The following is a 72,089-nucleotide window of genomic DNA, read 5'->3' as shown; positions in this document are numbered from 1 at the left end:
CGAGCTACGTGCCTGCAACGCTAAACCCCGCCACGCGGAGGCCCGAATGCTTGCCCAACAACCAACGATGAGTCCACAGAAGCTTCCAGGCGGCGGAGGCCCCGTAACCAGAAGGCGTCTGACAACTGAGGCGGGGCACACCCCTAAAAAACTAAGGAGGAGCACATGACAACATAACTGGACCATCCCAAGTGGAGGATGCTCCCTTCACGACCAGAGGTCTCGACACCGCACCAACAAGTGTCGCTTCCTTCTCAAGTACCATGTCGAAGGCTTCCCCTCTACGTCTCTCAGTCCACAAGCTTGGCTCGCATGTGCACTATACATCCACAAACTTCCAAAGTGTGGCAGTCGGGTATACAAACTTGGCACGTCCGCACATGGTGGCAAAAAAGTCCCTAACCAATCAGATCACGCCATCTGCCAGCCACGTCCGACCTGTTGGATGTGCGTGACATCGTTGTTTGTGAATACCCCATTCCTATTTCCTAAAGTAACTCGCAACACCCTCGTGTAATTTTGTTAATAAAACTCGTCAAGTCATGGATAATTAAGTTGCAGTCCCTAATGGTTGTTTGGAGAGCTCACACATTGCAAAGCAGGCCGTGTAAAGATTTGGGTGCTGCAACTCGCACTTTTTTTGAAAGATCCAGTGTTCACTGGCTTTTCATTGATTTAGCAGAAGGAGATTACAAAGTTTTGGTAAGGGCGTGTTTGGTTGCCCGCATTAGGCCCAGCCTGGCCCGCGCGAGAAGAAAGTGGCCCGTTTGGTTGCCTGCTTTCACTATGCGGCCCGCATTGCACGGAACTTAAAGCACGTCCAAGCCAGGCCCAGGGGAAATGCCTGAATCAGCAGTAGCTCGCGAGCCTGACTCGTGCGAGGCAGGGGAGGGCGACGCGCTTCTCCCCTCGTGCGAGCAGGGGAGATGGCGCGAGCTCGCCCGCGTCGCCGAAAAATCGGCGGGAGGATTTCGGCTCACCTCCCGCCGAGTCCATCCCTATTTAGCCCCTCCCTCATTGCCCCAACTCCCGCCACCATTCTCCCTCCGTTCGAGCTTTCCCGCTGACGCGCATCGGCACCGACGAGCAGGTAAGCGGTGCATCTTCATCGGCCGGCGGTCCACGGCGTCGCCGCTCCTTCACCGGCCGACGTTGATCTTCCACGACCGTCCCCCCTCGTTCTCAAGCTGCAGCCGTGGCCTCTATGAGTTCAATCCCCTTTCTCTCTGTTCCTTCTAGCTAGATCTGAGTTGCAGCTAGGGTTTGATCTAGATGCATGGTTGATGAGTGGTCTGATCTGTGAGCTGCTATGGTTGATTGCTATGCTGCGGTTGCAATTTGTGGTAGGGCTAGATGTTGAAGCATGTGGTAGGCTAGATTAGTAGTAGAGTTTGAAGTTGAACCTTGTGCTTGTGTTGAATCATGCTTAGATCTGTGATTTGTAGCTATTGTTTGTCCATATGTAGCATGTTGTTTGTTGTAGTTTTATGTTCCTGCTCATAGATTTTCCGGTCTGCTTGGTATGATAGCGATGAATGATGTGCTTACTATGATAGTGATGAACCATGTACTTGTATGCTTCTGCTTTCATGGATTGTCCGATATAACTACAAAAAAAGACACATCCGTAACATTTTGGGCCGAACGAATTTTTTTCTGTCATACATATGACACTTCTATGACGATAATTGTGACAAAACCCGGTATCATCATAGATGTGGTCGGCTCCTACTTCTATGACAAAAAATCATGACAGAAAATGGGCTTTTCGTCCTGGGCGGGCCGAGACGCAGTTGCATGACATTCTTTGGGCCATCCATGACGGAAAAAACCATGGTAGAAGCGAGGGCGAGGAAAATTTCCGGGAGTTCCCGGTTACGGTGGGAGGTCGGGGGCCGAGCGATGCGCGTTTCTCTCATACACGTACGCGCGTGTGTGCGAGGCGTTGTCTCTAACTGAACCCGAGCGAGGCGTTGGGCTCTAACTGAACCCGAGCGATTGCACTGCAGGCTACGCGTTACTGAACCCGAGCGATCGATCGATGGCTGTTAACTGAACCCGATCGAGCGATTCCTTCGCTACTGCTGCTAACTGAAGCCGATCGATGCTGCCTCTGGGATGAACAGTGAGCGATGTGGCGGCGGGGGGGGGGGGGGGTTGGATAAACAGTGAGCGGTGGCATTGCCTCTGGATGAACAGGACCCCGTGGTGTGGTGGAGGGCTGGATGAACAGTAGACGGTGGAGGGTGCCCGTGGAGGGGTGGATGAATAGGACCCCGTGGTGTGGAAGGCTGGATGAACAGTAGACAATGGAGGGGTGCCCGTGGAGGGGTGGTTGAACAGGACCCCGTGGTGTGGAGGGCTGGATGAACAGTAGACGGTGGAGGGGTGGTTGAACAGTAGCCGGTGGAGTAGCGCGCGATGGAGGCTGGATGAACAGGAGCCCGTGGAGGCTGGAGGAGGTCGACGGTAGCCCGTGGAGGCTAGAGGAGGTCGACGGTGGAGATGAACAGTATCCCGTGGAGTCCCGTTTTACGGTACGCCACACCCCTCCCGATGAACAGGACCTCCGTTTCGACCGTAGCGCTCCAACACAAGTCCGTTTCGTCCGTTTTGCAGTACGCCACACCCCTCCCGATCAACAGGACCCCCGTTTCGACCGTAGGAGGTTCGTTTCCTCCGTTTTGCGGTACGCGACACCCCTCCCGATGAGCAGGATCCCGTTTCGAACGTGGCCGGTCGAACACAAGGCCGTTTCCTCCGTTGTGCGGTACGCCAGGCCTCGTTTCCATCACCTGTTCCATCCAAGCCCTCCCGATAAACACGACCACGCATTCCGTTGCGACCCAGCCGGTTGGCTCCCATGCGTTCCGTTGCCTTTTCGATGAACACGACGCATTCCGTTGCCTCCCCATGAACACGACGCGTTCTGTTGCCTCCCCATGAACACGACGATGACGTTGTTTCTCCGTTCCGACCCAGCCATGTACACGAGCCCTGGCCGTAAGTATGCGCGAGTAGGCGTTCGAGACCCCGCCCGTATGTACACATACGTGGCCGTATTTTCTTTCTTGCACACTGGCCGATGTACGTACGTGTACATGCTACGTGCGCGCCTCTACTACGACACGTGCACGCCTCTACTACGACACGTGCGCGCCTCTACATCGACCAGTACGTATGCACACGTTCGCGACCAGAATGACAACGCTACGTACGCTTCGACCAGGTGGGTCCCGACTGTCAGGCACTTCCTTGCCTGCGAAAATGTAGCTGGTGGGTCCCAGCAGTCAGGGGGCGAATCATTTTGTTTTTTTGCCCGGAAGCACTTCCTTACGTGCGAAGGTGTAGTTGCTGGGTCCCAGCAGTCAGGGGGGCGAATCGTTTTCTTTTTGCCCGGACGCACTTTCTTGCGTGCGAAGGTGTAGCTGGTGGGTCCCAGCAGTTAGGGGGGGCGAATCATTTTTTGCCCGGACGCACTTCCTTGCGTGCGAAGATGTAGCTGGTGGGTCCTAGCAGTTAGGGGAAAATGTTTTTTCACAAAATACGGTGGCCCGTCCGGTGGGTCCCTGCTGTCAGGTGGAGGAATAATTATTTTGCACGTAATAAGGAGGCACTTCCTTGCTCCGGCCGTGGACCCAGCTGTCAGCCTCTCCACGTACAGTCCATGTCCGATGGAAGCCGTTCCTTGACCACGTTGACCACGCCGCGCCGAGAGCACCAGGGCGGTGGACGACGACGAGGCCTAGGAAGGGGACGACGCGGAGCCGGGGAAGACGCATCAGTGGATGCCCACGCGTAGAGGAGTACGAGGGTTCACTGGTTCGCTGCGGTGTGAGGCTCCCGTCGCCGCAGAATAACAGGGGGTGTGGGTGAGTAGAGGGATGGCATGGCCAGCGGTGGGAGTAGTAGGGGGTGGTGAGGCTTCCATCGCATCGCAGCCGACCACGGGAGGCAGGAGCACGAGGCACGACCGGCGCTGGTTTGGGCGGTTGGAGCAAGAAGACCAGAGGTTGAAGAAGCACTACGGCCGTTGGATGGACATCGTACGGTCATTGGAGCTAGAATCGTGCATATTGACTAAGTTGACAAAGCCCTACGTCCCCATCAACTTAGTAGGCCCACAAGTCAGCCTGCCACTATACTGGGTCCCAGCTAACAGGGGTAGTATCATTTTTTTGTGCGTAATAAGGAGGCACTTCCTTGCGTGCGAAGATATAGCTGGTTTGTCCGAGCTGTCAGCGGCGGTAACGTTTTTTTTTGCGAAATACAGAGGCCCTTTCGGTGGGTCCATGATGTCAGGTGGAGGAATCATTATTTTGCGCGTAATAACGAGGCATTTCCTTGCGTGCGGCCATGGACCCAGGTGTCGGCCTCTCCACGTACAGTCCACTTCAGATGCATGTCGGTCGTTGACCACGTTGACCAGGCCGTGCTGAGAGCAGCAGGGCGGTGGACGACAACGAGGCCTAGGAAGGGAACAACACGGAGGCAGGGAAGACTCGGCAGTTGTTTCCCACGCGGAGAGGAGTACGACTGTACGGGGGTTTACACGTTCGTCTGCCGTCGCCGGAGAATAACAGCATGTGTGGGTCAGTAGAGGGATGGCTAGGCCAGCGATGGGAGTACGGTGGGGCGGTGAGGCCTGCGCGGCAACAGAGCCGGCCGCGGGAAGGAGGGAGCAGGCAGTCCCGCCGGCGCTTGTTTGAGCGGCTAGAGCAGGAAGAGCAGAGATTGAAGAAGCACGATGACCGTTGGATGGCCATCCAACAGTCACTGCTTGTGCTCCAACCTTTTATTAGGAAAGCCTCAAATCTGTGGAAAATAGCATACAACCCATCTGCCATTATTTCTAATAATTTACAGCCCATTTTCTAATTATTAATGTTTCTTTGGAGCCCATATTTTTTGTTAGCATTACAGCCCATATTGTGGCCACGGTTAAAAACTTATACGAAATTTTGCATATTTCGGTGCGGTCCGAACTGTTTTTAATCCTGAAATTTCGACTCACATTCAAACTGATTTTAAAAATGAATGTATATCAATATAAAATCCAACAAATTCTCCATGCATAAAAATTATTGTAATTTAAAACCTCGAAATGAAAAAAAAGATATTTGAAACTAATTGCCGGTTTGATGTGTTTTAAAAATGCACAACCCATTTCTCATTACTGATGGGCCATTTTCTCGGCCAGCCGAATGAAAGCTCTCCTCGTCTTGAAAGATTTGCAGCCCAACAGGCCTGACAAAGCGACTTTCTTGGCAAATCACAAAAAAACTGGGTTGTGGCCGTGGACCCAGCTGTCAGCCTCTCCACGTACAGTACTCTTCCGATGGAATGTCGTTGACCATGTTGACCACGCCGCGCCGAGAGCACCAAGGCGGTGGACGACGGCGAGGCCTAGGAAGGGGACGACGCGGAGCCGGGGAAGACGCGGCAGTGGATGCCCACGCGGAGAGGAGTACGAGGGTTTACTGGTTCGGCTGCGGTGTGAGGCTGCCGTCGCCGCAGGGCCTGGCTAGCGGTGTGAGTAGTAGGGGGCGATGAGGCCTCAACGGCAGCACAACCGACCACTCGAGGCAGGAGCAAGCGGTCTCCCTGGCGCTGGTTTGGGCAGCTGGTGCAAGAAGAGCAGCGATTGAAGAAGCAACAGGACCGTTTGATTCAAATCCAACGGTTACTGCTGCTAGAATCGTTTGTTGACTAAGTTGAGAATCCCTACGTACGCGTCAACTTAGTGGACCCAGCTGTCAGCCTCTCCACATATAGTACTCTTCCGATGGAAGTCGGTCGTTGACCACATTAACCACGCCGCGCCAAGAGCACCACGGTGGTGGACGACGACGAGGCCTAGGAAGGGGACGACGCGGAGCCGGGGAAGACGCGGCAGTGGATGCCCACACAAAGAGGAGTACAAGGGTTCACTGGTTCGGCTGCGGTGTGAGGCTGCCGTCGCCGCAGAATAACAGGGGGAGTGGGTGAGTGGAGGGATGGCCTGGCCAGTGGTGGGAGTAGTATGAGGATGGTGAGGCCTCCGCGGCAGCACAGCCGGCCACGGGAGGCAGAAGCATGCGACACGACCGGCGCTGCTTTGGGCGGCTGGGGCAAGAAGACCAGAGGTTGAAGAAGCACTACGGCCGTTGGATGGACATCGTTGACCACGCCGCGCCGAGAGCACCAGCACGATGGACGACGGCGAGGCCTATGAAGGGAACGACACGGAGCCGGGGAAGACACGACAGTGGCTGCCCACGCGGTGGAGAGTACGAGGGTTAACTGGTTCGGCTGCCGTCGTCGGAAAATAACAGGAGGTGTGGGTGAGTAGAGGGATAGACAGGCCAGGGATGTGAGTATGATGGGGCCGTGAGGCCTGGCCGGCAGCACTGCAGGCCACGCGAGGCGGGAGCAGGTGGTTCCGACAGCGCTGGTTTGGGCGACTCGGGCAGGAAGATCAGAGACTGAAGAAGCACGACTGCCATTAGATTGACATCTAACGGTGTGACGCTGGTAGAGTCGATTGTTGACTAAGTTTCTTTTCTGAGAAACCTTGTGTACGCATGAACTTAGTAGGCCCACTAGCCAGCCTCTAAATCTGTGGCAGACAACATAAAGCCCATTTGCTATTTTTTATAATTTACAGCCCATTTGCTAATTCTTAAGTAATTTATTACAGCCCATTTTCTGTCCAGGACCACGGTCAAAAAGTTCAACCTTATTTTGCATATTTCGGTGGAGTCCGAACTGTTGTAATCCCGAAATGATAAACATTTTTTAATAACTTATTGATTTGCCACAAAATCAGTTTGTTTTTGTAAGCAAATAAGACATGGGACAATTGAGTTGGTTTAAGAGAAAACCAGTGATAAAAAAATCAGCGCTGGGTGGGAAAAAACAACAAAAATAAGGATGTAAATATGAAAAGGTAATTTTATGTGTTTTCAATATAATGATACGTGTATATGAACTAGTAAAAGTATATGTAGAGATTAGAAAACGGATGTAGGACATGCGTTTCAAGAGGAAAATAAAACAGGGTTGTGTGTTTGATTCAGTAAAAAAACTGCCTGCGGATGTTGTAAGACAAAATATAACTAACGCTAGCGGGCCAGAGGCCAGTAGATACCTGCTGGATCTTTGTGCCCCATTGTCATCATGGGCTGGGTCTGTTAAAAACAAAACCAACCCTGGGCAGTCTACAGCCCAGTTGAAACTTGCTCGACCTGAAAAAACAATATACGTGCTCAATAAACGAGAGAATTCTGCAAGTACAGACTGATAACTGGGATGCAGCATGGATATTGTTTTCTTATCGTGATAATAAGTGCATGCACTTGTTTCGAAAAAATTGAAGAACTGGGAATTCGAACGGCAGGTGCTTATGCTACCCATCAAATAAAAATCAGGTGCCTGAAAATTCGTTTTGAAACAAATGATTCAACTTTATATCCACGTCGACCCTTGGCATGATGGTTGGAAGCAAATGCAAGTTCATACCAAAAGATCGTTAACAACAATACCAACTTGCGGACGACAAGGTAGTACAACTACCAATACCAAACTAACGTATAATCTTTTTACTCCTGGCCCTAGTGTTCGTCTGGTAGAAAATCTTATAGAGGACCAGCTCCCGCTCCTTCTCTTGCACCAGGTCCCCGAGGTGGTACTGGTGCATCACCCAGTTGGTCCTCTGCTGGTCGAAGTTCTTGTTGGTGTGCAGCACCAGAACCTTTTTTGCTGCCCGTCTGCCGGCCGTTGACCATTACCGGCAATGTATTGCCGGTCTTGTGCCACATCGCGTGCATGCCGCACTCCGACTGTATCTTGCGACGCGTCCACGTGCCCCTTTTGAACGCCCTGGAATTGCACTGGAAGAAATACTTCCTTAGGCCACTTAGTGTGATACCTGCAGTATTGTGGAATACAGGTTTTAGTGTACCTAGTTGGCATTTTCATAACATCTTTGACATGTTGCAGTCACTTGTTTCACTTTTTATTAACTGTCAAATTGTAATTGCATCACCAGGTCTGCATCTAAAAAGAAAAATAGAGCTATAAACAAAGGAATATGTTTGTGCAAGTAGACGGCCGATCGGTGTCTTACCTGGAAGTTTCTCAGGTTGGGTGTAGCATATGTCGTGCTCGCTGTCGATGGTTGGTATGAACAATCGATGAGAGACTGAAATCTCGCGCTGTCAGCACACACATTGGCCTCAAGGTGCTCGATCAGCTCCTGATCTGTGGGATCGAACTTGACGCCAGCCGGCAGCACCGACCAATCCTTCTTTGACTTGCATCGGTAATTCCAATTATATGGTACTCAATGTATGATCAATCGACTGTTTTAAGTGAATGATGAAAGATTTCGACAGATAAGTGGTACTCAAAATCTGAAGTCCAGAATACCCGAACACGTCGCCGGGATTCTTGTGTTACTTCACGCGCAGCGTGTTTTCACGTCAATTCAATGTGTGGACATGATGAATAATTTGACCGACGTATACTAGTACTGCTACTGTACTACTTACTAGTCGTATTTAGTGTCACAATTTATACATAGGATTAACTAACAAGTACGCACTTGAAGCCTAACTGATATATTTTACACTATAGGTTGTAAGTCTAGAAAATTTGCATTATATATATATTTTACACTATATTTTTACGTTTGTAATTTTAGGTAACATAAAATATTTTTTACGACTATTATAATTTTCTTACGTTCTCTTTTTATGTATGAAGTAAGAGAAAATTTACGGAACGTAAAAATACGGTGTATTGATGTTAAAATAGAGGGGGGTGAAGAATAACTATTCGTCACCTAAGGTGACGAATAGCGCGACCCTAGTAATACTATTCATCACCCAGGGTGCAAAATACGTTATTCTTCACCCGAGGTAATGTTACGATCGTTTCAAATATAAATTACATTTCGCATACATTCATATTGATTTTACTACGTAAAATTTGGCATAAGAAAACAAAAATATAGGTTGTAAGTCTAGAAAATTTGCATTTTATGTATATTTTACACTATATTTTTACGTTTGTAATTTTAGGTCACATAAAATATTTTTTACCATAATTATAATTTTCTCACGTTCTCTTTTTATGTATGAAGCAAGAGAAAATTTACGGAACGTAAAAATACGGTGTATTGATGTTAAAATAGAGGGGGTGAAGAATAACTATTCGTTACCCAGGATGACGAATAGCGCGACTAGTAATACTATTCATCACCCAGGGTGCAAAATACGTTATTCTTCACCCGAGGTAATGTTACGATCGTTTCAAATATAAATTACATTTCACATACATTCATATTGATTTTACTACGTAAAATTTGGCATAAGAAAACAAAAATATAGGTTTTAAGTCTAGAAAATTTGCATTTTATGTATATTTTACACTATATTTTTACGTTTGTAATTTTAGGTAACATAAAATATTTTTTACGACAATTATAATTTTCTTACGTTCTCTTTTTATGTATGAAGTAAGAGAAAATTTACGGAGCGTAAAAATACGGTGTATTGATGTTAAAATAGAGGGGGTGAAGAATAACTATTCGTCACCCAGGATGAGGAATAGCGCGACTAGTAATACTATTCATCACCCAGGGTGCAAAATACGTTATTCTTCACCCGAGATAATGTTACGATCATTTCAAATATAAATTACATTTCGCATACATTCATATTGATTTTACTACGTAAAATTTGGCATAGGAAAACAAAAATATAGGTTTTAAGTCTAGAAAATTTGCATTTTATGTATATTTTACACTATATTTTTACATTTGTAATTTTAGGTAACCTAAAATATTTTTTACGACAATTAAAATTTTCTTACGTTCTCTTTTTATGTATGAAGTAAGAGAAAATTTACGGAACGTAAAAATACGGTGTATTGATGTTAAAATAGAGGGGGGTGAAGAATAATATTCATCACCCAGGGTGACGAATAGCGCAACCCTAGTAATACTATTCATCACCCAGGGTGCAAAATACGTTATTCTTCACCCGAGGTAATGTTACGATCGTTTCAAATATAAATTACATTTCGCATACATCCATATTGATTTTACTACGTAAAAATTGACATAAGAAAACAAAACTATAGGTTTTAAGTCTAGAAAATTTGCATTTTATGTATATTTTACACTATATTTTTACGTTTGTAATTTTAGGTAACATAAAATATTTTTTACGATAATTATAATTTTCTTACGTTCTCTTTTTATGTATGAAGTAAGAGAAAATTTACGGAACGTAAAAATACGGTGTATTGATGTTAAAATAGAGGGGGGTGAAGAATAACTATTCGTCACCCAGGGTGACGAATAGCGCGACCCTATATATTCATCATCCAGGGTGCAAAATACGTTATTTTTCACCTGAGGTAATGTTACGATCGTTTCAAATATAAATTACATTTCGCTTACATTCGTATTGATTTTACTACATAAAATTTGGCATAATAAAACAAAAATATAGGTTTTAAGTCTAGAAAATTTGCATTTTATGTATATTTTACACTATATTTTTACATTTGTAATTTTAGGTAACATAAAATATTTTTTACGACAATTATAATTTTCTTACGTTCTCTTTTTATGTATGAAGTAAGAGAAAATTTACGAAACGTAAAAATACGGTGTATTAATGTTAAAATAGAGGGGGGGTGAAGAATAAGTATTCGTCATCTAGGGTGACGAATAGCGTTACCCTATATATATGGCTTCTCCACAGCATCTCCATCATCATTATCAGTACATCCTATGCAGGTGAGTTAGGATGCACTTGATCCCAGGAAGGTATCTATCCTTCAAACCAGAGGAGTGCTTCAAACTAACAACAGTACATAATATCCAACAAAAGAGGGTCGTGCTACAACAGCAGAATACATGGCTCAGTCTAGATATCAGCATGAATCAAGTTGTGCATATTTGCTGTTGGCATGAACCACATCGCCGCATGTCGGGTTTGCAAAATCCATCCACCGCATGGAAGCTTGATGCCTTTCACACACTGAAGATTATCTGGCAACAAGCTGTGTCGATGAATCTCTGGATATGGTGATTCATGAAACCCATGGTATGATGTGTAAATACAGCCTCCCCTCGCGAATGGAAGTTGCATAGCACAGTAATCATCGCCGGTGATATGATCGATGATTGGTTGGATGATCGAATAATTGAGCCCGAGGAACAAGGAGTGGTTGCCGAGGCTGTAAACCCGCCTCCAGTTGAATACGCCTGGCCCAACGGAGTTGGGATCTTTCTCGAACACAAAGCAGCCATAGCCATCAATGTCACGAACGCCCCATGCATTGTACTGCATGTGGTTTGATGTAATGGTTTGGTCAATTTGGTACGTGCGAATGAGCATCAAATGACCGCCGTCAGTTGAACGAGCGATAAACCACCACCCATCGGCTGGTATGATTCCAGGTCCTGGAATCATGAAGGCCAGCGCATTTGCGTCTGCTGCAACAATTCAAATTGGAGACCAAAAGGGCAAAAATAAACAATCATGTTTAGAGTATGTGTGGAATTAAGATTATTATAACAGTGACACATATCATAGACAGAGAATTGCAATGCCGTGGTCATAATCATACCCCAAGTTAAAAAATAAGCCAATGGCTTTCATATTCTAGCAATATGTCACGGTTCAAACATCATGTAACAATGAGAGGAAAACAGCTATGACAGCGCATACTCATATTCTACCATAGCACTTACTACTACTATTCTCATATCAACTCTAAGCAATAACATGCGTTGTTATAAAAGTCTTGTAAACGAGAGTAACATATAGCAATCATGATGTTATGCTCATAATATGTATTCTAACAATCATTAGATGCCAATTGTTCTTATATCAACTCTAACAATAACATGTGTGGTCATAAAAATCTAGGAAATGAGAGGAACATATAGCAATGATGTGGTTATAGACATGCTATGCATTCTAAATTTGTAACAAATGAATAGGCAGTCATATTCATAAGGTAAAGATGAGATGAGATAGAACAATTACACAACGATAGATTCCACCAGTATAGGCAGCCAATCTATGCGTCGACCGCGTAAACGATGCCATCATGCACTATAGCATCAGACAGAAATGTTTCCTCAACAGGATTGATGATGAGCCATAACCATGTATGGCGACCGGATTCCAGATAGACTAATCCCTTGTTGAACAAGGCAATGAGCTTGTAATCCATGTAGTCTTCTAATGGTGTGGGCACTTTGCAGATTACAACTTTCTGCAAACAGAGGTCGAGCCAAAGCTTGACGCGTCTCGTGCGTAGTAGGCAGGAGTGTCCGCGGGCCGCGAGGCTCGATGGCGGCGGTATCCAACGATGGAAGGGTGACCTCTCGCTGGGTGTAGATATCCATGAGACGCCACAGACTACCGGTGTGGTGGATGAGGACGATCCAGTTGGCCTTCAGGCCCACTCAGTAGTGGCCGCGCATGAAGGACAGGTGGACGGGTAGTGGTAGCATGTCGAGGGGCACCACAGCAACCTCCGTAGGATCGTCAAGTCGGTGTCTGGGCCACCTGCGAGGATCGGGCATCAGCAAGCAGGGTGTCTTGAAAAGAGCCGGTCAGTTGCAGACGAGTAGACGGTACAAAGACACCGAGCATGCGGCCAGACGGACAGTGCTGAGTAGGTCCATACGACTACAGATCTGCTCCAAGAGAACATCGGGGAGGGAATTCCAATCGCAGCTCTGCGTGTCAGTTGGTTCTGCCATTGGGGTTTTCGGTGCCTGCGAGCCAGCGAGGAAGTGGATTCGGCCGGGCGAGCGAAGAAGCTTCTCCTCGTGTGACCGATGTTGGAAATATGCCCTAGAGGCAATAATAAATTAGTTATTATTATATTTCCTTGTTCATGATAATCATTTATTATCCATGCTATAATTGTATTGATAGGAAACTCAGATACATGTGTGGATACATAGAGAACACCATGTCCCTAGTAAGCCTCTAGTTGACTAGCTCGTTGATCAATAGATGGTTACGGTTTCCTGACCATGGACATTGGATGTCGTTGATAACGGGATCACATCATTAGGAGAATGATGTGATGGACAAGACCCAATCCTAAGCTTAGCACAAAGATCGTGTAGTTCGTTCGCTAAAGCTTTTCTAATGTCAAGTATCATTTCCTTAGACCATGAGATTGTGCAACTCCCGGATACCGTAGGAGTGCTTTGGGTGTGCCAAACGTCACAACGTAACTGGGTGGCTATAAAGGTACACTACGGGTACCTCCGAAAGTGTCTGTTGGGTTGGCACGAATCGAGAATGCGATTTGTCACTCCGTGTGACGGAGAGGTATCTCTGGGCCCACTCGGTAGGACATCATCATAATGTGCACAATGTGATCAAGGAGTTGATCACGGGATGATGTGTTACGGAACAAGTAAAGAGACTTGCTGGTAACGAGATTGAACAAGGTATCGGGATACCGACGATCGAATCTCGGGCAAGTACAATACCGCTAGACAAAGGGAATTGTATACGGGATTGATTAAGTCCTTGACATCGTGGTTCATCCGATGAGATCATCGTGGAACATGTGGGAGCCAACATGGGTATCCAGATCCCGCTGTTGGTTATTTACCGGAGAGTCATCTCGGTCATGTCTGCATGTCTCCCAAACCCGTAGGGTCTACACACTTAAGGTTCGGTGACGCTAGGGTTATAGAGATATTAGTATGCGGTAACCCGAAAGTTGTTCGGAGTCCCGGATGAGATCCCGTACGTCACGAGGAGTTCCGGAATGGTTCGGAGGTAAAGAATTATATATAGGAAGTGCTATTTCGGCCATCGGGACAAGTTTCGGGGTCACCGGTATTGTACCGGGACCACCGGAAGGGTCCCGGGGGTCCACCGGGTGGGGCCACCTGCCCCGAGGGGCCACATGGGCTGTAGGGGGTGCGCCTTGGCCTATATGGGCCAAGGGCACCAGCCCCAAGAGGCCCATGCGCCAAGAGTAGAGGAAAAGGGAGAGTCCTAAAGGGGGAAGGCACCTCCGAGGTGCCTTGGGGAGGATGGACTCCTCCCCCCTTGGCCGCACCCTTCCTTGGAGGAAGGGGCAAGGCTGCGCCCTTCCCCTCTCCCTTGGCCCTATATATAGTGGGGTAAAGGGAGGACAACCATACCTAAGCCCTGGCGCCTCCCTCTCCCTCCCATGACACATCTCCCTCCTCCCGCAGCGCTTGGCGAAGCCCTGTTGGAATCCCGCTACTTCCACCATCACACCGTTGTGCTGTTGGATCTCCATCAACCTCTCCTCCCCCCTTGCTGGATCAAGGAGGAGATGTCGCTGCTCCGTAAGTGTGTTGAACGCGGAGGTGCCGTCCGTTCGGCGCTAGGATCATCGGTGATTTGGATCACGACGAGTACGACTCCATCAACCCCGTTCTCTTGAACGCTTCCGCGCGCGATCTACAAGGGTATGTAGATCCACTCCTCCCTCGTTGCTAGATGACTCCATAGATAGATCTTGGTGACACATAGGAAAATTTTGAATTTATGCTACGTTCCCCAACAATGGCATCATGAGCTAGGTCTATGCGTAGATTCTATGCACGAGTAGAACACAAAGTAGTTGTGGGCATTGATTTTGTTCAATATGCTTACCGTTACTAGTCCAATCTTGATTCGGTGGCATTGTGGGATGAAGCGGCCCGGACCGACCTTACACGTACTCTTACGTGAGACTGGTTCCACCGACTGACATGCACTAGTTGCATAAGGTGGCTAGCGGGTGTCTGTCTCTCCCACTTTAGTCGGATCGGATTCGATGAAAAGGGTCCTTATGAAGGGTAAATAGCAATTGGCATATCACGTTGTGGTTTTTGCGTAGGTAAGAAACGTTCTTGCTAGAAACCCATAGCAACCACATAAAACATGCAAACAACAATTAGAGGACGTCTAACTTGTTTTTGCAGGGTATGCTATGTGATGTGATATGGCCAAAGGATGTGATGAATGATATATGTGATGTATGAGATTGATCATGTTCTTGTAATAGGAATCACGACTTGCATGTCGATGAGTATGACAACCGGCAGGAGCCATAGGAGTTGTCTTAATTTATTTATGACCCGCGTGTCAACATAAACGTCATGTAATTACTTTACTTTATTGCTAACCGTTAGCTGTAGTAGTAGAAGTAATAGATGACGAGACAACTTCAAGAAGACACTATGATGGAGATCATGATGATGGAGATCATGGTGTCATGCCGGTGACGTTGATGATCATGGAGCCCCGAATATGGAGATCTAAAGGAGCAATATGATATTGGCCATATCATGTCACTATTTGATTGCATGTGATGTTTATCATGTTTATACATCTTATTTGCTTAGAAATACGGTAGTAAATAAGATGATCCCTCGTTAAAATTTCAAGAAAGTGTTCCCCCTAACTGTGCATCGTTGCGATAGTTCGTTGTTTCGAAGCACCACGTGATGATCGGGTGTTAGATTCTTACGTTCACATACAACGGGTGTAAGACAGATTTACACACGCGAAACACTTAGGTTGACTTGACGAGCCTAGCATGTGTACAGACATGGCCTCGGAACACAGAAGACCGAAAGGTCGAGCATGAGTCGTATAGAAGATACGATCAACATGAAGATGTTCACCGATGTTGACTAGTCCGTCTCACGTGATGATCGGACACGGCCTAGTTGACTCGGATCATGTAATCACTTAGATGGCTAGAGGGATGTCTATCTGAGTGGGAGTTCATAAGATGAACTTAATTATCCTGAACATAGTCAAAAGATCTTTGCAAATTATGTCGTAGCTCGCGCTTCAGTTCTACTGTTTAGATATGTTCCTAGAGAAAATTTAGTTGAAAGTTGATAGTAGCAATTATGCGGACTTGGTCCGTAAACTGAGGATTGTCCTCATTGCTTCATAGAAGGCTTATGTCCTTAATGCACCGCTCAGTGTGCTGAACCTCGAACGTTGTCTGTGGATGTTGCGAACATCTGACATACACATTTTGATAACTACGTGATAGTTCAGTTAAACGGCTTAGAGTTGAGGCACCGAAGACGGTTTTTGAAACGTCGCGAAACATATGAGATGTTTCGAGGGCTGAAATTGGAATTTCAGGCTCGTGCCCACGTCAAGAGGTATAAGACCTCCGACGATTTTCTTAGCCTGCAAACTAAGGGAGAAAAGCTCAATTGTTGAGCTTGTGCTCAGATTGTCTGAGTACAACAATCATTTGAATCGAGTGGGAGTTGATCTTCCAAATGAGACAGTGATGTTTCTCCAAAGTCATTGGCACCAAGCTGCTAGAGCTTCGTGATGAACTATAATATATCAGGGACATATATGATGATCCTTGAGATATTCGCGATGTTTGACACCAAAGTAGAAATCAAGAAGGAGCATCAATTGTTGATGGTTGGTGAAACCACTAGTTTCAAGAAGGGCAAGGGCAAGAAGGGATACTTCATGAAATGGCAATTTAGCTGCTGCTCTGGTGAAGAAACCCAAGGTTGAACCCAAACCCGAGACTAAGTGCTTCTGTAATAAGGGGAACAGCCACTAGAGCAGAATTACCCTAGATACTTGGTAGATGAGAAGGCTGGCAAAGTCGATAGAAGTATATTGGATATACATTGTGTTAATGTGTACTTTACTAGTACTCCTAGTAGCACCAGGGTATTAGATACCGGTTCGGTTGCTAAGTGTTAGTAACTCGAAATAAAAGCTACGGAATAAACGGAGACTAGCTAAAGGTGAGCTGACGATATGTGTTGGAAGTGTTTCCAATGTTGATATGATCAAGCATCGCACGCTCCCTCTACCATCGAGATTGGTGTTAAACCTAAATAATGGTTATTTGGTGTTTGAGTTGAGCATAGACATGATTGGATTATGCCTATCGCAATACGGTTATTCATTTAAGGAGAATAATCGTTACTCTGTTTATTTGAATAATACCTTCAATGGTCTTACGCCTAAAATGAATGGTTTATTGAATCTCGATCGTAGTGATACACATGTTCATGCCAAAAGATATAAGATAGTAATGATAGTACCACCTACTTGTGGCACTGCCACGTAAGTCATATCGGTATAAAACGCATGAAGAAGCTCCATGTTGATGGATCTTTGGGCTCACTCGTTTTTGAAAGGTTTGAGACATGTGAACCATTTCTATTGGTGTATATGCATGAAGAAACTCCATGCAAATGGACCGTTTGGACTCACTTGATCTTGAATCACTTGAGACATGCAAATCATACCACATGGGCAAGATGACTGAAATCCTCGGTTTCAGTAAATGGAACTAGAAAGCAACTTGTTGGAAGAAATACATTTTGATGTGTGCAGTCCAATGAGTGCTGAGGCGTGTAGTGGATATCGTTATGTTCTTACTTCACAGATGATTTGAGTAGATGTTGAGTACATTTACTTGATAAATCATGAGTCTGAATTATTGAAAGGTTCAAGTAATTTCAGGGTGAAGTTGAAAGATCGTCGTGACAAGAGGATAAAATATCTATGATATGATCATAGAGATGAATATCTGAATTACGAGTTTGGCACAGAATTAAGACATTGTGGAAATTGTTTCACAACTAATACAGCCTGGAACACCATAGTGTGATGGTGTGTCCGAACATCATAACTGCACCCTATTGGATATGATGCATACCATGATGTCTCTTATCGAATTACCACGATAGTTTATGGGTTAGGCATTAGAGACAACCACATTCACTTTAAATAGGGCACCACGTAATTCCGATGAGATGACACCGTATGAACTATGGTTTAGAGAAACCTAAGCTGTCATTTCTTAAAAGTTTGGGGCTGCGACGCTTATGTGAAAAAGTTTCAGGCTGATAAGCTCAAACCCAAAGCGGATAAATGCATCTTCATAGGACACCCAAAACAGTTGGGTATACCTCCTGTCTCAGATTCGAAAGCAATAAGGGATTGTTTCTAGAATCGGGTCCTTTCTCGAGGAAAAGTTTCTCTCGAAAGAATTGAGTGGGAGGATGGTGGAGACTTGATGAGGTTATTGAACCGTCTCTTCAACTAGTGTGTGGCAGGGCACAGGAAGTTGTTCCTGTGGCACCTACACCAATTGAAGTGGAAGCTTATGATAGTGATCATGAAACTTCAGATCAAGTCACTACCAAACCTCGTGGGATGACAAGGATGCGTACTACTTCAGAGTGGTACGTAATCCTGTCTTGGAAGTCATGTTGCTAGACAACAATGAACCTACGAGCTATGGAGAAGCGATGGTGGGCCCGGATTCGATAAATGGCTCAAGGCCATAAAATCCAAGAGAGGATCCATGTATGAAAACAAAGTGTAGACTTTGGCAGAACAGCTCGATGGTCGTAAGGCTGTTGAGTGCAGATGGATTTTAAAAGGAAGACGGACAATGATGGTAAATGTCACCATTAAGAAAGCTCGACTTGTCATTAAGAAGTTTCCCGACAAGTTCAAGGAGTTGACTACGATGAGACTTTCTCACTCGTAGCGATGCTAAGAGTCTGTTGGAATTATATTAGCGGTTACTTCATGATTTATGAAATCTTGCAGATAGGATATCAAAACATTGTTTCCTCAACGATTTTTTGAGGAAAGGTTGTATGTGATACAACCGGAAGGTTTTGTCAATCCTGAAATATGCTAATAAGTATGCAAAGCTCCAGCAATCCTTCTGAGGACTGGAGTAAGCATCTCGGAGTTGGAATGTATGCTTTGATGAGATGATCAAAGATTTTGGGTGTATACAAAGTTTATGAGAAACTTGTATTTCCAAAGAAGTGAGTGGGAGCACTATAGAATTTCTGATGAGTATATGTTGTTGACATATTATTGATCAGAAATGACGTAGAATTTCTGGAAAGCATATAGGGTTATTTGGAAAGTGTTTTTCAATGGAAAGCCTGGATTAAGCTATTTGAACATTGAGCATCAAGATCTATAAGGATAGATCAAAACGCTTAATGGTACTTTCAAATGAGCACATACCTTGACATGATCTTGAAGGTGTTCAAGATGGATCAGTCAAAGAAGGAGTTCTTGCCTGAGTTGTAAGGTGTGAAGTTAAGACTTAAAGCTCAACCACGGCAGAATAGAGAGAAAGGACGAAGGTCGTCCCCTATGCTTAAGAGATAGGCCCTACAGTATGCTATGCTGTGTACCGCACCTGAAGTGTGCCTTGCCATGAGTCAGTCAAGGGTACAAGAGTGATCCAAGAATGGATCACAGGACAGCGGTCAAAGTTATCCTTAGTAACTAGTGGACTAAGGATTTTTTCTCGATTATGGAGGTGGTAAAAGAGTTCGTCGTAAAGGGTTACGTCGATGCAAGCTTAACACCTATCCGGATAGCTCTGAGTAGAGATACCGGATACGTATAATGGAGCAACAATTTAGAATAACTCCAAGTAGAACAGTTATTTGGAATGGCTCCAAATGTAGCGTAGTAGTTGCATGTACAAGATGACATAGAAATTTGCGAAGTACATGCGGATCTGAATGTTGCAGACCCGTTGACTAAAAACTCTCTCACAAGCAACATGATCAAACCCAGAACTCTTTGAGTGTTAATCACATAGTGATGTGAACTAGATTATTGACTCTAGTAAACTCTTTGGATGTTGGTCACATGGCGATGTGACCTGTGAGTGTTAATCACATGGCGATGTGAACTAGATTATTGACTCTAGTGCAAGTGGGAGACTGTTGGAAATATGCCCTAGAGGCAATAATAAATTAGTTATTATTATATTTCCTTGTTCATGATAATCATTTATTATCCATGCTATAATTGTATTGATAGGAAACTCAGATACATGTGTGGATACATAGACAACACCATGTCCCTAGTAAGCCTCTAGTTGACTAGCTCATTGATCAATAGATGGTTACGGTTTCCTGACCATGGACATTGGATGTCGTTGATAACGGGATCACATCATTAGGAGAATGATGTGATGGACAAGACCCAATCCTAAGCCTAGCACAAAGATCGTGTAGTTCGTATGCTAAAGCTTTTCTAATGTCAAGTATCATTTCCTTAGACCATGAGATTGTGCAACTCCCGGATACCGTAGGAGTGCTTTGGGTGTGCCAAACGTCACAACGTAACTGGGTGGCTATAAAGGTACACTACGGGTACCTCCGAAAGTGTCTGTTGGGTTGGCACGAATCGAGAATGGGATTTGTCACTCCGTGTGACGGAGAGGTATCTCTGGGCCCACTCGGTAGGACATCATCATAATGTGCACAATGTGATCAAGGAGTTGATCACGGGATGATGTGTTACGGAACGGGTAAAGAGACTTGCCGGTAACGAGATTGAACAAGGTATCGGGATACCGACGATCGAATCTCGGGCAAGTACAATACCGCTAGACAAAGGGAATTGTATACGGGATTGATTAAGTCCTTGACATCGTGGTTCATCCGATGAGATCATCGTGGAACATGTGGGAGCCAACATGGGTATCCAGATCCCGCTGTTGGTTATTGACCGGAGAGTCATCTCGGTCATGTCTGCATGTCTCCCGAACCCGTAGGGTCTACACACTTAAGGTTCGGTGACGCAGGGTTATAGAGATATTAGTATGCGGTAACCCGAAAGTTGTTCGGAGTCCCGGATGAGATCCCGGATGTCACGAGGAGTTCCGGAATGGTCCGGAGGTAAAGAATTATATATAGGAAGTGCTATTTCGGCCATCGGGACAAGTTTCGAGGTCACCGATATTGTACCGGGACCACCGGAAGGGTCCCGGGGGTCCACCGGGTGGGGCCACCTGCCCCGGGGGGCCACATGGGCTGTAGGGGGTGCGCCTTGGCCTATATGGGCCAAGGGCACCATCCCCAAGAGGCCCATGCGCCAAGAGTAGAGGAAAAGGGAGAGTCCTAAAGGGGGAAGGCACCTTCGAGGTGCCTTGGGGAGGATGGACTCCTCCCCCCCTTGGCCGCACCCTTCCTTGGAGGAAGGGGCAAGGCTGCGCCCTTCCCCTCTCCCTTGGCCCTATATATAGTGGGGGAAAGGAAGGACAACCATACCTAAGCCCTGGCGCCTCCCTCTCCCTCCCATGACACATCTCCCTCCTCCCGCAGTGCTTGGCGAAGCCCTGTTGGAATCCCGCTACTTCCACCACCACGCCGTCGTGCTGTTGGATCTCCATCAACCTCTCCTCCCCCCTTGCTGGATCAAGAAGGAGGAGACGTCGCTGCTCCGTACATGTGTTGAACGCGGAGGTGCCGTCCGTTCGGCGCTAGGATCATCGGTGATTTGGATCACGATGAGTACGACTCCATCAACCCCGTTCTCTTGAATGCTTCCGCGCGCGATCTACAAGGGTATGTAGATCCACTCCTCCCTCGTTGCTAGATGACTCCATAGATAGATCTTGGTGACATGTAGGAAAATTTTGAATTTATGCTACGTTCCCCAACAGCCGAGCAATGAGCAGGGGGATATGGTACGCGCGAGCTACCAAGGAAGATAGCGCGGGCGGGCGACACTACAAAAAAAAGACACATCAGTGACATTTTGGGCTGAATGAATTTTTTTTTCTGTCCTACATATGACACTTCTATGACGATAATTGTGACAAAACCCGGTATCATCATAGATGTGGTGGGCTCCTACTTCTATGACAAAAAATCATGACAGAAGATGGGCTTTTCGTCCTGGGAGGGCCGGAGATGCAGCTGCATGGCATTCTTTGGGCCGTCCATGACGGAAAAAACTGTGGTAGACTCGAGGGCGAGGAAAATTTCGAGGAGTTCCCGGTTACGGTGGGAGGTCGGGGGCCGAGCGATGCGCGTTTCTCTCGTACACGTACGCGCGTGTGTGCGAGGCGTTGGCTCTAACTGAACCCGAGCGAGGCATTGGGCTCTAACTGAACGCGAGCGATTGCACTGGAGGCTATGCGTTACTGAACCCGAGCAATCGATCGATGGCTGTTAACTGAACCCGATCAAGCGATTCCTTCGCTACTGCTGCTAACTGAAGCCGATCGATGCTGCCTCTGGATGAACAGGACCCCGATCGATCGAGCCGGTTGGGGCTGGATGAACAGGACCCCGTAGAGGGCTGGATGAATAGGACCACCCCGTGGAGGGCAGGATGAACAGTAACGATGGAGGGCAGGATGAACAGTAGCCCGTGGAGAGGTGGTTGAACAGGAGCCCGTGGAGAGGGCTGGTTGAACAGTAGCCGGTGGAGTAGCGCGCGGTGGAGGCTGGATGAACAGGAGCCCGTGGATGAACAGTCACAGGTGGAGGCTGGAGGAGGTCGATGATGGATGAACAGTAGCTCGTTGAGGCTGGAGGGGGTCGACGATGGAGATGAACAGTATCCGTGGAGTCCCGTTTTGCGGTACGCCACACCCCTCCTGATGAACAGGACCCCCGTTTCGATCGTAGCGCTCCAACACAAGTCCGTTTCCTCCGTTTTGCGGTACGCCACACCCCTCCCGATCAACAGGACCCCCGTTTCGATCGTAGGAGGTCCGTTTCCTCCGTTTTGCGGTACGCCACACCCCTCCCGATGAACAGGATCCCGTTTCGAACGTGGCCGGTCAAACACAAGGCCGTTTCCTCCGTTCTGCAGTACGCCAGGCCTCGTTTCCATCGCCTCTTCCGTCCAAGCCCTCCCGATGAACAAGACCACGCATTCCGTTCTGACCCAGCCGGTTGGCTCCGACGCGTTCCGTTGCCTCCCGATGAACACGACGCATTCTGTTGCCTCCCCATGAACACGACACATTTAGTTGCCTCCCCATGAACACGACGCATTCCTTTGCCTCCCCATGAACACGACGACGACGCTGTTTCTCCGTTCCGACCCAGCCATGTACACAAGCCCTGGCCGTACATATGCGCGAGTAGGCGTTCGAGACCCTGCCCGTATGTACGTACGTGGCCGTATTTTATTTCTTGCACCCTGGCCGCTGTACGTATGTGTAGATGCTACGTGCGCGCCTCTACTACGACACGTACACGCCTCTACTACGACACGTGCGCGCCTCTACATCGACCAGTATATATGTACGTACACGTTCACGACCAGAATGACAACGCTACGTACGCTTCGACCAGGTGGGTCCCGACTGTCAGGCACTTCCTTGCCTGCGAAGATATAGCTGGTGGGTCCCAGCAGTCAGGGGGGCGAATTGTTTTGGTTTTTTTGCCCGAATGCACTTGCGTGCGAAGATGTAGCTGGTGGGTCCCAGCAGTCAGGGGCAAACGTTTTTTTCGCGAAATACGGTGGCCCATCCGGTGGGTCCCCGCTGTCAGGTGGAGGAATACTTATTTTGCGCGTAATAAGGAGGCACTTCCTTGCTGCGGCCGTGGACCCAGCTGTCAGCGTCTCCACGCACAGTACTCTTCTGATGGAAGTCGGTCGTTGACCACATTGACCACGCCGCGCCGAGAGCACCACGGCGGTGGACGACGGTGAGGCCTAGGAAGGGGACGACGCGGAGCCGGGGAAGACGCGGCAGTGGAAGCCCGCACGGAGAGGAGTACGAGGGTTCTCTGGTTCGGCTGCGGTGTGAGGCTGCCGTCGCCGCAGGGCCTGGCCAGCGGTGGGAATAGTAGGGGGCGGTGAGGCCTCCGCGGCAGCACATACGGCCACGGGAGGCAGGAGCATGTGGCACGACTGGCGCTGCTTTGGGCGGCTGGAGCAAGAAGACCAGAGGTTGTAGAAGCACTACGGCCGTTGGATGGACATCGTACAGTCACTGGAGCTAGAATCGTTCATAATGACTAAGTTGACAAAGCCCTTCGTCCCCGTCAACTTAGTAGGCCCACAAGTCAGCCTCCCACCAAGGTGGGTCCCAGCTAGCCGGGGGAGTATTCATTTTTTTGTGCGTGGGTCTGAGCTGACAGCGGGGGGAACTTTTTTTCGTGAAATACGGTGGCCCGTCCGGTGGGTCCCAGCAGTCAGGGAGAAACGATTTTTTTCGCAAAATACTAGTGGCCCGTCCGGTGGGTCCCCGCTGTCAGGCGGAGGAATAATTACTTTCCGCGTAATAAGGAGGCACTTCCTTGCGGCTGCCGTGGACCCAGCTGTTAGCTTCTCCACGTATAGTACTCTTCCGATGGAAGTCGGTCGTTGACCACATTGACCATGCCGTGCCGAGAGCACCACGGCGGTAGACGATGGCGAGGCATAAGAAAGGGACGACGCGGAGCCGGGGAAGACGCGGCAGTGGATGCCCACGCGAAGAGGAGTACGAGCGTTCACCGGTTCGGCTGCGGTGTGAGGCTGCCGTCACCGCAGAATAACAGGGGGTGTGGGTGAGTAGAGGGATGCCCTGACCAGCGGTGGGAGTAGTAGGGGGCGCTGAGGCCTGCGCGGCAGCACAACCGGCCACGGGAGGCGGGAGTAGGCGGTCCCGCTGGCGCTGCTTTGGCGGCTGGAGCAAGAAGATCAGAGATTGAAGAAACACGACGGCCGTTGGATTGACATCCAACGGTTATGTCTGCTAGAATCGTTTGTTGACGTATATAATAACTAAAAAAATCTTGCATACGCGTCAACTAAACAGGCCCACAAGTCCGACCACTCCCTCTTTTTTTAATAATTTATATGTAGCTCATGGCAACTTCTTATGCAATTTATCGCAGTCGTTTTTTTTGGTTGGCCAGGGCCAATTTCGCATATTTCTATGGGTTCCAAACTATTTTTAATACCGAAATGTCCAGCCAGATTTAAAGTACTTTGAAGATATATTTAAATTAGGTTAATGCCCAGTGGAATAGGAATCTGAAAATGTGATAAAATTCAGAAATTATAAAGTAATTGCCAATTTGTTATCTATTTTTATATTTACAACCCATTTCATATTACTTTCAAGATTTGCAGGCGTCTTGAAAGAGTTGCAGCCCATCAGGGCGTAGAAAAATAAGTAGGCCTGGATTGGGTATTCTTCAGAAAAAAATAAACTAGGCTCATTTTCACAAAGAAAAAATAGCTGGGCTGGTCACATGGTGAACATAAAATATAAGCATGGGCTAGACGGGCCACAGCCCAGTTCAAACCCTGCTCCGTCTCAACAATACCAAACAAAAAAAAACTGCTCGAGTAGCTATGTCCCAGGTGTCAGCCGATCTTGTGTTGTTCTCTTGTCTATTGACTATATACGCTCACAATGTCGTGGGCCCCAGATGTCAGGAAAACACTAGGAGGAAGCATTTTATTTTTCCATACGCTTACGTGGTGGGCCCCTACTGTCATCCTCTCCACGTACTTTTGCCGATTCCTGTTGTTTGTTGACCATGTTGACAACGCGAGAGGGCGGCGCCGCGGCGCGCGCACCAAAGCGTGCGGAGGACGTCGGCGTTAACGATTTAGGAGACAGTGGGGCGGCGATGCGTGCGCTGAGGCGCAGCCAGCCGTGGGAGGCAGAAGCAGGCGGCCCCGCCAGCGCTGGTTTGGTTTTGGCAGCTGGAGGAAGACAGGACTGAAGAAACACGACAGACTGTAAAAGCAGCAGGAGTACTTAACAACCTTAACTAAAACCAGCAGGGGCACTTAACAACCAAAGCTGAAAGTAGTATGAGTACTTATATAGGTTCAACCGTACAAAGCACGCCTCGAACAGTGGTACTTTGCCTACATTTAACCAAGGGAGAGGCCGCCAAGCCCCAGGACAAGGCCCAGGAGCCACCCCGCGCATCCACAACCTTCTGAAAGCGGCTTCATCTCGCAACATGGTCAATAAACAGGATATTTGCTTTAGAGCCATGGAAAAGCATGAACATAATCTTCTGTCCTATTCTCCAAGATGGACGGGCCTTCATTATTTAAGATCACCCATGAATAACTATCTTTTCACCTCCAAGGGGAATTGAGTAGGTCGACATAAACATCATGTTGTGACCAAGCGCAAGTCTGACCCGACCATGGTCAGGCATCTGTATAGGAACAATAGAACTCGGCAGTTCCTATTTCAAGAAGATCACAACTATAAAACTGTGTATAAGCAATAGTTTATGAACACCATATATAACAGAAAATAGCTCGTACCATAAGTTTCTCGACACAGTTTGACCTGTTCAACGAGTGCAGCAGTGGCACACATATCCCACATGGCCTTCCACCATTGAAATGCCCCACAAGGACCTCAAGACGATCAATAAAGTGTAGGAACTTGTGGATGTCGATCCAGTCAACTTCAGTGCCATTAGTAACAGCCGAGTTATTACAGAGTAACAAACGAGCAGACTGCTTAACTCTGAAAAAACCTACACCTGCCACAAATTATAAGAAAAATATTAGTTAGAAGTAGCATCTTCGTGAGAGATTCGTTGCTACTTCTAAAGTTAAATTGTGATTAGTTAGACAGAATAGGTGGATTAAGAAGTAATCGAGGCAACAAGCAAGAACCAGATACAAAACTAACATGGATGAACAATTGGAACAACGTCGGGGTGGAAGATCGCAGTGAAGATGAGACCAGGTTCTGTTATTTCCATCAACATTCGTGCGCCAACTTTCAGTCCGTAACACTTGAGAAAGTTTATCCAAGTTCGGCCATAAAAAAGCAGCGATCTTGTTGGTTCATGAACCCAACTCGGAACTTATATCCATGGCTTGTCTTCACTGTGACCATTAAACTAGTGTATTCAGTTATGGCAAGGCCAAGCATCTTGAGTACATGTGTTCTGGCAGAGCAAATAATACACTGCAGGAAAAATAATATGAGAACACAACATGTTCAAAAAAAACCCACCCTCCAGGATAAAAAAGAGGATTCTAGGAACATACTGTGCGCGTTTCAAAATGCTGTGTTAGGATGAGAAGGAACAAGTGTGGCATGTCGCCGAGGGCGCAGAAACCTGTAGGGTACTCGCACTTTGGGCACTACAAATGAAACACACTAGATTCAGTAAGAAGAAAAATGCATCAACGGCGGCGGCTGCCATCCTAGGATTACCTGCGACCAAGGGACTTGGGTTTATCGGGGATGGATGAAGAATTTGTACCTGGTTCTCCATGAGAAAACCCTATGCAATCGCCGAGAGGGGGTTTTCTCTGAACAAGCAGATGAGGGAGAAGGGGATTCAGGCCCAGTGAAATATTGCTGCTTCGTCCGTCCAGCTTACTGCTAAAGCTGGAAAGGGGGGTTGTGATTTGACGGCTCATTGGGCATTACTGCGGCGCTACGACCGGGGTGTGTCTACCGTGAAGTTGTGCACTCTAATTTGTGCATATGGCACGTGGACCCCGTTGCCGGTTGCCCCACATATCAGCGAAAGGAAGTAGAAAGACAGGAGTAACTAGTTACACATAAATATATTTTTTGATAGAGAGATACTCCCTCTGTAAAGAAATATACAAACCTTTTATATCACAGGCTCACCTTGCCGAGAAATATACTCCCTCTGCAACGCACGTGCATTATGGGGGTTCAGCTGAGAATATAATACTCAGATAGGCTCACGGTTCTGGACTTTGGGCCGCAGGCCGACCCTGCATGTTTGGGGGCCCATGTGTTCTACCTCAGCGCTTTTCATATTGCAAGCGATCGGTACAGCGCTGGTTTTAGATGCTGTCGCAAGGCGAATACACAAAATTGAATAAAGCACGACAGCTGTTGGAATGAAATCGAACGATAGTTCCTAACCAGCAATCAAAGTTGCAATCTATCAATGATATACCATGTGATAAATAATACTATCGTACTACTTATACACACAAGACACTTGTTTCACCATGCCAGATTATTACATCAAAATCTCTCGGAGGATAGATCAGTTCGGCAGTTGCGTGCTGCTAATTTCAAAGTTGATTTAGATTTTGACATCATCCCCTACCGCAAGATATGATTTAGATTTGAACCTTGACCATCCTTTAGCATCAATCATCATGCGACCATCCTTTGTACTTACGGTATATTGAGTAGGTTCATTCACACCAAGGCTGCGCATGATAAGAGATACTTGGCCGCGGTCGCCCGGATTGTTGAACGACTCCCTTGTTGCTCTAGGAATTCTCTGTTTGCAAACAAGAAGACATACCCAAACAGTTAGATCAACACATTGAATCATGTGAAACAAGATGGAAAGAAAAAAGAACGAAGCACTTGGGCGAATAATGCTTACCAAGAAGGTGGACATGTCGGTTTTTGTAAGCACTTTGGTATATGAAGTGCGAACTGCAGCCCAGTCTGTTGCCGGTGCAACTGCACGGGCCAGAGCAGATGCAAGTGCAAGTGTTGGTGCAGGTGCCGAAGTCGCTGCTGCTGGCGGAGATGGTGCTCCTTGTAGAGCTGGTGCCGGTGTCGGAGCAGGTGCCGGTGTCGATGCCCGATCCTCCGGTAGATTAGACTGATCCGCTGACGCGGTCGGTGCCCAATCCTCAGCTGGATCAGACTGAGCTGCTGCCGCTGTCAGTGCTAGAGCAACTGCCGATGCTCGATCTGTGCAAGACAGCGGCGATCGTGTCTGGTCTGCTATGATCAGCTTTCTAACTTGACTAGGATCCGTGACCGTGATCTAGTTTTTTCTTCATTTCTTTTAAACGCGAGAAGGACTAATTGTCGCTGCTGCTGCCGGAGATGGTGCTCCTTGTAGAGCTAGTGCCGGTGTCGGAGCAGGTGCCGGTGTCGATGCCCGATCCTTCGGTAGATCAGACTGATCCGCTGACGCGGTCGGTGCCCAATCCTCAGCTGGATCAGACTGAGCTGCTGCCGCTGTCAGTGCTAGAGCAACTGCCGGTGCTCGATCTGTGCGAGACAACAGTGATCGTGTCTGGTCTGCTATGATCAGCTTTCTAACTTGACTAGGATCCGTGACCGTGATCCAGTTTTTTCTTCATTTCTTTTAAACGCGAGAAGTACTAATTGTGGCGTTTTTGTTAAACCAAACTACAGTTCATCATAAGGATTCAGCTTGTACTCAGACAACAGACTGATCCAATTTTTTCTAGTAATATAAGTGATGGACAGTGCCTTCGTTACTGACACGACATAAGAAGTGAAACCTGCAAAAATATCCATCGTAGAGCAAACCAAACGGTTTATTCTGTGATGAATTTCACATGAAAACCTGCATCGTAAAATTGCAGGAAAAGAAAGAAAACATGACATTAAATCAATAAGATTTAGACAGTAAATCAATAAGATTTACTTGATGTGACACGAGTGAATCCTTACCAGGAAATCACTATGTTGAAGTACTAAACAGAAGATTGATCGTCCAACTACACGTGGCATGCAGGGGCCCTGCCTACTCCCACAAGCAGGACAGTCCAAAGGTCGTGACAAATCGTATGGACCGAACATCCATGGGATTGGAAATCCTGGTGGGTGCGATAAACCCTGCAATGCATACAGATATTGGAGTGTAACCATAATTGACAAACCGTCCTCACAAAAAATATGATCTAGATACTTCAAAATATACAGACTGAATTGAGTGGACAGAGATTAACATAGACCGTTCTCAGGACTGACCACACACCAAAAGCGGCAGTACTAATAAACAATACAGGGTTCACAAACACAAATCAAGTACTGAACAATAGTACTTACTACAGACAAGCAAAGTTGCACTAACTAAACTCTGCAGACTATTTCTTGCCACCGACCTACGGGATGAACCCCGCATAACTGACTAGGCCATGGACTTCGTGTGAGATGTCTACATGCACCATCACCATCTTTTCAACCTTGGAGAACCTAACAGAGTGGTCTTTCCACTTATAAACATGATGATGAAGACATGCCGCATCAGATTTGTTGGGAAGCTTTACAAGAACCACACTCTTCATAATCAAAGGCACAACCAGGAAATTGTTGTGGTCAAGTACAACCTCGAGAACACGCCTGGCAACAATGCTATAATAAAACACTAGTTCAGGACACGTGGCGACAAGGACACAGCAGCTGGATAGTTCAACAGTAGAACTCATCATCAGGTCTTCCAGTTCACACGACATGACTTCGAGAACTTCATCTCCACCGCGGACCTGGTTCTAATTCAAACAGAAACCATATTTTATTACTACCTCCGTTCAAAAATATAAGATGATTTTCGATATTATACTCCATATATGACTACATATACGCACAGAAATGAGTGAACAAAGACACTAGAACATGTCTTCAAAGGCATGAGAGCAGAGGGATTACATGCAATATCCATAACACAAGTTACTGAGGCAAATATACCCTCTTAAAAGGTAGCATTGATGTTCATAAAGTACTCCCTCCGTCCCAAAATTCTTGTCTTAGATTTTTCTAGATACAGATGTATCAAGTCACATTTTAGTATTAGGTACATCCGTATCTAGACAAATCTAAGACAAGAAATTTGGGACAGAGGGAGTAGTTGAAAGTAATCTATAAGAAATCAGTGTCAACCTCTCGCATGTTTTGGTCAAAAGAAGAATTTACAACCGTCATTTGGCACACAAAAATCACATGCAAGATCACCCAGAAAGTTGTACTACTAGTACTAGTACTGCGTGTTAGATGAAAAAACACGATCAAGATCAAGAAAAAGATCGTTAAGAGGAGATATTATCTGGACTTGCTTAATGAGGGATCCCGGAGAGGGGGGCTTGGACAGGGTGATGGATTTGAGCTTGTCTGCGGTAGTCTCGGCGGGGTGCTTGCGCTTCTTCGTATCATGAGCCTCGACGGTTTTGTCCAGAGTCATAGACATCACTTCGGCCAGTGCTCCAGCGTCCATCAAGAAACTGTCAAATAGAAATAAAAGAAAAGAAACCATAATCACAAACCCAAAAGAAGAAAAGAGAGGGAGTTATAGGATCAGTCTCGGGGTTGCAAGACCGGGCCTTGGCCAGAATCAACACCATTGATGCGCTCACCTTTCCTTCTTTGGGAGAGAAGAACAATGGCAGAAGCAGGTAGGGGTTTTCTTGAAGAAATGAGGAACAAGATGAGGCAGAAGCGAGGGTTGGGTAGAGAGGAAGCTGAGAGAGAAGAGTGAAATGATGGTTGCTTCGTCCGTCCAACTTACTGCTGGAAAGGAGGGGGTTTTGTGATTTGACGGCTCACTGGCATTATTGCGACACTTCGATCGGGGTAGTCTACCATCACTCTACTACGGAGTAATTTAGTGCATGGCTGGTGGACCCCGATGCTGGCTGTCCCACACGTTGGCGAAAGTGAGTAATTTAGTGCATGGCTGGAGGAGGATCCGCATGGTAGAGCGTGTCCACTGTTTTTCAAAAGAAAAAATGATTACAACAAGCGTTTCCACTCTTACGACGGACGAGTGCGAAACACGGCAGCCACTTGAACATACACAGTGCTCCTACTACTAGGCATGTGTAGTGGTTCATACGTCAGTACTACACAATCTTGTTGACAGTGTAGTAAGATATGACGATAACAAATGATGTTGTGCGCATGTCAACTACTCCTATATGTAACATAGTACCGCTTTTTTGACTCTCCGGTCGAGAATGAATGGTGAGATCAATGTTAACAGAACTAGGTCCACAGCGCACGGAGAGTACGGTGCTACACTACTCCACGAAACATGAACCATATGAAGCATGAATAGTGTTAGGCAGGGTGTATGAACGGGATGGGAGCAAAAGTTCCCTTCTCGACCCACTTTTGGGTGTTTGGCAGAGTGCATGAAGGGTGCATGAGTCCACACTAGTAGGTTGACAAAAATACACGAAGAGGAAACAACTATATTGAGATGAGAATGCAACCAAACATACCCACACGGTTTGTGCTATAGTGACTGATCTGCACCATCTGAGTTTGATCCAACGGTCATGTTGCACCAAGGCATGGACATGCCCATGCAGAGGGCGCCTAAACACCACCGAAGTCCCCCTGCTTCTCGAGGCGCACGATGTTGGTGATGCAGGGTGCAACCGCCCGCAGAGCCCACTCCCGGTCGGCGGGAGCCAGCTCGTCAAAGAGAGCGTCCAATGGCACGAATGGATTCTGGTGACGGAGCCCTGAAAGGATTTGCCCGGCAACGGCGACGGTAGCCCGCAACCCCTCCTTGTCCAGCTCAGCCCCCACCATCGCGCGGAGACGGCTCAACTCCTCGGAGATATAGGTGAAGAAGGAGACCAGGTCAGGAAGCCGCAACTCGTTGAAGTCGACCGGGTGGTCGAACGGGTTTAGCCCGACGGCCGGCATCGTCACGCTGGCACGACGGTAGGCATCGCGCAGCCGCAACACGTGCGTGGCAACTTGGTTCACCAAGTGGCTGAGGCGATCCTGGACCTCGTCACGATCGGCCCGCTCACACTCCAGCCGGCTCCCCTGACGGCCTATCGTATCTCCCGCTTTCTGCAGCAATGCCGCCGATGCCTCGAGCATTTTTGTGGTGGACGCCTGCCGCTTTTGAAGCTCCATGAACTCCCACACATAACGGAGGAGCATGGCACTCCTCTCCTCCTTGAGCTCATGGAGCTCCACGTCCTTGGCCCTGAGCTCCGCATCCTTGGCTTTTTGCTCCTGTGTCAGGTGCCTCACCTCGGACTCCATGATCTGTTGTGCCGCCATGGCACCAGGTAGAAGCAATGGGGAGAGGAAGCAAAGGGGGCGAAACGGCTGAAAGGCAATGCAATCTACAGGAAGGCGGAGGGAGCGGGGAATACCATGGTAAAACACCAGTCGATGACTTCTCACATCAGGGAGCAGTGGGTTTTTACAGGCGGAGTCATTGTGACTAATTGCTGTTGTGCCTTCTCTCGTCAATCAAAAAATTAAAAATCCTGCCGCGCCTGCTCCCGTCAATCAAAAAATTAAAAATCCTGCCGCACCCAAACACCAGAGCAACGCCGCGGTGGATATTTAAATTTACCTGCCGGCAAGTAGATAAAAAGGGGTGAAAAAACAAAAGTGGCGGTAGCCTAGCTAATCGGTCGAACTAGCCCAACTAGCTAGCCACCGTGCTTCACTGATGTACTCAGCGGGAAAGGCGGTCTTTGTGATTTGACGCGTCATTTACTTGCTTCGGCGCTACGACCGAGGAGGACCCAAAAAACGCGTGGTAGGGCATCCCACATCAGGAAGAATATATGCGTGCACCACCCGGGAGGACCCCGAAACCGCGCAGTAGGGTGTGCCACGTCTCGACACGGAGGAAAAATGTGCGTGTAATAATATACTGTATCAGACGTAGTACCTATGGTTCGACCTCGGGACCCAGCCAGTCAGTCGAAAACACCCCACTAGCCACACAGCTGCATCATGCAAACGTGGCACGGAGGATAGATGTGGTTAGCTCCGTCTCGACCAGCCACAACGTCTCTTGTTCTAGGCGATTCTTCTATTTTCCAAGCTTTTTTTAGTTGTAATAACACCACGGCAAGCTAGCGCCGCTCTTCGTGTGTGCCCGTGCAAAGGTTAGACGATGGAGAGAAGAGAGATTGAGATAGCAGACCTGGGACCCACCAGTAAGTGAGACAACGGTCATGCACGTGTTGACGAGGCACTCCCTCTACTCTACTCAACGCAAGTATTGTATAAATAAAATCAAGTTATGGGACAAAGCCAAGAACCGTTCGTTTTTTCAGGCTATCGACTTACGCTTTGTAGTCCAGGTTGCTAGTTCGAATCTCGTCTTTCAGATTTGTTAGTTTTAGGTCCAAATTTGATTAATGACAAGTGGGACCCCCATGTGTTGTTCCGATATTTCAGTGTAGGATGGTTTTTTTTGAACAAACACTTTGCGCGGTTAGACAAGTAACGGCACGAGTTACACGTATTTTGCAAGTTTACGAACAAAAATGACAGCGACATAGAATATCACATCCACCCCGCAGCTTAGATACTATGGTGATACGAGTTTTTACACCATTGGAAGTGAGTTCCAATGGCTTGGGAGTAGTCTTTGTAATTATGCGCAATTTCCAAACTCTCCAAAGGTTTTTTTTCAAATAAAACATTCAGGCCTCATGTGTGCCGCTGCATCTTCGATCCAACGGCTTCCCGGTGCTCATATTAGGTGCTCCCCGTAGCTTAATTACCCGCTACGGTGATATGAGCCTCTAGGTCGTATGATCAGTGATCAGATGGCACATGCGTAGTACTTGTACTTTCTATGCATTTCCCAAACTCTATCAGCCGTATATTGCAAAACCATTCAAACCTCCTATTGTGGGCCGTTAGATCTCAGTGAACTCGTATCACCATAGAATCTATGGTGCGGGAGCACCTCATACTCTCCCGTGCGAGAAAACATAAGGTGCTATCGCAGCTTGGATGCTACGGTGATACGAGCTTGGAGGTCATTTGATCTGAGATCCAATGACATCTGAGCAGTCTTTGTGCTTGTAAGCAGTTGCCGAACTCTTTTGGGGCTTTTCTGCAAAAAACCATTCGAACCACCGAGGAGGTGTTGGGTCACAAATCCAACGCCTCTGAAGAGCTTGTATCACCAAAGCATCTAAGGTGAGGTAGCACATGTACATGATATTCTTACATACAGGAGAATATGATGTCCTCCTTCATCTTAGATGCTTTGGTATTCTCGAATGGTAGGACCCAACGGCGTACCAACCAGACCTTGGCTCGTGTTGATCCTAAAAAACCGGGCTCGTGTTCTTCGGTGGCGTGCGTGGTATGCACATTAGGCAACCCCAACCAGTCGAGCCTCAGCGTTTCAAGTCGAAATATCTGGCGGCCAGAATTCTAGCCCTAGGAAATTCCCCTCATGTCCCCGGTCCATAATGACTACCGATGAACAACGGAGGGATGCTTTAGTAACTAGACAACGTTACCTACCGTGCCGAGCACGGTTCAATTCCCTCGGTCGCCTCTCATCAAGGTCACCCGTCAACTTACTACTACACCAGGATGAGCCCAAAATTGAGCCTGCTTGTTCGTGCCTAGTACTTGAGTGAATATATCAGGCAATGCACTGGTACGGAGGGATTATCCTTTTACTCTGCATATATAACTTGTCTGAAGTCTAACTAAGCAAAATGTTTGACCAAATCCTTTCTTAAGAAATACAACAGGACAGATGTACGGCTTGAAAATTTATTGCATGATGCAGGTTATGATATTGTTTCGAATCCTAGATCTTAAATTTCAGAAAATCCAAAAGTGAGCATAAATTCTTGAAACTAAGCATGGTCACGTGATATGGCACAAATATTACTTCGTAAGTTTTTTCTTCAATTTGAGACAAGCTGCTTATGACAAGTTGCACAAATGAAGAGCCAAGGTATTTTGGAACAAAGACCTGTCACGTTAAGGTGAAGACTTTCACTATTGAAACCGTGGGCGTTTACGTGCCGCCACGAGTCCCGCTTCTCATCGGCAGGTGCCATCCGAGCAAGCGTGTGAGTCGATGGGAGGCATGCGAGCAGACCGCTGCGCCGGCTGTCAGGGAGTCATGCGAGAAGACCGCTGTGCAGGCTCACCGGGAGGCGAGCCCTTGGACCAGGCTCCGCCACCCATCGTCGTCCCAACTGCTCCCACTTTTAATGTCGTCGGCGCCGTAGTTTAAAATCAACCCCGCACTACCTGTTATCGCTACAATCCTCTCTCTTCCTCTCCGATTCTCCTGTCATCTACCTCCAACTAGCCTGACCTAAACGTATGCCATGCCGCATCACGATGGTCTGCCCTTAGTGTTCCAGTTTCCCGAGGAAGACACCCAGCCGGAGTCTCAAGAACGTAAGGCGCTTTGGGACGAGCTTGAACTGGCCTTGCGGGAAGACGCCGCGCCTGTCCCCGCTCCCGTTCCGGCTCCCGTCGCCCCGACTGCGCCAGCGCCCATCCCCGTGGCATTGATGGGCTGGGAGCTGCACATTGTCGTCGGGCTTGATCCCACGGGGTTCCACGAGGTCCCCGCCGATTTTCACGCGCCCGTGCACCTGTCAGCGCATGCGCCTGCGCGTCCACTGACGCGCACGCCCGTGCCGGTGCCCATGCACCTGCCAGCGCATGTGCCTGCGCATGCACTGACGTGCGCGCCCGTGCCGGTGCCCGTGCACACGAATGTCTCCGCCGCGCCATTGACAGCGTCTATCCCCGCGCGGGTGCCAGTGCCCCCCTCAGCGGCATGGATGGCCGCCGTCGACCGCTTCCTTGCACCAACGCCAGTCGCCTCCTCCCGCCAGTCGACTCGCTCCGAAGTCTAGAACATTTTGGCCTTCCTTGAAGCTAGGTCAACGTCCAGGAGTACGCCAACAACGGCGCAAGACGCCGCCGTCGCCATCGGTTAGTGGCCCGACGACACACAGAGCACGGCAGAGGAGCCGCTTCCCACCGCGAGACGCCCCCGCCGCTGCCGCGTAATCTAAATTTGCCATGAAAAACATTCGGATTGCCATGCTTAAAATCCGGACGTTTATCATTTCCGTTTATTTTATATCGATCATCATATAATTTAAAGTTGGAGTTAGACTGAACGAAATGTATGGTTTGATCGATTGAATGTTCTGCTAGAGCCGTATCAAATTAAATATAAAACGTCATCAAGCCACATGTATTCCTTGTCATCCAACGACCTAGACTGCTTCAATGTCGAGCGCTCAACACGTTTAGCGTGCAGTTAATTTCATGCCAAAAATAGTGCTAATCACATGACAACACGCAAATAATATCCTAGTAGTTAATATCCGCATGCACTTAATATACTTCCAAATTAACGTGCATTGCACGTACACACTGACTAGTGCTGCTAGTACGTGGAACTGGTGCCGTGACTTGTGAACGCGTCCAGATATGGTCAACGGCAACATCGCCCGCGAGTTCTTCCTGTTTGCCCGTGCGTCTAAACGCAGAAAGGGAGGAGAGAGAGAGCACACATGAAACCCACCAGTAAGTGAAGGCCAATAGTACTAAAAATAATATTACATGTTATCCATTAATTAGGTGTGGTAATATAAAAACATTATGTGAACAAAGGGGGTACAACAAACATTGCTATTCTACGTATGTTGCCTACTCTTGACGTGCGGCTTGAAGGCCCGGTCACATGTTCGATCCTCGTCCTTTATTTTTTAATTTGTATATGGGTCCAAATTTGTTTCATGACTTGTGGGCCCCTCGGTGTGTAGTTTGTACCATTTTAATTTGTGGGTCGAAATTTGTTCCATTCCAAGTGGACTATTGGTGTGTAGTTTTGTAGCTTATTTATAATAATTAAAGAGAACAACATAATTTTTCAATAATACCATGGTGCGACGTTGAAGGCGAGAAAGGACGTGCGAGAGAGCGATGACCGAGCCAGAGGGAAATCAACTAGGGCAGTTGCGTGGGTTGCAACGGTGTTTGGAGTAGTTGTGGGCCGAATGCTACGAAAATATAATCTAAATCGACCGGAATAAATGCCTACACAAATTAATCCAAGGTTGGAGTGCCCCTCGCAATGTAAATAGCTCCGGCTTTGCGAGGGATGGAGAGGTATAGTAGCTTCAATGCATGGAAAATAAGGTGTGAGAAAGAAAGGTCAATCGAGAGACATATAGATAGAGAGACAAAGTGAGTGTGGTCCGACATTCATTGAACAAATATATATGCTCTGGAGAGATATTGTCCGATTGAGCTTTTTGGCAAGGGTGAGGGCTGTAAGATAGAGCTTGAGAGATGATCCAGTCACAGACATGTAGATATATTTTGTGCGTGGGAGGAAGCAAGGTCAACCGATCACATAGGGTCGCCGTGCGATCGAAAGAGTGAGACGGGTTGGAGAGAGTGACCTAGATAGACGATGTGCGTGAGAGAGTATACAATGTGAATAGGTCGAATTGAGCTCAAACATTGTGATATATCGTTTTTGTCCGAGAAAGAGCAAGGTCAATCGAGACATACGGAGAGAGAGAGAGATAGAGATAGAGAGAGATTGAGTGAGCATGGCCCACCATGAGGTCGAAAGAGTGGTGGCGGCTTGGATGGACTGACCTAGATAGACAATCTGCGTGAGAGAGTATAGAGTGTGTCGATCGAGGCCGGAATAGGGAGATATATCATTTGTGTGTGAAAGAAAATGAGGTTAAACGAGACTCAGATAAAGAGAGCGAGATTGAGCGAGTGTGGCCCGCCGTGCGGAAGAAAGAGTGAGATAGTCTCGAGGGAGTGACCTAGATATATAACGTGCGTGCGTGCGCATGCACGAGAGGTTGGGGGGCTAGATAGGCAATGCATGTATTTAGCGCGAGAGGGTGAGAGGGAGAGGGGAGAGAGAGAGAGCTCGGCATGGGGTGCAATGGCGGGTGTGTGAGGTAAATACATTTGGTAACAGAGTGGAAAAAAGGGGTTGTGTAGTTGAGAGACTTAGAGATCGAAACATGGAGAGAAAGAATGAACGTGTGTTGGAAACCGATAGCTTCCTAAGGTGGTTAGGAGAGGAAGATTGACCGTTACAGGAAGTATATAGCGTTTGTGCGGGGGGGTGGGGGGGGGTGGCTAAAAACAACATTTGAATGTACATAGTACGAGACTTAATATCGATGTTTCAATTCGGTGTACATTGTAAGATTTGAACCGAGGACCAGGCATACGTGTAATTATTTCGAATTCGTGCCTTACTAAGTTTCGAAAAGTTGACATTGACTCAGTTTGTTGTGCTATTTTGTAGGTCATATGTTTGAATCCATCCAAAAGTTTTCTCACTACCATGGTGTTCATCATATACATATGAATTTGTATTAAAAAAGTAGCATGGATACAGTGAAATGTGAAATCCACGTTAGAATTGGAGATCGCTACGTGACACACACTCTAATTCAAATAACTAACTACGTGACACACACTCTAATTCAAATAACTAATTATGTGACACACACTCTAATCCACGTTAGCATGGGTACTGTGTCGATTTTTTTCAAATAACTCCTCATTAATTAATTTATAGTACTCCCTCTGTTCACTTTTATAAGACCTTGAAGACATTTCAGACAATGTGCAAAACAGTTCATTTTAAGTTGTCTGAAACGACTTACAAAAGTGAACGGATGGAGTATCTCGTTTTGAATGACTAATTATTGCAAGGAAAACACGGGCATGGTAATACATACAGATTCGTTTGCAAATGAAAGAAGATTCTTTGCATTCTCAAATGTAGGCGCACCAGGCAAACCAGGGTCATGTCGGGGTGGACGCTGCTTCGGTGCCTTAAAGGCAACTGCCTTTGGGTCACTGACATGTGGGCCAGCCACCTGTTGGGCCCATATGTCATGGACACAAAGGCAGGTGCCTTAAGGCACCGAAGCATAGTCCTGTCGGGGTGGTCGCGTGTGTCGGACGGACGCGTAGCACCCAGCCGCCCACCCCCTCCCCCCCAAAAAAGGACGACGACAATATAAGTTCGCGCTTGCACATTTCGGATTGAAATATCTGGCGGCCCCAATTCCAGTCCTGCAGAATCTCTCTTCTTCACCATCCCCTTCCGCGCCCAGATTGCTCAAATCCCTAATTCGCCGCCAACCCTCGAATTGCCCCTCGTCTCGTCTCTTTCCCCACCGTTCCCCACCTCTGTGCCGTACGACAACGACAAAGACGACGGTCGCGCTTCACCACCGCACCGAAGCTACCTCATCTATGCCCTCGTCCACCGCACCGGGTGGTCCACCGACAACGTGGGCCACCACAACCGACGTGCCTCACAGACACCGAGTTCCATCGCATCAGGTGCGCTTCACCGATGCCGTCTCCTAGCTCACCGGGGCTACTTCACCGAGCACATCGTCACACCTCCGCCCCCGAGGCCGTTGGGGCTTCACCAACGGTCTCGTCCACCGCATCGCAGTGCTCCACTGCCACTCAAGATCTGCATCTGTGCGCGGCCAGCCAACGCCAGCGCATCACCCTCAACGGCTCTGAAGTGACCCACACTCTAGCTAGGTGAGCATGCCCAAACACCGGCCCGAACTAGGTATCCACACATCACTCCCTTGTGCACTGTTCCGACGATGTTTGGATATCCTTTCACTGCTCTCTTAGCTTACACGCCTATGCAACTCTGACCTTAACTCTTATTTCTTCTATAGATATCATCTGAAACAAGCAAATCCATATTTTAGCGAAGCATGACGGCGCTACGGGATCTGGTACACATCCTGCACACCCGTATAACCTTGTAAGTATCTGTCCTTCGGTACAACATCAAGGTCGATTCCTCTTATTTGATCAACCATTCGTCGTGTCAAAAATACAGAGGGGGATGTAAGGAGCACAAGGCCTGCACATCCAAGCAAGTGGTAACATGGACTTGTACATGGAACATCCCAAGCGCAAGCAGAGCTGCAGTGAGCCTGTACAACGAGCTAGCGTAAGTCCCCACATTTCATTTAATTCGTACTGGCATTCGTGTATGATTTGTGTGCAGTGGCTGATCCACGAATTCAAGTTACCAGGGGCGAACATTTAACTTAAAAAATACGAAGGCACTTGCACTCCGGAAATCAACATAACTTGAGAAATGTGAAGCTACATGCACTTTGAAAACCAGCTAATGATCCAAAGTAGTTCAGATTATAAACACTAAATGATGCAAGCACCAAAAAACACAAAATGCAACATGGTGTACAAGGACTACAAACATGGTCTGTACCTTCTTGAATTATTCGTTTTCTGGCTGAAAATATCGAAGTGTAATTGCACGTATAACCAGTGCACAAACTGCATATCAATATATCTATCCTGCACAAGTATGCCAATAGTTTAAAACAACAGATTAGAAAAGTATTTATGCTATGTTGTCATGATACGAGGACTTTCTGGTAGATGGCCTCGACGTTTCCTCAAGCTATGAAAATGCACTATAATTTGCTTGTCATCAATGCCTGCAAATCTCTGTCTCTCTCAACATAGTAGATCATCATTAGACACTAAATCCTTCAATGAGCTTGCAAAATGCTTGCATTAGATCCCTCATTAGACACTATATGTTCATCACCAGGAGCATGTAAAATGTTTGCATCAAATCCTTCATTAGCAGTCTGTTCATTAGACACTTCAAGCTCAAGAACAACCTGAGCTTGTATGTTTGCACCGGAAACTTGATTAGATACATCAGATTCAGTAAGTTCGGTATTGATTGGGGGAGTTATAAAATAAGTAGAAATTGGTTTCATTTTCTCATATATTCCCTACATACAAGCAATTTTACAACACCGTCAGGTTTAACTATTGGCCAGAAATTGAAGAGTTGAATTAGATATAATCAGGGATGTGATGTACCTTCTCGTTGCGCATGCTACTCTTGCAAGCTGCGACTGTACGTTTGTGCAAGCTCGATGTCATGCCCGTGCTGCCGCCGCTGCCTCCCACGCAAGCTACACGCAGGTTTGGATCTTCATCTTCTTGTCCTTCCGTTCGCTTGAAGCCCGGCGACCGCCCTCCAACGACGGCGCGAGGAAGTGTTGTGTCGGTCTATCCAGCGGCGGCTAGGTTAGGAGCGAACCAGATGGAGGCTGGAGCGAATGAATTGGGATTTTTCCTGCTGTCGATCGATATGGGAGGCGCTCATTTGGGCCACGAGCCTGCTATAGGGCCTACCTTGCACTTATGTTATTGGCCCATCCAAATTGAAACATTTTTCTTCATTTTTTACATTGCCTGCTCGTGCGTTGGGACGAACAAAAGTAGCATGGGCCAACCTGGACGACTCAAACTAGGTGCACACTTTCCAGCCACCTGAGGCGGCCGCCCATACCAGCCCCTATGGTGGTGTCGCCCCTTTTTGCGTGTATAATTGGATAGTGAAAAATATTCCAGTGGCGCTTTTGATTTACCCACAGAATGGTTGAATTGCTTGTTTCTATGAACAGTGTTCGCTAATAATGTGAAGGATGCCAGTCTTTTCATCCTTTTGTAGATTGCTTAGATCTCGATATGCCAAAAGTAATCGCATGAAATATACAGTAAAAGCCAGTGTGATGTGTTTGGCTACAACTAGTCTGACTACACGTCCTCATATAACATATCAGGGACGCACCATCTTACCAGATTAACCATTCGACTTACCCATGCAGTGTGGGAAGAAAGAAGTATTGGGACTGCGTATCCAAGCAATTCATGCCATGGACTCCTTCGTACAACCTTGTAAGCGAAAAAGATGTTGCAGTGTGCCTGTACAAAGAACTAGCATAAGTTCAGTTACCTGCTTCTCGGAGTTTTAGTTAGCCACTTATTGCAAAATTGTTCAATTACGTTGCTTGGCTTAATTTAGTTTGCTACTGATTACATAATGGCACAACCTGTTAATCATATTGTAGACTGCGCCTATCTATGTGTTTGATACTTACTGTTAAGAATTACCTGTTTGCCTTAACTTAAATATCTACGTGTTTAACTGCTTTGCTGCTGCAACAGCGGGTTACAATAATGTTAATAACTACTTTTCAGCATCTAATTGAAACTCTTTAATTCCTTGTTTGTTTAACTGGTTTGCTGTTATAACTCCTAGTTGAGATGTTTTGCTAACTTCAACTTTTCTGAATCCAACCGGAACTTTAATGGCAAAACAGGTTAGCCCAAGATCAAAGAGCGAGGTCCCCATGGACGTTGCATCATCCCACAGCAGTGGCACCGGCCCAATCGTGCATTATGAATTGCCAACTGCTGATGCTCTAGAGGCTAAACTAGTGGTAGAAAGATATTCTGCTTCTGCACTTAGAGATGAAGTTGACATGTTGAGGAAGCAAACAACACAATCACAAGCAGTACTCAAGACAACCATTAAATATTTGATGAATTTCAAAATGAAGCAAGCTGAGACTGACCAGATTGTTAAGGTCCCGAAGGAAAAAAGGAAATTAAATTCCTACTTGGTAAATCATAGGTGAAATGTTCTTTCCATAGTTGAATAACCTTTGTGTTGTCTGTTCATGTAATCAATCAAACCATTTGTTTTAGAGATCATGTACTAATTGTTTTTTTTGTTTGTAATTTTATTTGAGCACAAGTCTGTATTAATTGATAAGACTCGGAGACATTTCATTTGGATTGCTGTGCCAGACCTACAAATATGCCAATCGGGCTGAATGTGCATTCAGCAATAGTAGTATAGATGGACCATAAGTGACACGCGTCGGAAAGGGCCAAGATGCTGGCTAAAAAAAGGATGCTGTTGTAGCAAAAAAGTATAGTGGCCTGGCTTATGTATGTTAGTTGATATTATTGATCCATATACTCTATTAGTGTTTATATGTCTGTTAGTTCCGTACATTCTTGGTTGATTGACTCGGTATTTGAATCTTGATACATCGCTTGTGTACATATCTAAATGGAAGTACACATTATGTTGCGTGTGACATTTGAGTTGGACATGAAGTGTTCCAAATATTCGAATTCACCTTAAACTGGATTCTAGTTTCTGAATTTGAGTATCGACATTTGTAAACCATATTCATATATGACAGTGGAATACATCTTTGTTGTCCTTTTGAAGATATATAAAAACACATAGAATGATTTATAAAGATTCATATAGGAATACAAAATGGATTTGAATTTAGTTGCCAGGGTAAACATGGATGCTTATTGTCCCAAAATTCGAAAGAAACAGCAAAATGTCCACTCCCACATCGGCTGCCCGAAGCCAAGTGTTTGGGAGATGGAAATTACTGTCTACCCATTACACGGACAATCCATCGGCCCGATTTCCACTGCTCTAAATAGGGGTAGGTTAGTAACTTCAATTAGACGTGACACGACCGCCTCTGAGCCCATTCCGACACGGTGGGCGTCAAACATGGGCAGCAAAACTCATTTGATTCAAGCTCGTCCGAAAGACCTCTGTTTCTCCCTCCATTCCCCATTCATACACGGTGCACGGCAAAACAAACTCTCCTCGTCCGAAATAGATGTAGGCTAATATTTTAAATAGGGACAGATGTGTAACTTCCATCAGACGTGACACAACCGCCCTACCTGTCAGCCTGTTCATACACCGTGGGCGCCAACCGTGGGCGACAAAACACCCTCTCCTCGCCCGAAATAGTTACCGGCAAATATTTGGGAGATGCGAGATTACCGTCCTATCCCCAACCGACGAGGCATCCAAATTTGAAACGGGGGATAAGTTCATAACTTTCCCATATTTCAGACAGGCGCGTCCCAAAAACATGGTTCCCCGTACCTCTCCCTCCATTTTCCCATTCATACACCGTCCGTGCTAGAACACCCCATTCCCACACCAGCCTCCGTCCGCCACCTCATCCATCACCGCCGTCCTCCACCACATCCATCGCCACTGTCCTCCACCATGCCGGAGCGCCTACCAAGACCGCGTCGTCCGCTGCTAGAGATGGACGTTTCTCATCCACGACGACAGACCAATAGCCTTGCATCGCGTCCTCTCGCTTCATCGGCGCCGTCGTCCTCTTTGTCGGGGCCGCTCACACGACCTTCTCTTCCACCGCAACGGGACTTATCCCTCGATGCACCTGTCTACCGTTGCAGATCTGCTTCAACACCACCGACAGCCATCGCACCCCTGATGCCTACACGGCGCCGCAAGAGAGGTGGTACTTCATATCTCCTCAACTTTTTGATCTCAACCAGAAAATACATCTTAACTTGGTTACTCTACTTTCTTTTCAGCTCTTAGAATTTAGTTCTTAGTTCAAAGCAAACAATGGATGCTAAATATCATTTCTCCGGTTTCCAGCTTCAAATCTGCAATGGCACAACCATAATACGGTTTAATTGATCCTGCTTAGGGTTTAATTGATCATGTTGGTTCCGTGGTGGTTCCTTTAATAGAAATCAGAGGGGAAACCCTCTTTTGCTAAAAAAATATATGCTTAGAGTTTCCCCCTTTTATGATCACTATACGATCAGAATACGTGCTTCGTGTCATAATAACATTGCTCCACCCATCAAGCTAAACAAGCTTAGTTGTTCAAATACGAATATGATATTATTAAAACAGAGTTGTTTGATTGGTCAGCTAAATGTTCCTAAATTAGTTTCGAAAATGCATGTTCGCCGCTCGGGTGTGTATCTCTGTGTGTGGTCTGGTCAGCACGGTTGGGGAGGTGAACTTTGCATATGCAGGGGTTTATAGGGAGACACTCTCCAAGTTGAAACCGCAATGCATTCCATAGATAATCTGACTACTTTTTATGTTTTCATGAATCTCATATTCTGAACAGCATCATAATGATTATGAGCTTGCGCGCATGAAAAGAATAAAGCAGAACAATGCCATGGCTGTCAAACTTGGCATTAAGGGACTGAAATCAAGTCTGGATGCAATGCAATGCAAACACTCTCCACCTACAGATTCATGCTCAGAATATGATCCTAACAGTGATTCTGAGCTAGAGGGAGACCTAAGTCAATGTAGCTCCCTAGTGGAGGAGTCAGAGGAAGATGCCCTATCTTATTCACCCATCAAGGTACTTGCTCTAACTTTCCAAGGTTACATTGCTCGCACATATCTTGCAAATGATACTTTGCATTGCTTCTACTTTGTTGAACTACCATTAGCTTAGTTTACACATCGTGTATGTGAATACGCCCTGCCTATCCATTTTCAGTACATATTCCATCTGTCATCATACCATATTTATCCATTCAAATGATATTCTTGTGTATCAGACATTCAAAAGGAAGAGGGCGATTGCTGATCGTGGAGGAGCACAAGCAAAGTATTTGGAAAAGGTAGTGGCACCTGATAAATCAAATAGCCCATTAGGTGTAGTTGCAATATCACCTAACCCACAAAATACACCAACTCTAGCAGACTCTAGCCCTACTACACTGGTCATTTCTGATGCCCCAACTCAGCAGACCCCAACTGCAGCAAACAGTATGATTATGCCAGTTGACATAGCACCAGTTGTACGATGCAAAACCCCCATTCCAGCAAAGAGTACACCAAATCCAGTTGCCAAATCCCTTTTCGAACCAGAGAGAGCCCCAATTGCAGAAAATAGGACCCCTGTTCCATTTCTTCCCAGTTTAGAAGACGAAGCTTATGTTGTTGTCAGGAACTTTTTGCGCATCTTTCCTTCATGGAAAGACTATACCGCAAACACAGAACAATTTCCAGACTTCCTCCGCAACTTACGTGCAAGTAATGTACTAATGTTATTCATGGTCATTACTGCATATGTTTCTGCTGACAGAAGACACAAGATTTCATTCTTTTAAATAGGCGAGGTGCAAACTGGATTGTGATGACGAGCAAGGGTTGGTTGCGCTTTTCAAGCACTCATTGATGAAGTATCGTTCCTACCTGAGGCAAGCGCACTTCGATGGCAAGCCTCTGAACAAAATTTTGGTAAAGTCTCCGGTGCTACATTTATCCGACGGTGACTAAAATAATCTTGTTACGCATTGGTCTTGGCTGCAGCGTAAGGTACTGTCTATGATATCACATCACAATTTGAACTACATTTCTGCATTTGCCTTAATGTCTCACTTGTACGAAAACTGTTAGCAGAAGAACATTCGTTCTCAAGGGACCACAGAATCTCGCAACTATACTGCACACTGCATTGCTCTTGTGAGTACCTCTTGCCCTGTATGACCATACTTACTTTCATAGCTGTTTGATTATGTAGCATCACTGCACATGTTAGCCTCGTAATCGTCCATTTGGTGGACATTATAAGATCCGTATGGACTCTTACATAAATTTAGAATCAACCCAATGCTTTCGAAGAGGTTTAGCTCTGCAGTCCTCTTGTAAGGACTGAACGTGGTCTATCACTGTACTTACATTAACAGCTACTCCCTCCGTACCATAATATAAGAATGTTTTGTACAGTACACCAGTGTTCAAAACACTCTTGTATTATGGGAAGAGGGATTGGTTCATTTTGTAGCATTCTGCATCTTATCTCCCTCGCCCACCATTTACTAAAAAGATCAGATCTATATTTAATCTTACCAACAAGTAGAATACACAGACAATGCCAGTGCAGAAGTGTAGTCCATTGCTCTTGTCAGTACATTTTGTCCTGTAACGCTTGTACTTCCAGGGATTGGTAGTTGATTATGTAGCATCAATCTGCATCTTATCTTCATTATCCTCTATCCCTTCCAGTATTGTCATATCTATAATTACTCTCTACAAAATGTAGAGTATAGGCAATGCTTATGAAGAAGATTCTGTGCTGAAATTCTTGAGTTATCCTTCCCTTGCAATGGAGAAGGGCATTATAAAGCCAGTGTTAATTGTTAATGTAAGTCAGTCCTTCTAAAGCATTTATCCTCAACTGCTATTTAATTTGCTCATACTCCCTATCATTTACTGCTGTTTAGTTTGTTGTTTCTACCAAAATGCATGTTCGTAAGAACCGTAAGTTCTAAGTTTTACTTGTAAAACCAAATTCCTTATTCATACCATGCACATTACTTAATACTCCCTATATGTATGCTTGTTTTTGTGGATCTATAATCCAGTGTGTGGTGAAGCAGCCCAGGTTTGCACCTTGTCATCTCCTGTTTTATCTTACTGATGTGGCTGATGATATGAACAACATGCCATGCATATTATCCAAAATAGATACAATGATTTTCTTTGCCCTTCATCTATGCTTGTTATGTTGACATGGTAATCCAGTAGTGTGGTGAAGCTCCCCACATTATGAACAATGCCAAATTATGCTATTGATATTTTGAACATACTCTTTATTTTCTAATTTGAAATTGGATAGAATTGACAGAACAGTTATCATCTTTGTTTATACACGTGCAAAACCTGTCATCTCTCTGCTTTGTTTCAGGGTGATATGCCTGATGGCATGCACAAGTCTGCTGAAGGCTGTGAGACAAACCCAACATATATTGCAGCAAAGAAGGCAAAACATCTTGAAGATAGCGAGACAACCCCAAAGTCTTGTCTTGATGCAGTGTTCAAGTTACTTGAGACTAAAAGTCAGACAATCTCACAAAATTAGTTGTCTGAATCAGTTCGACTGGTTCCCTCAAAAAAAGAATCAGTTCGACTTCTTCAGTCCCAAGTTCTAGCAGAAAGGCATTCTGCAACTCAACTTCGACTTGAAGTCCTATCTCTAAGAAAGATTGCGGAGAACACCAATGAGAACCTCACCGCTAAACACCTACAACTGGAAGCTATGACCGACATGCTAGGCCGGTCTCACAGCCTTGCTCAGCAGCTTGCGCAGCAGTTCCCCCGCAAGGCTAACCTTTCTTGAACTGTCTTGGAAGTGGTCACGGTTCAGTATTATTTTGTTACGCTGCAATGGTGCCCAGTTTTTGTAATCTGCTTCTTCGTTGCGCTTTATGATCACTGGTGGCGAACTTCGATGCCCAATGGATGTAATATACCTTAAATCCTTTGTTGTGCAGTGTAGGTTTATTCTTAGTTACTATGTCGTAATTTCTTTATTGTATAGAGTAGGTTTGTTCTTAATTCCTACTAGTTACGCAGTAGCCCAAAATGAACCCCGGTCCATGATTTTGCGAATCAAATCACGGGCTTTTAACAGGCCAAAATTGTCTGGGTCCTTGTTTGGCCCAAACAGATATCGGCTGCGAGCAGGCCGGATGCAAACCGGGCCGTAGTTAGGCCCAACTATATGACGGGCTTTTAACAGGCCGAAATTAATATAGGGCCGAAATGTTAAACGGGCCCTTAACAGGCCAAAACTAATATCAGGCCGAATTACTTAGTGGGCCTTTAGCAAGTGGGCCTAAAAGCATAGTGTCCAGTTGACGGGCCGAATCTGATATGGGCCATAATTGAGCCCAAAGCCTCTTAAAGGGCCGAACCTGATCTGGGCCGTAATTTGGCCCAGAACGTTGTAGGCTTTTAACGGGCCGGATCTCATATGGGCCACTATTAGGCCCGGAGCGTGGCAGGCCATTAATGGACCGGATCAAATATGGGTCGACATTTGGCCCAAAACATGGCAGCCAGTTAATGGGCCGGCCTACTAGGGTCCTCAAAATCTTGTGGGCCTACAGCTGGGCCGGCCCATTAATGTTGGCGAAATCTCGTGGGCCTTTAGCTGGGCCAGCCCATTATGACCCGCAAGAATCTTGTGGGCCTTTACCTGGGCCGGCTCATTATGGCACACAAAAATCTTGTGGGCCTTTACCTGGGCCGGCCCATTATGGCCCGCAAAATCTTGTGGGCCTTTAGCTGGGCCAGCCCATTATGGTCCGCAAAATCTCGTGGGCCTTTAGCTGGGCCAGCCCATTATGGTCCGCAAAATCTTGTGGGCCTTTAGTTGGGCCGGCCCATTTAAACTTGTTGGGCCGTGCCACGTGTCGACGTATCATAGGCGCCTTATGTCCAGTGAGTGGATGACATCTGTCCAGACGATGAGCTGACACGTGTTTCCTCCAGCCAATGATGATTTTACACGTGGAAAATCCCCATTGGTTGGGGCTATTAACGGGTTATCGGATCCAAAACCCAACCCGATAGCTTAATGGCGTTCCGTTACGGTGGATGCCACATGTCGGTCACCCTTGATGAAAGCACTTCTGTGACGCGCGATTTATCGTCATGGAAGTGGACACTTCCGTGATGATAATTTTGGTAATGTCATGGAACACTTCTACGACACCACAGGTATGACTATCTTGATTCTGTCATAAATTTGTCATGGATGTACATGCATGACAAAAAAAGCGACCTACTGTGACAAACATGTATCATCACGGAAGTGTATTTTTTTGTAGTGCGAGTAGTGAGCGGGGGTAAATGGTGTGCGGCCGACGATGGGGAAGAGAGGAGGAAGAAGAAGAGAGGAGGAAGAAGGGGAAGAAAGTGCATTCAATCTCAATTCTACTAGTACTACTACCAGGATATACCGTCCTTCGGAGTGTAAATAGTTACACCGATGACATGTGGGTCTACCACAACAGGGCCCATATGTCAGTTAATGGAGGACAGAGGTGCGTAGGCGTATTTGCGGAAGCATGCTCTATTGGCAAACATGATGGCAGTACTGGGTAAGGCTGATTTAGTAACACCAACACGCTGGTTCAGCTTATTAATTACGTGTCCCATCTGATGCAGCGTGTATTGTCACTTCACTGCGAAACTAGTTGAATAGTTCTCTCTGACCAATATGGGGAATAATGGATCGCGAGGACTTCCTTTCTACAGTATCCCTATGCCTCTACGCTCACTTCACTCATTTTGCTCCGTACCTAGTCACTTGTTGAAATCTGTAGAAAGACAAATACTCCATATTTGGGAACAGAGGGAGGCTTTTACTCCATACTTTTGGGAACAGAGGGAGTATCACCATATGGAGGGAACAGAGGAAGCTTGAAATATGAACATGTCAATGGAAGGGAGTAAGCCCCATGCATGCATGCAACATGCAACACTCACACGTACACATGGACGCACGCAACACTCACGCACCCATGCAGCACACAACACACGACGCAACACACACGCTCACGCTCAAGTGCTCAACCTACTCCCTACGTCCGTGAAAGACTATACATTTAGAGATTTATACATTGACCAGGGCATAATTAGCGCCCAAAAGTAGCAGACTTATGTGTGCATGCGACCATTGAGATAAGAAGATTAAATGAAGGCCGTTGCATGCTATAATTAAGGATAGACATGTAGCCTATACCTATAGCACAAGATGGTGCATTAGTCAATCAATATTGATTTAGACTAAAGGCTAAATGCATTGGAAGTGTAGATGTACATAATGTACTACACTCTTTGTTTTATAGCCGATGTACACTCTTTGTTGGAAGACCGAGGGAGGACACGTGCATGCACTCACATACACAGCCAGGGCGGTTCGCGCGCAAGGGTTGGACTCGTGTCGCGCCTGCGTAAAGTTTTATTTAACTGATTTCTTTGCTCTGCCAACTGACAGGTGGGACCCAGAAACCAGGTGACAATTTAACCAGTCAACAAAGTGCATGTCGACTATGTGGCCGGTCAGTAGGGTGCAATACGGTGCTCTACGATGAGCTAGTGATCGTATAATCGCCGCAAAACTATATATAGTGACCGTAAAGAGTGTATTGTTATATACGTTGACTGCCAGTGTATTTTTCTCGTTTCAAATTAAGCCATATTAATCGGAAAGGATGTAGTATGGACTACTACTACTAGTACTAGTACTGCTTTAATGTGTCCCACCAACTCGCCGAACGAGGAGAAGCTTGCTTACTATGCCTCTCCCTCGCCCACGCGCGCGGTGGTTCGCAGGACGAGGAGAGGGTTTTGACTACATCGCCCTCTCCCTCTCCCTCTCCCTCTCCCTCTCCCTCTCCCTCGCCCTCGCCCTCGCGGTGGACGTGCAGCAGTTCAATCGATGTCAGATTGCCAGAAGCATATGGTACTGTAGTAGCATCATTGTTGGACCTTCCGAAGAGGCGAAGAGCCAAGTGCAAGGTTCACACGAGTACGAACTGTTGAACCTCCCGAAGAGGCAAAGAGCCAAGCGCAAGGTTTTATAGGAGTTGTCGTCCTAGTAGGAGTGTACTACAACTATAGCGAACGATGCTACTGTATGATGCCGCCACGTCACGTATATCCAAAGTTGTGCCACCTTTTTTTCTCAAAGAGCGTGTTGGAGCCCGTGCAACAACCACACAAGTTGCACGTACACATAACACATTTACTAGTAATAAATTCTAAAGGACAAATGCCAGTATGCCACACAAGTTCATCTCCAACTCATGTGATAAATTTGTGCACGACTAGTCTACATATATTAACAGCGCTACCGTTCACAATTACCGTACTCCACTTACACGTTATAGATGGGCTACATGTCCTCCTCCAGGTTCCAGTCCCAGGTGTTCTTCATGGATGGCATGATCCATAGAGGTGGGCGACGGGAATCATTGTCGCAGCTTTCTAGTCCGGTTCCACACGATGGAGACTCATCCAAGCTGAAGCGGCATAAATCAGGGATAGCATGTCCCAGCATGTCGTTCATCCGGTGGTGCGCACTGAAGACACAATCATGCTTCATGAATGGCAGGCCTTCCGTGTCATGCACGGAAGGTGGCATCCGCTTCACAATGGGGTAGCTGTCCCTGATGAAAAGCGAGTACTCTCCAAGAGTGTTCCTCGGCACCCACATAGCATCCCGGGGGTCGAACTCGGCGCCGTTCATCTGGTACACGCGGCATCCCAGATCTGGACACATGGTGACGTACATAGTCAAGGTCCATGCATAATAATGTTGTGCTCAAATATGGCGGTCAGTAATACTGTGCAGCAAATAGTACTACTCCGGTATAGAGGAAGTAAAATAATCGGCTTATTATATATAGCCACTCTTGGCTACATGGATGAGATAGTAAGACATGGAAAAAGAAAATTGGTGGCAACTAGTGGGTTCAAGTCTTCAAGGGCCTAGCTAGCTGTAAGCGTCCTCCATGGTAAAAATTACTCCACGGTGGGCGCCAACTGTCGTGGTTTTGTCACGGCAGATGTCCTAGAGAAAGGACTTAGTCATGGAGCCATTGCGACGGGTTAGCTTGAAGGGGTTAAAGCGGACACAGGGACGCAAGAGAGTTTATACTAGTTCGGCCCCTTCGATGAAGGTAAAAGCCTACGTCTAGTTGTGATGGAATTGATGGGGTTTCGATGACCAGGGAGCAAACAAGCTTCGCCTATGTCTCGAGTTGTTGTCTGTTGTCCTTGAACCGCCGCCGGGTCGTCCCCTTATATACACGGGTGACGCCCGTCGGTTCACAGAGTCCCAATACCGGCTCATAGATGTGTCCGGTTTGGTCTCTACTTATTCCTAACTTACAATACAAGTTAAATACCAACGCCGGTTTACGGCTACAGGCCTTGAACCGACTATGGGCCTTGAGCCCTCATCTGCCTTCTTGGGCTTTAACATACTTAACTACTGACGAAGTTAACCCGGCCCAGATAGGCCGGTTTATGCCCAGTAGTGATATCCCCAACATTAGGCCCCAGATTGATTTGAACACGTTCATGTCAATCCTTTAGCAAAAATCTTCATCTTCAATATCTTCTTGTATTTTGTTGAACCGCCGTGATGTCATCTTCTCTGGTCGTTGTAAACCGGCGTGACGTCACCTGTTATAAAGGACCTTAATAGGTCTGCGATAATTAAGGCGACATCTTAGTTTCCAAACCCACGGTCCCTTGATTTTCGCGCCTGACTCCTGTCCCTTGCCTTATAAATAGGACCGAAGGGTCATTTCTTTTTTCCCCTTCGTGCCCATGTGCTTCGTCTTCCTCACGTCGCCCAGCTTCGGAGCTCTGCCGCCACCGTCAACCTCTGCATCAACCTTGGCCGCCGCATCAACCTGGGCGCACCAGAGCACCGCGACAACCTTCCGCGTCTTTCTCATCTCCAGTAAGTCTTCTGTTCTTTTCAACACAGATCTGCTCTAGGGTTTCATGTTCTTCTAGTGTTCATCGCCTGTTTCGTGTTCATACGATAACTCCTAGATGCATCTGTGAATCCTTACTCTGTGTAGCGGTAGCTTTTAGCATCCGCCTTCAGTTTCATGCCTCAAGACCATAGATCTATATGTATCTCTGCCCATTGATTCAGTACTGTTCTTTTTTGAACCTTGAATATTTTCCTTATTTTCTGAACTTGCTTCAGATCCGTCGCTGTAGAGAAGTCTTATGAAATCTGTTTCTGTAAACTTACTCATCTGCTTCAATGTTTAGACCAGGCGGTTTAACTTTGTAGAAAAAACTGCTAAACCGGTATATACCATTAGTCCCCTTGTTGAACCGCCAGATGTTGTTGCTTCATAAAACTCCGGTTTAGATAGATCTGTCTCCGGTTTAACATTGCACATACCAATGTACCTTAATCAATGCATTTTTGAACCGGGATCATCTACCTTGTAGATTTCATCATGACCAAGCAAGTATATGAGTGCAACTGGGTTCCTTCTCGCGTTACAGAGGCTCAACTGGATGATTTAGTCCTGATCGGCGCTTTAGGCAGCAAAGATACCATCCATTGGAGGGCTCCTGGCAAAGAATGCCCTCCCACACCTCAAGAAGGAGAGGTCGTCGTTTTCGTAGATCACTTAGCCCGGGGCTTTAAGCCGCCCGGTTCTAAATTTTACCGGGACATTTTAGCCGATTTTCAACTCCACCCACAAGACACTGGTCCCAACTCTGTTACAAACATGTGTCACTTCCAAGTGCTCTGTGAGGCGTTCTTTCAAGAGGAGCCCATAGTCGAGTTGTTCAGAGACTGTTTCCATCTAAACTGCCGTACTGAGTTTTCTGATGGTTCCAATACGGAATTGGGTTGTGTGGCGATTCAGAAAAGGAAAGAGGTCACATACCCTCATGCCAAACTTCATAGCCACCCCAAAGAGTGGAATCAAACATGGTTCTATTGCAAAGACACCTCCCCTGCTGGCGAAAATCCTTTGCCTGGCTTTCGTCCAGAGCGGCTCAGCAATACACACCCCTTTCCGCAAAGGTTGACTGCCAAAGAGAGAAGCAAATACGCTCCTCAAATGTCCAAGCTCAGAGCCTTCATGGACAACGGTTTAACAGGGGTTGATCTCGCTCGCTGTTGGATATCATGGAGCATACTACCCCTTAGTCAGCGCTCCGGTTTGATGTGTGAATATACTGGCAGTGTTGATGACCCACTGCGACATGCTAACATCCAGCTCACCGACGAAGAAATCACAGAAGCTGTGAATAAGATGCTGAATGAACCGGAACACATTTGTGCTAAAACCGGCCTGCTTCCCTTCTGTGCCACCAACAAACCGCCAGCTGTAAGAGTTTGGTTTTTCCTTTTGCTGAACCTGTTATTGATATGTCTGGTCATTGTTTAATATCAGTGTCTGTGTAACCAGAGAAATGATCCATTTTGGAGCAAGAAACTGCCGCAGGAGAAACTAGAAAAACCAGACAAACCGGAAAGATCAACCCGGCAAAAGACTAAAGCTGTGAAGAAGACTGCCCACAGGAAAAGAACCACTGCATCCTCTAATCCGGCCCCTGATGATGATGTGGATAATCCGGACCTTGAGGTAGGGCTTGACTCACTTGGCTTATTTTTCATGCATCTTATTGATGGTGATAATTGTCAGGATGATGCCGAAGCCAGCCATGCTGATGCTGCAGAGGTAATTATTCTCTCTTCCGATTCAGAACCTTTGCCTTCACTAAAAAATCCGTCAGGCAAACCGGAAAGTTAAATTTTCTCATCCTCTCGCTTACTTGGATCCCAAATTTCTTATGAAGACCCAACAGCACGAAGCTCGCCGCACAACCCGGCACAGCGGCCAGGTAGTTACCTCCACCGGTTTACCGAACAGTCCGGTTTAGAAACGCCGTTCAAAGGTCTCTGATTTGCTTGTCAGTGCTTGTCCTAAAGCGGGCTGTTTTCGTCAACCTCTTAATCCATCTGACTCCGATTATCAGGTTACTTCCCACTCATCTTCTGGCGAGTCATCGGCCACTCAGCTGCCACCGCTCAAAACGGTGCTTGGGTAAGCCATACTTATCTTAATATTTCCGGTACATCACCTTGGAACATATGTTGTATTTGACTTTGTTATTCCTTTCAGGGCCAAGCCTAGGCCGAGCAAGAAGGCTCGCCTGGATAAAGCGGCCGAGGAGGATGCCGTCCCTGAACCGGGCAAAACACCAGATCTTGAAGCGGCTATTCCTGAAGACATACCCAATTATCCACCGCAGCGAGATGACGATCTTATTGCTGAAGAGAGGCCTATTGATACCTCAAGTCCTGTCAACCAGCCCACAAGCCCCATCCGGATTGAGAAATTCACCAATCCAACAAAGCCTACTGATAAGCCAACGGCCCCAGTTCAAACCGGTGATGCCAAGGATGATGAGGTTGTCATTACTAGCATTGGTTGCACAGAGCCAGGCAATCCTGTCGCTTTGTCTAAACATACTGCCAAGGAAGAATTTGCTGCCTTTGGCAAAGGCAAGTGGAATGTTGATCTGGCGACTTACGCTGCTCTGAACGCCCAAGACATCCATTCCGGCTATCTGAACCGGATGTATACCAGTCGTGACTATGAAGCTGGTCTGGTTAACATGATGAAAGATAAGTATGAGGTAACTTCCATATGCTCTTTCCTGCTTTTATGCTTCAATTCTTGCTGACTCTCCTAGCCCCCAAGGGCCGGTTTGTAATCTTCTTTCACATAGGGACTTACTAATATAAATCTTAATGCTTTGAAATTCGCTGATGTAGTCCCCAAGGGCCGGTTCAACTTAGCGTAGTTAAACCGGGACTTTAAGTAATTGAGATTGCCGCATTAGAATCAAACCGAGCAAATAGCCATTAGCCCCCAAGTGCCAAGTTGAATACTTGTATTGATCTTGGGACTTTGTAAGCAATTGAAAGATGAAGATCGAATATGCATTATCCCCCAAGTGCCAAGTGCATAACTTGTTATGTGGTTGGTACTTCAATCCTTGTACCGTTTTGCTGAATCATATAACTGTCTGCATGCAGGCTGAGCTGAAGACGAAAGAAAGCCAAGTCGCTGATCTCCAAGAAAATCTGAAATCCCAACAAGCTGAAACCTCCAAAGCAAAAGAGGAATTAACCAGCGCTTTAAGCGCCATGGAACAGCTTAAGGAGAGCTTCAAGAAGAAGCGGGCGGATTGGGCCACTGAAAAATCCGCTTTAATCAAAAAAGCAGAAGATGCCGAGGCTGCACTAAAACCGATGGCGGATGAACTGACCAGCATAAAGCGGCACATGCATGCCATGACCACTGCTATCTTTGGTAAGCCGGTTTGACTTCTGAATTGATTCTGCCGTCTTACAGAGCTGCCGGTTTGTTAACCCTTTATGATATTTCAGGGACACGCATTGGTCACTTGGGGTCAGATGTGCAGAAGAAATTGAAAGCCGCCTATACATTGATCAAACAACTGTACACTGGTGTACAACGTATCATGTGTACTGCATCCCACAACAAACCGGCGCCCACTTTGATTCAGGACACTCTGACGAAACTGTCGGTGCTTCTTGCCCGGGTTGAAGAGCTGAAGAAATCTGCTGCTCGAACCGGCGCGATCAATGCCTTAATCCGGGAAAAAGCTTGGGTGCCGGATTTTGATCCTATTGAAGTGGCTCAGGGCTATCCCAGCTTGAAGGAAGACGGGTCAGAGTTTAGTGAAGCGGATCTACAAGCAATAAACCGGGACGTGCGTCCGCTAGCTTGTCAATTGGCTGAAGAAGCAGACTTATCTCATTATCAAGCCCACTATGACAATCAAAACAAGCGAGTAGCTACACCAATTCATGAAGCGGAAAATCTTATCCCTCCAATCCGTAAGCATACTTACGCTCCCGATATTGAACCGTCGTTGCTGATCCATGATGAAGCTGTTTTTCAAGCATTAATGGGAATCGACTGGACAACTATTGATTTCCAGCCACTGGGTAGAGAAACTGAAGTTGAAGCGGCGCGGGATGACCCACAACCATCAGGCCAGGCTGGTGACCAAGCTTGAACCGGCAGCCGATTTAAACCGCTTCCCCTTTGAAAAACAATGATCTTGTTTTGGGCACCGTGTTGCCTTGTAATAGGCTAGCTGATACTCTTGATCTTAATATGCCTGCGTGCATAACCACTGCAACTTGTGCTTTCTTTGGGTTATGAACTTTCCAAAGTATTTTCTGCAACATAAAAATCTTAAAGTGCCACCGCGGTTGTACCGTCAGGCGGAGTATGATGTCTGCATATATAAAATCAAAACATCTGAAATTTAAGCATATGATCAAATCTTTGAGATACATAATACCTGCCATCGTTGGGCATGAAGCTGGCTTAGCAATCTTGAAATGGAGGTTCCATAAACCCACACTGTTGGAGGAGATAGCAGCTCCTGTATATATATAAATAGAAAGAAATATCTTTCAAAGAAAAGTATGAAGCAAAGGTAATGACAAAACCGTTTGCAAAAAGAGGCTTATTTGAGCTGATCAGATGGCGTTACCATGGTCGAACACGACCAAGCTCCCGATAGGTGTAGCTATGGTTCAAGTCAGCCAGGTCCCCAAATGAAACCGTGGCATTTATGACGATCAAGTAGCATGGCAATGGTTCGGGTTCGACCAAGCCCCCAAGTGATTCTGTGGCCTTAGGCCGATCAAGAGGCATGACTGGTTCAGACGTGACCAAGTCCCCAAGTGATCTGGTGGCTCTCACCTATCAAGAGGTATTGCATTGGTTCAGACACGACCAAGCCCCCCAAGTGATATAACATGATGCTTTTGAAAAGTTAACTCAAGGGGTAAACCGGAGGCCGCTTTAGAACAACTCCGTGTAACCACACATGATGTAACAGAATAGATGCCCCGCTTTAGCTGAGGTTCTGGTTTATTATATTTAATCATAATATATACATCATCGTAATATGTACACAAGTAGAGCCAATGGCTCAGGTATAGTAAGGCCAAAGATGAGCTATGTTCCACGGCCTGTTGGTCTCCTCCTCTGATGTACGTGAGTCTTTATGCTCTTGAATATCGATCAGATAGTATGACCCGTTGTGCAGATTCTTGCTGACCATGAAAGGTCCCTCCCAAGGTGGGGATAGCTTATGCATATCAGTGTGATCTTGGATGAGCCGAAGCACCAAATCTCCTTCCTGAAAGGTTCTGGTTCTGACTCAGCGACTGTGATAACAACGAAGATCCTATTGGTAAATCACCGAGCGGGCGGCTGCTATGTCACGTTCTTCATCCAACAGGTCCAAAGCGTCTTGCCGTGCTGTCTCATTGTCTGCTTCCACATAAGCCGCCACACGGGGTGAATCATGACGGATATCACTAGGGAGAACCGCCTCCGCTCCGTAAACCATGAAGAACGGTGTGTATCCTGTTGATCTGTTGGATGTAGTATTGATACTCCATAACACAGATGGTAACTCTTCTACCCAACAACCCGGTGTTCTCTGCAAAGGAACCATAAGCCGGGGCTTGATGCCTCTCAAGATCTCTTGATTAGCCCTTTCCGCTTGACCATTGGACTGTGGGTGTGCCACCGATGAAACGTCGAGCCGGATGTGCTCTCGTTCGCAGAACTCCTTCATGGCACCTTTGGACAAATTTGTACCATTATCTGTGATGATACTGTGTGGAAAGCCAAACTGGAAAATCACTTTTTTGATGAACTGAACCGCCGTGGCCGCATCACACTTGCTAACAGGTTCTGCCTCCACCCACTTTGTAAACTTGTCAACCGCCACCAGGAGATGGGTCTTCTTATCTTTGGGCCTTTTGAAAGGCCCAACCATATCCAGCCCCCAAGTCGCAAACGACCAAGTAATTGGAATCATTCTCAATTCTTGAGCTGGCACATGAGCACGTCTTGAAAACTTTTGGCAACCATCACATCATCTGACCAGATCCTCCTCATCAGCATGAGCAGTTAACCAATAGAAGCCATGGCGAAACGCTTTAGCCACCAGAGATTTTGAACCGGCGTGGTGACCACAATCTCCTTCGTGGATCTCACGCAAAATTTCACGGCCTTCTTCAGGAGACACACAACACTGAAACGCCCCTGACACACTGCAATGATGCAACTCACCGTTTATAATAGTCATGGACTTGGATCACCGGATTATCTGTCGGGCCAGAGTCTCATCCTCTGGTAACTCGCCCCGGTTCTTGTACGCCAGGTAAGGAAGCATCCAATCCGGAATAACATGAAGAGCTACCACCAATTGAGCCTCCGGATCAGGAATAGCCAAATCCGCTTCACCAGGGATCTTGACCGACGGGTTGTGCAACACATCCAGAAAAACATTGGGCAGGACCGGTTTGCGCTGAGAGCCCAGCCGGCTTAAAGCGTCTACCACTTCATTCTTCCGCCGGTCCACGTGGTCCATCTGATAGCCTTTAAAGTGACCTGCAACAATATCCACCTCACGATGATATGCTGCCATGAGTGGGTCCTTGGAGTCCCAAGTGCCAGATACTTGCTGAGCCACAAGATCCGAGTCACCGAAGCACTTAACTCGACTTAGATTCATCTCCTTAGCCATCCGGAGACCGTGGAGCAAGGCTTCATACTTAGCTGCATTGTTAGTACAAGGGAACATTAAGAGGAGAACGTAACAAAACTTATCACCTCGTGGGGAAGTTAATACGACTCCAGCCCCCGAGCCTTCCAATTGCCTGGATCCGTCAAAATGGATGGTCCAATATGTGTGATCCGGCTTTTCTTCAGGTGCTTGCATTTTCGTCCAATCATTGATGAAATCAACAAGTGCTTGAGACTTAACCGCCGTCCGAGGCACATACTTTAAACCGTGTGGCCCAAGCTCTATAGCCCACTTGGCAATCCGGCCAGTCGCTTCCCGGTTCTGGATGATATCCCCCAAAGGAGCAGAACTGACCACCATAATTGGGTGCCCTTGGAAGTATTGCTTAAGCTTCCTGCTTGCCATAAAAACTCCATACACCAGCTTCTGCCAATGTGGATACCTTTGCTTGGACTCAATGAGTACCTTGCTGATATAATAGACCGGACGTTGAACCGGATGCTCCTTACCTGCCTCCTTTCGCTCCACCACAATAGCCATGCTGACCGCACGAGCATTAGCAGCAACATATAGCAGTAACAGCTCCTTGTCAATGGGAGCGGCGAGCACAGGCGGACTGGCCAATTGCCGCTTTAAGTCCTCAAATGCTTCATCAGCAGCGGAACTCCAGACGAACTGATCCATCTTCTTCAACATCTGATACAAAGGGATTGCCTTCTCACCAAGGCGGCTGATAAACCAGCTTAACGCGGCAATCCGGCCTGCCAGGCGCTGAACATCATTGATACACTTCGGTTTAGCCAGGGAGGTGATGGCTGCGATCTTCTCCGGATTAGCCTGAATTCCCCTATTGGACACCAGAAAACCCAATAACTTGCCCGCAGGTACACCAAAGACACACTTGTCCGGATTAAGCATCATCTTGTACGTCCTTAGGTTATCAAAGGTTTCCTTCAAATCGTGAACCAGAGTCTCCTTCTCCCTGGACTTAACCACGATATCATCCATGTAAGCATGTACATTACGGCCAATCTTCTTGTGAAGACAATTTTGTACACACCGTTGATAAGTTTCCTGGGCACTCTTGAGCCCAAAGGGCATAGACACATAGCAGAAGGCTCCGAAAGGAGTTATGAATGCCGTCTTCTCCTGGTCCTTAACTGCCATTTTGATCTGATGATAGCCAGGATATGCATCCAAAAAACTTAAACGCTCACAACCCGCCGTAGCATCAATAATTTGATCAATACGGGGGAGGGCAAAAGGATCTGCTGGACAAGCTTTATTAAGATCTGTGTAATCCACACACATGTGCCAGGTGCCGTTTTTCTTAAGGACTAGCACCGGATTGGCAAGCCACTTAGGGTGAAAAACTTCAACAATAAAACCAGCTGCTAAGAGCCTGGCTACCTCTTCTCCAATCGCCTTGCGTCTTTCTTCGTTAAACCGGCGGAGGAACAGTTTCACCGGTTTGTATTTAGGATCCACATTAAGGGTGTGCTCAGCGAGTTGCCTCGGTACACCTAGCATGTCAGAGGGCTTCCATGCAAAAATGTCCCGATTCTCATGGATGAACTCGATGAGCGCGCTTTCCTATTTCGGATCCAAGTTGGCACTGATGCTGAACTGCTTGGACGAATCGCCAGGTACGAAGTCAACAAGCTTAGTTTCTGCTGCTGATTTGAACTTCAGGGCCGGATCATGCTCCATAATTGGCTTCTTTAATGGAGTCATGTCCGCCGGATCAACATTGTCCTTATAATACTTCATCTCCTCGGTGGCACAAACCGACTTTGCGTAGGCCGCATCTCCTTCCTCGCACTCCAAAGAGATTTTACGGCTTCCGTGAACCGTTATTGTCCCCTTGTGACCCGGCATCTTGAGCTGCAAATACACATAACAGGGCCGCGCCATAAACTTGGCGTAGGCCGGTCGCCCAAACAGGGCGTGATATGGACTTTGGATTTTCACCACTTCAAACGTCAATGTCTCCGACCTGGAATCATGATCATCCCCAAAGGCCACTTCCAGAGCTATCTTACCAACAGGATATGCTGATTTGTCAGGTACCACACCGTGGAACACCGTATTAGACGGTTTGAGATTTTTATCTGTTAGTCCCATACGACGGAAGGTCTCATAGTACAAGATATTAATGCTGCTCCCTCCATCCATGAGCACTTTGGTGAACTTGTAACCTCCCACCTGAGGCGCCACCACCAGAGCCAACTGACCCGGATTATCAACCTGGGGAGGGTGATCCTCTCTGCTCCATATGATTGGCTGTTCAGACCAGCGTAGATAACGGGGCACGGCCGGTTCAACAGAGTTGACTGCCCGCCTCTGAACCTTCCGGTCTCGCTTGTCCAAGCTAGTGGTGAAGACATGGTACTGCCCACTACTCAACTGCTTTGGGTTGCTCTGGTAACCTGACTGTTGCTGCTGTTGGTTGTAACCACCCTGGTTGTTCTGATTATTTTGATTAGTATGTCCGCCCGGATTACCATTAAATCCTGAACGGGAATTTCCTCCACCGTAACCCGGCCCGGATCCTGAACCACCGCCGGAGCCGTGATCATACCTGAAAGCATTAGAATTCTTGAACTCCTGCATAATGAAGCAATCCTTCCAAAGGTGGTTTGCTGGCGCCTCCTTCGTCCCATGTCTCGGACAGGGCTGGCTCAGTAGATAGTTTAGGCGGTCCGGGTTAGGGTTGGGCGCCCCACTGCGATTTGGCGGTTTACCCCTGTGTCGCTGGCCCTTGTCCTGCGCGTTGGTATTAGCCACAAAGTCCATGTTACCATCCGCTTTACGCTTGCCTCCACCACCATTGCCTGCCAAATGATGCTGCTGCCCTTTGGAGTTGACGTTCCTCTTTCCCTTTCCTGCCTTGTCATCATCAGATTCGGGATCCTTGGTACTATCAGAATCAGCATACTTTACCAAAGCAGCCATGAGGGTCCCCATGTCAGTGCAATGCCGCTTCATCCGTCCCAACTTCAGCTTTAGGGGCCCAAACCGGCAATTGCCTTCTAGGGTTAATACTGCGGTGTCAGCGTTGATGCGGTCTAATGAATGCAACACTTGTGAAACCCGACGCACCCAATGAGTCGTTGATTCTCCTTCCTCCTAGACACAGGCAGCTAAGTCCACTATTGACATAGGCTGCTTACATGTATCCTTGAAATTGCTGATAAACCGGGCTCGTAATTGGGCCCATGAACTGATAGAATTAGCCAGCAAGCTTTTTAATCAAGTACGGGCCGTTCCTTCAAGCATCATGGTGAAGTATTTCGCACACGCCGCGTCATCCACATCAAGCATCTCCATGGCCATATCATAGCTCTCCACCCATGTCTCTGGAGGTTGATCTGCCATGTAATTTGGTACTTTGCGCGGGCCTTTGAAATCCTTGGGCAGGCGCACATTGCGTAAAGCGGGGACAAGGCAAGGCACCCCCAAAGAACTAGAAGTAACACCAAGTTTGATCGAGATAGTTGGACGAACCGGTGTAAGCTGCTGAGCCTGATACTGTGCGGCTAACTCGGCCTCCTTGCGCGCTCGGGCCCGGTCCGCCACTTCCTGAGCGTTATCAGCACCACCCGCCGGGTTGTTGCCACGGGGTGCTCCACGTCATTCATTACTCGACACTGCCGGTTCATCCATATGCCTGCTATAGCTCTGGCTTGGACGGGGGGTCGAGTGGATCCGGTCGCGGCTGTACGAGTACGCTTCCTGTTGGACCAAAGCTATCCTCAGAAGCTCCTTGACCCGCCGCGTCTCTATTGCCTGCGGCGAGTCACCTTCGATTGGAATGGCCTCCAGCCGTGCAGCAGCGACAACGAGATTGTCCATCAGGTTGGAGTAGTGACTCGGAGGTGTAGAAACAGCCTGAGGTATAACGGTATTCTGACGAGGCAGATCCGTCCGACAGGGCTGAACCGGCGCGCCGGTCACAGGGGCTTCCGCCCGGTTTACCTCCGGCAGATTACTGGTTCCTGCACCTGGGGTGTTGAAAAGGTCTCTGGCCTCGAATACCGAAGGCAAACAGGATCGGTACTTCCTCCTCATGACTTCATGCGACGCATTCTGGTCCAACATGAGCCTGTAGGCTTGTGCGTCTAAAGCGGCCCGCTCTGCGGTCATCCTGGCATCCTCAGCTGCCAGGTCTTCCTTGGCCTGGGTGATCTTCTCCTTCACCTTTCCTATCTCCGCGTTGTGGGCGTCCTGATCCGCCGGGTTAGCTTCTGCCATGAGCACGGCCAATGTATCAAACAGATCTAATAGAACTTGAGCCGGCGGGCGTACAGAGCCTCCTGCCCCGGCAGCCGTCGCTGCTACTGAACCGGAGGTCATTGGCGCATCGGTCGAAGAATGAAGTGTTGCTTGTGTGCCAGCCATGAATATTCCAACTCGGTTGGGTAGATCAGAGGGGTCCAGAATACTGTCACCATCGGAACAGCCCCCAATCCGGCCATCTTGTAGCTGATATAGGGATTCGGTTTCTCCGGTTGATGACTCATCGCCGGAGTAAATGACGGTCTCGCCGTCAGATCCTGGTCCATCCTCATGACCTCCTCCATGGATGACTCCCACGAAGGCACGCTTCATGGCCGGTTTAACCCGGGCAGATCGCGCATGCTAAGACGTTTCGACGAGGTCGGTGCAGATATCCGGCTCAGGGCCCGGTTCTCCGATCTTGCCGATGAAAACGTGTATGCCACCAAAGGGGACCCAGTACCCGTACTCAACTGAGCCGGCCTCGGGGCCCCAGCCTGCATCGTCGATGTAAAGCTTGCCGCGACGACTCTTAGTCATCCGGCCTACGGCGTAGCCCTCGAGTCCTTCAAAGCATCCCTCCAAGAACTTGAAACCATCGTGCGATGGCCCCACGGTGGGCTCCAACTATCATGGTTTTGTCACGGCAGATGTCCTAGAGAAAGGACTTAGTCGTGGAGCCATCGTGACGGGTTAGCTTGAAGGGGTTAAAGCGGACACGGGGACGCAAGAGAGTTTATACTAGTTCAGCCCCTTCGATGAAGGTAAAAGCCTACGTCTAGTTGTGATGGAATTGATGGGGTTTCGATGACCAGGGAGCAAACAAGCTTCGCCTATGTCTCGAGTTGTTGTCTGTTGTCCTTGAACCACCGCCGGGTCGTCCCCTTATATACACGGGTGACGCCCGTCGGTTCACAGAGTCCCAATACCGGCTCATAGATGTGTCCGGTTTGGTCTCTACTTATTCTTAACTTACAATACAGGTTAAATACCAACGCCGGTTTACGGCTACAGGCCTTGAACCGACTATGGGCCTTGAGCCCTCATCTGCCTTCTTGGGCTTTAACATACTTAACTACTGACGAAGTTAACCCGGCCCAGATAGGCCGGTTTACGCCCAGTAGTGATATCCCCAACACTACTAGTACAACAATGAAAGAGAAGGCGAGAGGGTTAAAAAATGGAATACTTGGGTAGATGGTGATGGTCCGATCGTGGTAGATTGTGTGACCATGTTGCACATCAGTGGTACCATGGGTAACGACTACTAAGATAGTTGATCCCAATATGGCAAAGTCAGCTACAAGGTTCCAGGTTAGACCGAATCACGGATGCAAATGCACATCCAGGGGATGACTGGTCCCTGCAAAATAATGGAGTACCATTAGGGATGCAAATGATGGTTTGTGCATTCCGTTTGTAATCTCCCGTACCTTAGGATGGCAACTAGATGAAACAAGTCCCCTGGCTTGTCACCACGAAGATGCGGCCTAGATGGAACACGGCGTATTCGAACGCGTAGGGGTACAAATCTACCGCGGCCAACATGCGCCAACCTCGGCCCTGTCTGCCGTTACTGCCTCTTGTATTTATGTCAATCCTTATGTCGAACACCGCGATGAGATAGTAATCGTCGTAGGCGCATCGCTTTGTTGGCGGGTCCGCAATTGCTATCTTCTTCAATCTCATGGAGGCATCATCATACGTATTCAAGCCCAGCCAGTCCGGAAGGCCGATCCCAATGGTGGAGAAGGGGTCTACCGGAACAGCCGCACTGCTGTGGATGTTGTGCATAATGATGGTGGTATCCGGCCAGAGGTATGCAAGACAATCTTCGTTGGCACCGACCCAGACCTATATATAAGACGGTGGACAGAGGAGAAATTACGGTATGGAAATGGAATAACTAAGTACTACATGATCAAACTCCATTACTAACCTGCTCATCGGACAAAATCTGACTACCTCTCAACGTCGGCAACTCTAGCGGAGTCAACGTGCAACCATGGCTAGGGAGCGGTGGACTGTTTGAAGGATTGTCCCATAGAAGAACCTTCTCCTCGAGGATGCATGGAAGAACAACAAGCATGGCCTTTTCCCAAGCCTGTGTAAGCAGCGTCTTGAAAAAGTTGGTGTAGGAAGCACCGAGTCTTGCGGCGGTGAGGACGTCGGAGCAGCGTGCGATTTCTCCCAGAGGATCATTGTCGGTGTCAAAACCGGCGGATCTCGGGTAGGGGGTTTCGAACTGTGCGTCTAGGCGGATGGTGACAGGAGACAAGGGACACGATGTTTTTACCTAGGTTCGGGCCCTCTCGATGGAGGTAAAACCCTACTCCTGCTTGATTAATATTGATGATATGGGTAGTACAAGAGTAGATCTACCACGAGATCAAGGAGGCTAAACCCTAGAAGCTAGCCTATGGTATGATTGTTGGTTCGTCCTAAGGACTAAAACCCTCCGGCTTATATAGACACCGGAGAGGGTTAGGGTTACACAGAGTTGGTTACAATGGTAGGAGATCTACATATACATATCGCCAAGCTTGCCTTCCACGCCAAGGAAAGTCCCCTCCGGACACGGGACGAAGTCTTCAATCTTGTATCTTCATAGTCCAGGAGTCCGGCCGAAGGTATAGTTCGGCTATCCGGACACCCCCTAATCCAGGACTCCCTCAGTAGCCCAGGCTTCAATGACGACGAGTCCGGCGCGCAGATTGTCTTCGGCATTGCAAGGCGGGTTCCTCCTCCAAGTACTTCATAGAAGATTTTGAACACAAAGGATAGTGTCCGGCTCTGCAAAATAAGCTTCCACATATGGCCATAGAGAGAATAATGTTTACACAAATCTAATCTGCTGGCGTACTCCGTAGCGTGACATCACACCATGGCCAAGCCTTTATTCGAATCATTTTTACTTCCCCACCTCAGCGTGTTTCGCGAGGCGGATTCCTTGGCACGTCTTGTCAAAGAAGAGATCGTGTCCCCTCATTTCACGGGATTCTCATCAATACGGACGTGGGTAACCCAACCGCGCCATTGATTACAGCGCTTGGGAGATAAGCGAGTTTTATCAGGCTGGTGGGGACGCATAGTTGCGTCCGCCCATATAAGGGGATAAGGATCCACCTTTTCACCTACGCCTTCTTCCTCCTTTTCCTATCCATTTTCCGCGCACTCGAGCTCCAGCGCCCAAGTCCGCACTCCCCACCTCAACCTTCTCCAGCCATGTCCGGAGCGGGAGGCAAGTGGATGGTCTCCTCCGTCATGGAGGGACACGTCAAAAAACTGAGGAAGGCCGGATACTTGTCTAACGACATCGTGCACCGGCTTCCCGAAGAGGGGCAGCTCCTCCCCACCCCAAGGCCCCATGAGAGGGTAGTGTTCCTTCCACACTTCCTCCGCGGACTGGGCTTTCCTCTCCACCCATTCGTCTGGGGGCTCATGTTCTACTATGGCCTGGATTTCCACGATCTGGCCCTGAACTTCATCCTCAACATCTCGGCGTTTATCGTCGTGTGCGAGGCTTTCCTCTGCATCCGCCCCCATTTCGGCCTATGGCTCAAGACTTTCAATGTCAAGCCAAAGGTGGTGCGCGGCAACCAGGCGGAGTGCGGAGGTGCCATGGCGGGCAAGATGCCCAACGTCCTATGGCTCGAGGGCTCCTTTGTGGAGACCCTAAAGGGGTGGCAATCGGGGTGGTTTTACATCACCGAGCCGTGCGACCCTGAATGGGTCGCAGCCCCCGAGTTCTGATCCGGACCCCCTACACGGCTCACGTCCTGGAAAGAGACGGGCCTGTTGTGGGGCAACAAAGGAGAGGTGACTGGATTGCAAACATGCATCCAAACCCTAGTGAACAAGCAGCTCAAACTTGTCAACGTAGTCTAGGTTATGCTCATCCGCCGGATCCTCCCGTGTCAACAACGGGCTTTCAACATGTGGGAGTTCGACCCCGTGCAGCACCGAACTCTGAGCAGGCTCTTCGACACGACGTACGAAGATGCCTGGAAGGCGCTATTCAAGGGCGTCGAGGCTCACGCATCCGCTTCCGAGGATCGTGGATTCAGCACGAAGCGTCACGCTAGTGTGGTAAGCTATTTTTACCTTTTACAGGGTATTAGTTTTTCATAGTTTGACTCTATGCGGGATCTAAGCTCCCTTACCTTTGACAGGATTGGCAGGTGAAGTCCGGACAGATCAACTGTCCGGATCCTTTGCCCGAAGACCCAGTCGATGCTCGCTTGGCGAAGCTGGTGGTTCCGGCACCCTATGTGGTGCCGGAGAAGAAGGCCAAGAAGAAGGCCACATGGACTCGAAAGAGTGCCCGGCGCCTGGAGGTGTCGGATTCATCATCCGATGACTCCGAGATGCGCTTCTCCCGTGAAGACGAGGAGGAGGAAGAAGAAACCTCTCCCCTCCAGCGGGGGGAGGAAAGAAAAGGAAGGCCGCCCCGACAGGGGAGGCCGAAGGGTCCAAGAAGGGGAAGACCCTTCCTCCGGACTACTCCACCGACAGCCGACGACGGCGAAGAGGAGTGGCCGCACAGGGCCAAGCGCCCGGCGAAATCGTAAGTATCCGGATACCAGAGTAATTCATAGTATTCCTTTATTGCACAGCCTTTCCTTATGTCGAATATAATTATGTAGTCCGCCCAAGGCCGAACTCGACGAGTCGTCGAGCGGCTCCCTGGATTTGTCGGACGTGAATTCACTTCCGCCTGCTATCTCCCCCCACCCTACGGACGACGTCGAGGTGCTGTCCCAACAGGTGCCAAGCCAGGAGGAGGTGGTCCTGGAGGCGCCGCAAGGCGACCTCCCGGACTCCAGGCGCAAAAGGGATAGAATCCCCAAGGGCTCCGAGTCTAGCTTTGAGCCGGACTCCGTGCCGGAACCTTCAACAGTTCCGGACTCCGGTAGGCAGCCTCCTTCCAAGAGGAGCAAGCCTACCGAGCCGGTGACCTCCGTCCAATCGGAGGTACCGGACAATTTGCTGGAGGTGCTTAACGGCGCCTCCATCGACGAGGAGCACCGCACCATTATGAGTGCGGTGATCCGGAAGGTTGAGCCGCCAAGAGCGGACTGACTGAAGCCTGTGCCAGCCTTTTAACAGGCTTTGAGGTAAGTAAAGAATATGTAAAAATATTACCACATAAACAGTAGCCCCTGATGCCTGTTTGGCGTTCGGAAAGAAAAGCCGAATAGAGGATCTAATGAAATTCGCAGGAGTCTAACAAAAAGGAATCAATATGCGTATGTAGGCTTCGCTGCTAACGTCCGCCACACTGACTGCGGAGGTGGGCACGCTGAAGCAGGACCTCGAGCGGTCCAAGCAAGAGCTCGACCTTGCCAAGCAGTAGCTCGAGGAGAAGGAAGGTAAGAGATACCTTATTGAAATATATAAAAAGTGCAATTGCAAAAAATGACAGGATTAACGTGGCTATTGTAGGGGCCATGACTGAGGTGGCGACCCTTAAGCAAGCGCTATCCGAGGCCGAGAAGAGGGCGGCCACGGAGCGCACAGAGCGGGAGAAGTATGAGGCCCAGGTTGGCGAGGTGCGGCAAGAGCTCGAGGCTCTCATGAAAAAACATGAGAGTTTGGAGCTTGACTCAAAGACGCGAGCGTCCGAGCTCGCGGCGGCCATTGAAAATGCCAAGTCTGCCCAGGCCGAAGCCCAGAAGGCCCTCCAGGAGGTGGATGCGATGAAAAAGATAGCAGCGGGTAAGGCATTCTTTGTGCAAAGCAAACATGTAAAAGTGAGTTACTTGTTACTTACCCGAATCCGGAGCTCTCCAGGAGCATTCACAGATTTGCCCCGTAGCGTGTCCGATGCCGCCGCATTCTACCGAGCCGAGGAGGGTAGCTCGACGAAGAAGGTGTTCTGGTCTCAGTATGCTGAGGCCGGACACCCTGTGCCCCTGAGCGACCAGCTGAAGCAACTGGTCGAGCTCCACAAGGTGGCCGAACAGGCCATGAAGTACCTCATAGTTCGGCTGTGGCCTGGAGAGGCTCTGTCTGGGAGCTACTTCGGGCTGGTGCGGCGGCTGGTGGAGGCCTGTCCAAGGCTCAAAGTCATCAAGCGCCCCGTCTGCATCGAAGGTGCCCGTAGGGCCCTTGCCCGCGCTAAGGTGCACTGGGGCAAGTTGGATGCTGAGAAGCTTGTGAAGGACGGGCCACCGCCGGGGAAAGAGCATCGCAAGCCCGAGATGTATTATGAGGGTGTTCTGAAGGGTGCCTGCCTTATGGCGGATGAATGTTCCAGGGATGTAATTTTTGAGTAAACTCGCTCGTTTTGTCATGTGCGTTGAAAACTTGTTCATATGCGCTAAGGAATGCTTTTTGAATTTAAAATATTACCTTCTGTGCGGCCGTTTATCAAATTTGAGAGATGGCGAGTCGTCGGCTTCTGCCCCCATGCCACTAGTGTTGGGGTGTTCGGGATAAACCTGAGCGCTCTTTTTCCCATTTTTGGGTCCTTCGAGGGAGGCGCTCAACACAACGAACAAGGCAATCGGACTATAATGCTTGAACACTCTCACTTAGCCATAGAATTGTATAATTTTAAAATTCGGCGAAGCCCCTAGTATTCGGAAGACCGAGTTCGGGGCGCTATCCACGCCTAGGCCGGACAAAGCCGACTCCTCGCTCTAAGCGGCATAAGTCTTTAGGGACTCGAAAAACCTCTCGAACAGCGAACAGCTCTCGCTTCATCATGACAGTCAGTTTTAGCTTTCTCTACTAAGGTGCTTAGCCCAGCTCAACTGGGGCACAATCGTAGTTGTTCTCCTAGTGCTACCTTAGCCGATATAGCGGAACGTAAGGCACCAAAACATAGGAGTCGGGCAAACCCAACTATTGACCCAAGACATGATTCAGAGCCGATGCATATAATGCTATAAGTTCGGGGTGCCGCACTTGTTAAAGTGTTCGGACTTCTCACGCCATATTGAGGGGTACTGAAGCCCCTGGCGTATTGGCCGTACCAAAGTGTATGGGTGCAACATGTCGTTAATGAACATATATTTGTAAAAAAGAGTAATGCAAAAATAGGAAAAAGCTATGCATTGTTTATTAAAAAGGCTGCGATCAAGGCAGAACGATACAAATAACGCGATAAGCAAAAGGTTGGACTATTTAACATGTCCTTTCCAGGGGCAGGCTGTGGAATGGTATGCGAAACAGGTATACTGCTCGTGATAGAGACCACCTGGGAGTTCCATAATGCGGCGTAGCTTTCTGCTTCCCTGGTTCTTGCATCATTTGTGCGGCAATTGTACTGCCGGACAGGCCTTCTAAAAAATGGAGTCCTAAAAGTAAGAGAAAATTAAAAAATCGGCAGCCCCTAGTGCGGTTTAAGCCGTGTTTCGGGCATGCCGTGATGGTGCCCCTCCCCCTGTGCCCATGGTATTTCCAGAGCGTAGTTATGTACACAAAGCACTGGTTTCGCAATTTCGCGAGGGCTGGGGTTGGGGCCGCATTGCTACGCCTGCTCAGAACGTGCCAGGCGGTCTTGTTGTAGGTTACTCCGAGCGCGCTTGACGGTGTCCGGACGTTTAATGGCCGGACTGGAGAACTGCCTTGAGAGGCTGCTTTGTACTTCCGCTGCGAGGGCCGCCGTATGCTCCTCCGTTCGGAGGGAGCGTTCGGTGTTTCCATTGACCGTAATGACTCCTCGAGGGCCTGACATCTTGAGCTTAAGGTATGCGTAGTGCGGTACCGCATTGAACTTGGCAAATGCGGTTCGCCCGAGCAGTGCGTGATAGCCACTGCGGAACGGGACTATGTCGAAGATTCACTACTCGCTTCGGAAATTATCCGGAGATCCGAAGACCACTTCAAGTGTAACTGAGCCTGTACAGTTGGC

The sequence above is a fragment of the Triticum aestivum genome, chromosome 7A (assembly GCF_018294505.1).
Source record: "Triticum aestivum cultivar Chinese Spring chromosome 7A, IWGSC CS RefSeq v2.1, whole genome shotgun sequence".
NCBI lineage: Eukaryota > Viridiplantae > Streptophyta > Magnoliopsida > Poales > Poaceae > Triticum > Triticum aestivum.
The sequence above is the reverse complement of the archived record's forward strand: the minus strand, read 5'-3'. Positions refer to the sequence as shown.